This window comes from Ictalurus punctatus, chromosome 7, assembly GCF_001660625.3.
Source record: "Ictalurus punctatus breed USDA103 chromosome 7, Coco_2.0, whole genome shotgun sequence".
Taxonomy (NCBI): Eukaryota; Metazoa; Chordata; class Actinopteri; order Siluriformes; family Ictaluridae; genus Ictalurus; species Ictalurus punctatus.
Window position 1 is genome coordinate 31,447,660 of NC_030422.2, and position 72,089 is coordinate 31,519,748.

The following is a 72,089-nucleotide window of genomic DNA, read 5'->3' on the forward strand; positions in this document are numbered from 1 at the left end:
ATGTTAGTGCAGGAAGTAAGATCCCTCTTGGACAAAGAGGCCATAGAACATGTACCCCGTTCCCTGAGGGAAGGAGGTTTTTACAGCTGTTATTTCCTGGTCTGCCAAAAATAGGAGTGTGCGGCCAATTTTAGATCTGTGTCATCTGAACTGTACTCTTCGGACATACAGGTTCAAGATGCTGACGCGCAAACTTATTGTTCCACAGATTCAGTTTGAGGACTGGTTTGTGACGATAGATCTAAAAGTTGCATATTTCCACATAGAAATATTGCTAGCTTTATCCCCTTGCACCTTCACAAAGTGCATGGATGTCATTCTGGCTCCGTTGTGACTCCAGGGCATCCATTTACTAAACTACCTGGATGACTGGTTAATTCTAGCACGATCCAGGGAACTGGTGGTTCAACATCGAGATGTTGTTCTCGCCCACATGAAGAGCGTGGTGCTCAGGTTGAACCTCAGAAAAGTATGCTTTCCCAGTGGACAACTTTTCTAGGGGTTATACGGATTCTACTACAATGAGGGCCTTTCTATCTCCAACATGTGTATTGTCGATCCTATCAACACTGAGCAAGATAATGCTGGATCTTGGGAGACGGCGCTTATGGGCTTATTGCACAGGAGACCATTCAGTGGTGGCTGAGAAGTTGGGGGTTTCATCCAAGGATGAAACCTTGGAGAATAAATCAGTGTCATGTGGCGATGCCTAAGTGCTCTTAGAATTTGAGTGTTCCCGGTTTCTAGCCTTGGATCACACTCTAGGTGTGTCTGCTTAGAGCAAGACAGTAATGACAGATGCATCCCTCATGGGCTGGAGCGCGGTCTTAGACAGCTGTCCAGCTCATGGTCTCTGGTGCGGCCCTCATCTGGAGTGGCATATAAATTGCCTAGAAATGTGGGCCATATTTGTAGCACTAAAATTCCTTCTTCCTCAATTGAGAGGTCAACATGTGTTTACAGACAACACACTGGTAGTCTCATATATTAACCACCAGGGAGGATTATGTCCACGCCCCCTGTTCAGGCAGGCACAAAAGAATTCATCTCTGGGCAGGAAAGTTTGTCAGTGACAACGTACATTCTGGGAATATGGGGGCAGACATCCTTTTGAGGCAGGAGCTGAGGCCCAGGAATTGGTGGCTTCATCCACAAGTGGTGGAGTCCATATGGTGAGGTTTGGCCAAGCGGGACTGCATGTGTTCGCATCTGAGGAGACAGCACATGGCCCGCTGTGATTCGCTCTTGCCAGTCATGTGCCTGTTGATGGAGCCTCTGTAGGGCAACATCCTCTAACTTCGAGATTCATGCATGGTGTCAGGCAGCTGAGGCCCATCTGCAGGCAGTGCATACCTTCCTTGGACCTTTCTGTGGTCCTGGAAGGTCTGTCAGGGACCCCATTTGAGCCCTTAGAGTCAGCCTCTGAGAAGCTTCTGACTCCAAAGGTAGCTCTTCTGCTGGCCCTGAAATCTCTCAAGCGAGTAGCAGATCTACAGGCTCTCTCTGTTACCCTTCCTGCCTTGACTTTGCCCCTGGATTATCCAAGGCCTTCCTGAATCCTATGCCGGATTATATTCCTAAAGTGCCTACATCGGCTGCCCACCCTGTCGTGTTACAGGCTTTCTGCCCTCCTCCAGTCCCCACACCAGAACAAGAAAGAATGCACCCGCTGTGTCCAGTAAGGGCTCTCTGTACTTATGTCCACTGCTCCGGCCAGTGGCATAAGTCAGAGCAGCTGCTGGTCTGCTTTAGTAGAGGTGATGCTGTGTCAAAGCAGCGCATCTCTAATTGGATAGTGGAAGCAATCTTGATTGCTTATGAGGTGCGCAGTCTCGCTACGCCTCAGGGCATATGGGCTCATTCCACTAGGGTGGCCGCCTCCGCGAAGGCTTTGTCCAAAGGGGTATCCTTACAGGATGTGTGTGCTGCTGCAGGGTGGTCTACACCACACACATTCATTCATTATTACAGCCTGTATATTCATTCCAACCCGGGCTCAAGTGTCTTGCAGTGACCCTCGGACTTGGGCCTTTTTGAACAGGCAGTACCCTCAGTATGACGGAGTGGGTATTCTCGTTCCCATAGTGTTATGCTAAACGCAACGTTGAAGTTCCCATTGAAGGGGAACGTCTTGGTTACACATGCAACCCTGTTCCCTGAGAAGGGAACAAGATGTTGCATAGCTTTGTCATACCAGGACGGGCCTGTGAATTGCGTCTTCACTTGATGGCGCGGTTCACAGGTGCCATATTTATAATCACACGACGCGCTTAATTGTCACGTCACCTTATCATGGCAGGCCTATAAATAGGCTTGATTTTACACAAGCTTCGGATGCCAGTCACGCATGAGAGGTGCTCCCATATTGTTATGCTAAACACAATGTCTCGTTCCCTTCCCAGGCAACAGGGATACATGAGTAACCCAGATGTTTTACGTACTTTTGTAAAATTCTTGAGGGCCTGTACCCCAGTAGTGATCAAACTCTAGAAATGCCCCTGAGACTATTTAAGCATAAAATTATTTATTCACATCTGAAGTTTTGTTGGTTATCTTTTTATTATATTATATTATAACAGTATTTTAATTGAGTAAAAGTAATTCTTGTAAAAAGAGACAAACAAACAGGCGATCAGAGCCACACAGTGTGGGCGAATTTACCAAGTGTACATAGTGAATCACACATGAAATGGTCGGAAAACAAAGAATGAAAATAACTGAGTTACTGTTACTTCCTTTGTTTCGAGCTATAAAAACTGCATTACTAAACTAGGAACTATTTGATAAATTGTGCGCAAACTCTCAGCCTCAAAACAAATAAATTATACACACAATATAAAGGATAAACTATATATAAATCACCTTGAGCATGGGCCACTGGTATAAGTGAAATCAGCACTAAAAAGGGAACAGAAACAGAACATGATGTAAATATGGAAAATATTTAGTCTATTAGTGAAAAGAGCACATTTTAGACACACCAAACCCACAAGATTAAATCTTATTCAGGAAATCTAAACTGCCATCTGTAAGAAATACATTCTAAGCTCTCTTAATCATAAATAAACAAAAACTGAAATAATTTAAGGGTCACTATTCTGCTCATTAAAGTGTTTTCCCCCTTTTTTAACTTTATTGAAGTGTGTAAAACTTAGCTCTGGGACATAAAACCAACAGGCCGCACACTGTAACATTCTGCACATGCACTAATCACACAATAAGCTCATCACTCAGGACATTCAAACTGCAGATGAACAACTTTATACCTCACCACTCATTCTAATGAAGACACAAAGAAAACATTTACTCACAGAGTATCACAGCGAGTGGACTGAACTCCATCCTGTCTCTCTAATGAATGACTGACAAGCTGGATCAACTTTAGAGGGGAGTCAGTGTGACGAGCATGCCTGATTTGCCATTCCACACTTTTTATGAGTGGATCGACAAGGCTGCCTCCACAGTTCAGCTCGAGACCGAGAAGCGCACCAGTAGGGGTGATAAAGGCAAGGAAGACCGAGGGTTGCCATAAAGAAGCCACCCTACAGTGTCCTACATACAGTAATTTTGGAATACCTGGATAATATTTATCTTGGGAGACTCCCGACTGAGACCCACAAGGTGGTCTCACCTGTTGAGCTCTAGCTTGAGGTCAACGTGGAGACCTCTTCCCCAGAGCTCCAACCTGAGACCCACAAGGTGGTCTCACCTGGTAAGCTCCAGCTGGAGGTCAACGTGGCGACCTCAGCTCCAGAGCTCCAACCTGAGACCCACAAGGTGGACTCACCTGCCAAGCTCCAGCCAGAGGTCAACGTGGAGACCTCTTCCCCAGAGCTCCAACCTGAGACCCACAAGGTGGTCTCACCTGGTAAGCTCCAGCTGGAGGTCAACGTGGCGACCTCAGCTCCAGAGCTCCAACCTGAGACCCACAAGGTGGACTCACCTGCCAAGCTCCAGCCAGAGGTCAACGTGGAGACCTCTTCCCCAGAGCTCCAACCTGAGACCCACAAGGTGGTCTCACCTGGTAAGCTCCAGCTGGAGGTCAACGTGGCGACCTCAGCTCCAGAGCTCCAACCTGAGACCCACAAGGTGGACTCACCTGCCAAGCTCCAGCCAGAGGTCAACGTGGAGACCTCTTCCCCAGAGCTCCAACCTGAGACCCACAAGGTGGTCTCACCTGGTAAGCTCCAGCTGGAGGTAAACGTGGCGACCTCAGCTCCAGAGCCCCAGTTGGGGGTCAACGTGTCACCCTTCTCTGCAGAGCTCCAGCACAAGACTCATAAGGGTGTCTCTTCTCCAGAGCTTTTTCAGTTATTTTTCCAGAGACATTTCAGTTATTCACAACCATGACTTCCACTGGTGAAAGCACAAACACCATCCAGTCATTTTCTTTTAGCAGATCAAATGATCATGAGAGGTTGTCACTGAGCATCAGATGACAGCAGGACACAGAAGATCAGCTACAGATTTCAAAAATACAGACTTGTTTACACTCATTAGATTATTTAAACCCTGTGTTTTAAACATGCTATACTTGTTATCTTACCTGTTGAACTACCATCATTTCTGAGAGTAGTTAAACACCAAACTAAACCCTTCTCACTCACTGTCCTAATCACACAATAAGCTCATCACTCAGGACATTCAGGTCTCCATGTTGACCTCTGGCTGAAGCTCAGCAGGTGAGACCACCTCATGGGTGTCAAGTTCGAGCTCTGGTTGTGAGGTCGCCACGTTGGCCTCTAGCAGAGGTTCTGCCAATGAAACCTCCTTGTGGGTCTCAGCCATGCAGAAAGGTGTCGCCTCCACCATGTTGGCCAGAACCTGAAGCGAAGTTTCAAGGCAGCGCATTCTGTCCATCCAGCTGTAGTAGAGGTGGAATGGCAGTTCAGCCTGGGTCATCCCAGTCACGATCCACCCCAGTAAATACAGGCCGTGTAGCTGCCCTGGCTGCGTGAACTCCTCCAGAAAAACTTCCGCAAACTGAGTGACATCATTGAGGGCGGTGGAACCTGTATGTACCAGCTGCTCCACCCAGTCATGGGCCGAGCCGCAAAACCGGGACACTAAGAACCCAAGCCACTGTTTCTTGTCAGGTTTGGGATACGCCAGGCTACAGAAGTATACTTGGCAATGGCACTGGAACATCATCGGGTAGCTCTCTAACCCATACATCTCAGGTGGGAGGTGGACGGCAGTCCTCTGGGGAAACTGCACTTATAAGAATCGTGGCCAGTAATCCGTATATTGACTGCCGTGATACTCTCCTTGTTCTCCAGTTGCTTCCATGTTTGGGCAGAGTATTCTGTCACGTCTCGAGACATAAGGGAGTAGAGTACGGAAGCAGGTGCAGGTAAAGACTATATATATATATATATATATATATATATAAAGAGTATATATTTAAGGGCAGGCAAACAAATCCAAATCATAATCCAAAAAATGTAGTCAAGACAGGCAAAGGGTTGGGCGATCGGCAAACAGGCATAAATGGGGCAAAGCAGGAATCGAAGCTGGGTTGCAGAAAACAGGTTCAAAACACAAAACAAGAAACATGAACTATTACTATAAACTGGGAGCGGAAAAAACCAGCGTAGACAAAATGAATCTATTCTATTCTATCAAGGTAACTTAAAGAACGTATCTAACTATATATATCTACAATAATACTCAGTGAGGTGTTCAGGGACGCGAGCGGTATATATCCAGAATATAATCAGCGCTAAGTGCTGGCAGCTGAAAAGAATAAAGCCACACTCCCAAACAAAAACCAATGACAAAACAGGGAGGAGACAGAACAGAAACAAAACTGTGTGTCCATAGTAAACAATGTTATGATTGTCAACATCCAAAGAGTATGCGCTCGCTGAGCACTCGTGCACGTAGCTCGTGCATGCGCACACCCCCTCATCTCTCCAAGCACACTGCAGGAAGGGGAGATCATGACAGTGTCACTTCTACATTTTACTTGATACAGATGTTGTAGCTCCTGTTCCCATATGTTTTATATTAATACTGTTTTAAGTTTTGCACTATAAAACCTATTATGTTTCACTGTACTAGTATTAAAATCATTTGCATTAAAGAATAATCAGTGTGTAAATAGGCAAAATATCTAAATTTGCAATATTTTCTCACGGTCCACTTCATTAGGAACACCAGTACACGTGCTCATTCATGCACTTTTCCAATCAGTCAATCATGTGACAGCAGCATAATTCATTAATTCATGCAGCAGCTTTTCTGAAATCTCTTGGGATTTTCATACACACACACACACACACAGATACACTATATATTAAACAAACAAAGACAAAGAAATGCCTTGATGATGAGAGAGGTCAGAGGTGAATGGCGTGGTTTGAGCTGGAGTTAAATTTGTCCACCATATCAACAGCTAAAAGTTAATTATTTGTTTCACACATTCACTTTCCCACCTCCTCCACTTCTTCATGGCTGAATTGCAACCACTACATACAAATAGAAAACAAACCACATCCCTGATCTGGTCTCTGCTCTCAGGCCTCTAACACGGTCACTGCTCTGTGTGAGTACAGGATTAATGAGAAGTGTTTGTTTCTGCACATTTTTCACATTGTATTATTTTTTAACACAGATATGTGAATGATGATTAGTGATTATTTAAAAATAAAAATAAATAAAGTATTAGTGTGTAAACACTGTGTTTTAAACTTGCTCTACTTGTTACTCTTACCTACCATCATGTCTCTCTAATGACTGAGTGACTGACAGAGCAGTAGTGTGTTATAGCCTGAGCACATCCTGTGTTCTTACAGAGAGAAAGAGAATGGACATATGTAATGTCATGAATTTCTTTATGACCTTTCACTCAGCAGAGTATAGTAACAGTATAGTAATAATATAATATACCCAGTGATTGTAATAGCATAGTTCCAGTAACTGCATGGTGTTCCTAATAAAGTGGCCAGTGAGGGTATGTTCAGAAGTCTTATCATTCTGGATAGTCATTTTGTCTCCAACTGGCCCTGCAGTTGAGACTCTGGCTTCAAATGGTGATTTTCAGGTTGGCCAACTTTTGTCTTTAAAAGAGCTCAGTGAGTGTCAGTGGAGTTAAATTTGCCACCGTATCAACAGTTAAAAAGTGAAGTGTTAGTTTTTGTTTTCATACGTCTACCTTCACACCTCCTCCCCTTCTTCATGGCTGAAACTGCACTGCTGCACTAAAATAGAAAATAAACCACATCCGTGAACTGGTCTCTGCTCTCAGGCCTCTAATACTGCCACTGCTCTGTGTGAGTACAGGGCTAATGAGAAGTGTTTGTTTCTGCAGTTATTGCTCTTATTTTTAACACAGATAGGAAAATAATGATTAATGATTATACATATTTTTGTGCTGTGCATCAGTTTGTTAATATTGTGCATTAGATTTAACTTGCTGTACTGAGATGTTTCCCTGCACAGACCATAAGAGTAACAAAAATGGAAATATAGGTTGTAAGACATTTTCTCAGTAAGTCTAGTTAACACTAACATGTTTTTTTTTTTTTAAACCTTTCTGTTCATAGGAAACACTACCAGAGTCTCACCACAGCAGCTAAAGACATTTCAGTTATTCACAACACTGACTTCCATTGGTGAAAGTGCAAACACCATCCAGTCATTTTCTTTTAGCAGATCAAATGATCATGAGAGGTTGTCACTGAGCAGCAGATGACAGCAGGACACAGAAGATCAGCTACAGATTCCAACAATACAGACTCGTTTACACTTATTAGATTATTTAAACCCTGTGTTTTAAACTTGCTCTACTTGTACTCTTACCTGTTGAACTATCATAGTTACTGAGAGTAGTTACACATCAAACTAAACCCTTCTCATAACAGATATGGATACACTGATCCACCTGAGCAGTCATGCTGAAGTACACACAATGTCCTAATCACACAATAAGCTCATCACTCAGGACATTCAGACTGCAGATGAACAACTTTATACCCCACCACTCACTCTAATGAAGACACAAAGAGAACATTTACTCACAGAGCATCACAGCGAGTGGACTGAACTCCATCCTGTCTCTCTAATGACTGACTGACTGACAGAGCAGTGGTGTGTGGTAAAGTTTCAACTTCCTGTATTCTTACAGAGAGAGAGAGAGAGAGAGAGAGAGAGAGAGAGAGAGAGAGAGAGTGTGCGCATGTGTCACTTCTACATTTTAGTTGATACAGATGTTGCAGCTCCTCTTCCATTATTTTTCATATTAAGGCTGTTTTGAATTTTGCATTATAAAACCTATAATGTTTCACTTTACTAGTATTAAAATCATTTGCATTAAAGAATAAACAGTGCTGTAAATAGGCAAAATAAATAACTTTGCATTATGGTCTCACTGTCCACTTTATTAGGAACACCTGCACACCTGCTCATTCATGCACTTTCGAATCAGCCAATCATGTGACAGCAGCATAATTCATTAACTCATTAGTAACTTTCTGAAATTTCTGAAATCTCCTGGGACTTTCACATACACACTGCTGGCCCATGTCATGATTCCCCCTTGAAGCAGCGTGCTCTAAGCGCGAATGCGCGAGCACCTGCTTTTCCGTTGTTGAACGTAGTGACATCTGGACACGTGTGTTTTGTTTATGTTTCTGTCATGTCTCCTCCCTGTTCTGTCATTGGCTGGGATTTCACGTGGGTCTGTATTGCTCTCAGCTGATAGCAGTTTAGACGCTGATCATGTCCGCATATATGCCGCGCGCCTCCCAGCACACAACACGGAAGATTATCATAGAGTTAGTTTAGTTTGTGTCGTGTCGTGTCGTGTCGTGTCGTGTCGTAGTCGTAGTCGTAGTCGTAGTCATAGTCAGGGTCCATGTTTAGAGTTACTTCGCGCTGGATTATCCGCTTCCAGTTCCTCGTCATAGTTCGTTTCTCGTTTTGTTTATCGACCCTGTTTTCCATGACCACGACCTAGATTCCAGCCTTGCCCCGTGTATGCCTGTTTTCCAATCGCCTGACCTCTTGCATGGTTGTGGATTATGTTTTGGATCACGTTTTGGATTTGTCTGCCTGTCTCTCTTTCAAATAAACAACTGTTCATCCTCCACTTGCATCCGTCCTATCTCTGCTCCGTCACGATTCGTGACAGAATCTTCTGCCGAAACATGGATGCAGCAGGAGAACGGAGGAAACGCAGAACCCGGAAGTCGACGCCAATCGTCCCCGCTATGGACTCAGTCCACTTCCCACAATGTACATCTATGGAGCTTCCTGATCCATTTGACGGATTTTTTGGTGTTTGGTGCCCCAGAATATTTCCTGGTAGACTGTCAATTCTATTTCTCCAGTCTGTCAGACCCTAAGCCAGAGGAGAAGCAGTGACTCCGATTATTCATGTGGTCCCGGTTCTTTGGACCGTCCTGTCAATGGGTGCAGCTCAAACTGGATAAGCACTGTAGGAACCTGGACAGTGTAGAACAGTTTGTGGGGGAATTCATGATGCGATTCGGGAGTCCAGAGGCGAAGGACGAGCTAGAACAACTTCTCAGGGGGGTAAGTCTGGCAGGCAAACCTGCCCTGCCGTTTACCCACTACTACAGGCAAACTCATGCAGAGCTCAACTCTGAAATCCAAGTCAAGTCTCCAGTCCCTGAGGTCCAAGTCAAGTCTCCAGTCCCTGAGGTCCAAGTCAAGTCTCCAGTCCCTGAGGTCCAAGTCAAGTCTCCATTCCCTGAGGTCCAAGTCAACTCTCTAGTCCCTGAGGTCCAAGTCAAGTCTCCAGTCCCTGAGCTCACGTCCAAGCCTGCTGATCCAGTTGACCAAGCTCTGCTAATATCTAAGCCTAATGACCAAATTCTGCTCACACCCAAGTCTACCGACCCGGTTGCCCAAGTTCTGTCCATGCCCAAGTCTACCGACATGACCACCCCAGTTCTGCCAAAGCCAGAGTTTGCTGAAACAAACAACCAAGCTCTGCTCACGCCGAGTCTGCTGACACGCACAGCCAAGCTCTGCTCACGCCCGAGTCTGCTGACACGCACAGCCAAGCTCTGCTCACGCCCGAGTCTGCTTGCTGACACGCACAGCCAAGCTCTGCTCACCCCCGAGTCTGCTGACACGCACAGCCAAGCTCTGCTCACGCCCGAGTCTGCTGACATGCACAGCCAAGCTCTGCTCACGCCCGAGTCTGCTGACACGCACAGCCAATCTCTGCTCACGCCCGAGTCTGCTGACACGCACCAAGTTCTGCTCACGCCCGAGTCTGCTGACACGCACAGCCAAGTTCTGATCACGCCACAGTCTGCTGACACGCACAGCCAAGTTCGGCTCACGCCACAGTCTGCTGACACGCACAGCCAAGCTCCGCCCATGCCCAAGGTTCACCTGGTGACCTCAGAGTATCAGCCCCCCTGGTCAGCTGAGGACGTCGCTCAGCCTCCCTGGTCAGCTGAGGACGTCGCTCAGCCTCCCTGGTCAGCTGAGGACGTCGCTCAGCCTCCCTGGTCAGCTGAGGTCGTCGCTCCGCTTTCACGCTCCGCCGAGGACTTCGCTCAGTCTGCCTGCCCTGCTGTGAACGTCGCTCTGCTTCCCTGCACCGCCAAGAACACCGTGCAGTTTCCTGGCTCTCCTTGGGACATTCAGCCCAGGGGGCCGGGGCCGCCAATGAAATGGGATGACTCATGGCACTCCGAGTGAGGTGCCTTTGGTGGGCGGTTCTGTCATGATTCCCCCTTGAAGCAGCGTGCTCTAAGCGCGAATGCGCGAGCACCTGCTTTTCCGTTGTTGACCGTAGTGACATCTGGACACGTGTGTTTTGTTTATGTTTCTGTCATGTCTCCTCCCTGTTCTGTCATTGGCTGGGATTTCACGTGTGTCTGTATTGCTCTCAGCTGCTCGCGGTTTAGACGCTGATCATGTCCGCATATATACCGCGCGCCTCCAAGCACACAACGTGGAAGATTATCGTAGAGTTAGTTTAGTTCGTATCGTAGTCATAGTCACAGTCCATTTTTAGAGTTAGTTCACGCTGGATTATCCGCTTCCAGTTCCTCGTCATAGTTCGTTTCTCGTTTTTTTTTTTATCGACCCTGTTTTCCGTGACCACGGCCTAGATTCCTGCCTTGCCCCGTGTATGCCTGTTCGCCAATCGCCTGACCTCTTGCATGTTTGCGGATTACGTTTTGGATCACGTTTTGGATTTGTCTGCCTGTCTCTCTTTCAAATAAACAACTGTTCATACTGCACTTGCATCCGTCCTATCTCTGCTCCGTCATGATTCGTGACAGCCCAAATTTAGCCTATTACCCAAAAACACTTAAAATTCAACATAGAAGCAAATACTCACATCTATTTATTTCCGAACCCAGTTGGAGAGGGAGAAGAAAGACACCAGCCGTGAGTGAGAAGAAGCAAGGGTCCAGATTTATTGGTTCCGTTCCACGACACGAGATCCACACCGATGAGAATTCTCAGAAGTGATCTGACACCCGGAGCTCAAGCTTCTGTATTTACACAGTAGATAACCAATATATTTCAGAAAGACTATGATATCAATACCAATAGGGTTAAAAAAAAAAAAAAAAGAGCTCATCTGCATTACCATTATTTTTTGAAAGAGGACTTTCCGAATACCATTAGGTTTGAAAGTGGGAGAGAGACAAAACAATTTAGAGAGACCTTGGTCTCACTATTCTCTCGCGGGGGTGGGGTGGGGGGGGGGCAGCTTGATTCAGCTACCCTTATAAATGGCTCCTCATGGATTTCTCTTAAAATTAAGGCCTTCCTTGCGAGACGAGAATCTTCACCATCTGAATTATGAGTAAGTTACATTTTTCTGTATTTCTGGTTTATAATTTATTTTCATATTTGCTCTATATCTCTATTTTATATAGTTATACTGCTTGCAAATGGTTTACTGTACTTCCTACTTCATAATATTATATTACCCTTCTAATATCCTACACTCTTTATATTACCCTTATGTTAATACTCCTTTTTATTATTCTTATAAAGTTATAATGGTGTGTGTGTGTGTGTGTGTGAGAGAGAGAGAGAGAGAGATAGACAGAGAGTGTGTGTGTGTGTGTGTGTGTGTGTGTGTTATGTCTACATGCCTGTCCTTGAATGTACGAGAGTGTGTGTGTGTGTGTTTGCACTCCTCAGGTCTTATACTTCTTTGTGACTAATAAACCATAGTGTGTTACTCTTAAAGTGTGAATCCAATTCGTCAATATCCGCCTAATACCGCTTCTGTGTGTCTAGGTGCCCGTCATTATTTCTTCTTCTCCCCTTTACTGGATTTGGATCTGGACACTCACTATCAGCTCGCGCATCTCACTGCTGACATCATGGTGCTACTTAACGTTCTTCGCAGCACCCCCTCTGGAAATGGAAATGTGGAGTCCCCCCCCCGATACAGAATCCACCCCGTGAATGTGTGTATTGACGCCTCTACGCAGACAGACCCTCCTTCCAGCTTTCAGTCTGAGGATGATGTCACCTTCTCTGATCTGGGCTCTGACCACTCTTCCCTCTTCTCACCTGTCAGTCCGCCCGACTCTCAGTGGTCTTCTTATTTCACCTTTGCTGACTATCCCATGTCCCCAGGACACGCCCCATTTTCTTCCCCCTACCGCTCTCCTCAAGATTATGCACCTACCAGTCCTGTGAATTTTCAATAAAATTACATATTACTCATACTAGGTCTCCCTCTTGTTTATTTTATGTCATTTTTATCATTTTTATCCACAACAACACACAAACAAACACACACACGCACTATAGATTAAACAAACAAAGACAAAGAAATGCCTGCTACCCCAAAAATGTTTCTTTTTTTAAAAAAAATAAAGCACTTAAATGCACATTTCTAATGACTTTTAAACACTTGTTAAATATTTGTAAAACACAGACAGTCGTAAAGACTGACCAATCGCATTGATTAATGAAAAAATAAAAATGACGTTACGACTCGATCGTCTATATCTTGTTTGGTGAGTTTCACTTTCACTGCTATGCAAACTCTCAGGTTCTTGCTATTGGTTGTCCACCACATCAATCATCAGTCCTCGTTACGTCATCACGCGAAGACCCAATCCGAGCACGAGTACACCCTAAATAAACCCGGAAGCGATGAAGAAAATAAAAGGTGAATACAGTGATAATTATTGCGCGTTTGTTTATCCAGTTAATGTTCGTTCTGTTAATAGACTTGCTCAGACTAGCAATTCGAGAATCATTCCTTAAGTGTGTTCAGAGTTAGAGCAACCTTTATTTAGTCTGTACAGTTCGGCCATTTTAAACCCAGCAGACCAACGATAGGGAAGTACGTCACGTGACATACGTGGTTCATCACAGAGTTTGAATTTGAATATACAAACTAGGTAAGGAGTGTGTGTATCCTTTGTATTTCAGATTATATAGCTAGAGGAGGTTAGATACATTAGTTAGTTAGAATAGATAGATTAGTTAGGTAGATTGTTGAAGTGTTGTGTTTATTTTCAGGGCGTTAGTCAGGTAAGAATTGTGGGTATTGGGAGAGAGTGATGGTTTTGGTTTTGCTGATTTCTTTGATTTAGCACTGCTCATTGTCCCTCTCTCCTGATTTCTGATTCTGTAACATGTAAATACTCTCTGTATTATTGTTTCTCCCCGGTTTCTTATAAATTTTCATATTTTAATATTTCTTATAAATACTTGTTGATGTTTTTGTATTATCACCTGCAAATACTTGTACCATTCACATTTAATACAGAACCAAAAATGTATTCTGAAACCTCTCTCGTGCTTCATTTTCACACATCATGCCTAACTAGTGGTTTCTTTTCTCTTTTTTTGATTAAAATTTACTTTTTGTTTTCTTTTTTGCAAATATATATTTTGTCCCTTATATCCCTGGACATAATAGGAGGGATGTAACAGATGAAATATGGAGATACGAGTTCTGATGTATGTCACTGAAGGAATCTAAATTTTTTCATTAATGTTACTCCAAACAGAGAACTGCTTATTTAAAACATTAGCTACTATAATCTTTAAGAACAGCTGCTGGTTAATGTAGCTAGCCACAGTACATGTTGAGACGTGGGTCCATCCTGTGAGGATTGCTGTTTCTGTTGGTGAGTTGAAGCTATGAGTATGAGTTGGAGGATATTTTGCTACAGAAAAAAACACTCCATTGTCCAGTTTTCTTGCTGGATGACCGTGTGAGCTACTGTGGCAGTTCTTAATGCAGCAGCACTGTCCTACCATGGTGACGTTTTCCAAAATCACGACAGAAAATGAAAACACACGTTCAGTCTTCAACTCAAAGCACCAACTCACCAACAGTAGGGGTGATCCTCACACGATGGTGCCGCCATCCCAAACATCCAACACGGTTTGACGTGAACTAGCTGGATAACTGGTAGTTGTTTTTTTTTTCAGTCTTTTCTATTCCTATGACCTGCTGTTCATTCTCCTCTGTCCTCTTCCTCTTAAAATATTGTAGGATGCTCATCACTCTATGAACATTTTGACTAAAATTACCATTAAATCATTTATGGACAAGTAATAATGGCACATACACACAATTTTGGTGTGCTAGCTAGCTTGCAAACTTGTGCATATTTGACAGTTTCATAGGCTAAATAATTATTTCCACAACTAAATTGTTGATTAAAGCCAGCAAACCATCAGCAATGTCATGGGCTGAAATAGCTACGATATCCTACCTCAAATACAAAGTGGTGAATCTTTCATCTGTATGTTAATGTGCTCAAGAGAGTCTGAATGCTGTGTCGTAACCGCCTTCACCTCAGGACGCAAGTTTTTTTTAAACTGATTATCACAAGATATTCGAGTCATCTCCTAATGAATCCATTCCAGTTTCATTGTGTAAGAGAAGACACCTCTCTGAAAATATATACAAGGTTTTGCTTGTTACCTCGCAGTGACAGATGCGTTGCTCTCGTCAAGCTTGACAACAGGCAAACAGTTCAGAGAGCCCTAGATACTGGAGTCTGACCCCTGCACTTATTATAATAAAATTTCTTTAAAAAAAATGAAATATGTTTCTAAAAGTTGCAGAATGGATTAATTTGGAGACTGTCCAACTCAGAAATCCTCGGAGACAGGCAGACAATGAGAAATAAAATTTGAGATTAGGAAAAAGTGGGGGGACAAAACCTAGATTTTGAAGTGTGTTAGAGACATGTCCTCCCCATGTATAATGTCTCCTACACCCATGTATTTAACACAGTTTTATTAAACAACAAGTGATTTAATGAAATTAAAATTTTTCCCTTTTGTGATGAGATGAAAATGAATATATTCTTTATATTAAATGTTAATTCTAATTTTATTTACATTATTATTTCCAGGTAGGTACAATGACTTTCTGCACATGTTGTCATATCCGGTAATGAACAGTAGTGTTCCTGTTGTCACTTTGAACATTGTTTAGGTACTGAAGTGCATGAGTGACAGTGAATCTGAACTGCATATTAATGGTATATTCCAGATTAAAATAAGCATTCTATGTACATTATTATTTCTTTAGTTAGCTAGATAGTGTGTTTAAGTTGCATTTGCTAATGAACACAATATTGATAAACTAGTTAGCTAGTCTTGGTAACAATCAGGGCATGTTCAGGGCTCGATGGTCACTTTATAATATGTTAATGTTTATATAAGTTTTCTCACTTATCTTTAGGAGAAACAGCTATGTAATTGGGATCTGTAGCAGGAGCAGGTCTCGGGTAACACAACCCCTGGTTCTAGTTGCACATGGGCATATTCAGTTGTTAGTGATGATTAGCTCCTCTTATACTACTGTCCTGTGTACAACTTTATACCCCACCACCCACTCTGATGAAGACACAGAGAGAAAGTTTACTCACAGAGCATCACAGAGATAACAGTAACTTACTCAGTGTCCAAATATTTATGGACATGGCTTTTTCTTTTTTTGCCAAACTAATACAAACACTGTAACTGTCAGTATGATGCTGTTACTGAATTATTTTTTGTGACTGCTGACATGATAAATGTTCGTACAGTGGAGCAGGAGTGGAGTTGGGGGTGGAGCATGTCGAGGTTTAGTTAAGCCCAGAGTAAGTTTTCTCACTGAATATCACTTCTGTTGCCTTTATAACACAAACTAATGACATCAAACAGCCTGAGTTTTAGAATCTCATACACAAATGATATGGTAACTGTTACGATACGGTTCAGTGTGAACCCAACAGCAGAGTGAAAAATCCTGCTTGATTATAAATTAATGGCCATGCAGGGTTTATATATATTGGTGAAATAAAGGTTAAGGGCAGAGTTTAGGGTGTGATTGGTGCACTTTCTTTCCTCTGCTTTTCTTTTCAGCTCCTTTTCTAATACTTTCAATTCTTAGCTTTCTTTTCTTTTCTTTTCTTTTCTTTTCTTTTCACCCTTTAAACTTTACCTCAGCTAACCGCCTGTCACCCCTCTACAAAGCTTTATCAAAGGCTGTCCTTAAGTATCCTGCCTGGCAGGTGCAGGAAATCCAGGTTAATTAGCCTGGAGAATTCTGGGTAACTGAGTTTTTCTGAATGTCCGTGCTCATTGTACACTGCTGCCCTCTGCTGGCTGCTGGAGGTGTAATGTGGCATCTTACAGTAACAAAACGGAATAAATGTTTATTTATACAGTAAAATATACATGAAACTCTTTTCCTGCTACAGTTTTCCCTTGGAAGAAGTGTATGATGTTCCTCAGTGCAGAAACCTACCATTAATCATCCCCAATTGTGTAGACTGTGTTAGTTTAAACCCTCTGCAGGACTGGGAAGAAATGCACTCATGAGGAAGTCATCTAGCAGGGTTTAACAGTGAAACCTTGTGTTTCACTTTATAAGTAGCTTTTGATTGTCTGAATCACTGCCACTGCTGTAATGTTAATGTCCTGTGTTGTGTTTTGGACATTTTCAGTGTTATGTTCAGTCCTGTACATCAGCGTAAAAGTGTGTAGACACGCAGAAAGAGTAATATCATTTCTGTTTGATTCCTCATTTACTCCTGAACTTTACTGCACTGACATCCTCTACTTACACTAAATAATACTGCAGGATCCAGTTTCTGCTTTTAAGATAACACTTTATTAATCCCATGTGGGAAATTCCAATCTTACAGCAGGAGACAAGAGACAATATAAGACAATGAAAAGTACATCATTGTATAAAAATACAAAATGGTAAAAATGCTGATATTGACAAAGGCACAAGAGTTTTCTCAGAGTATTACTTGTACTTCATACGATACATTATTGCTACCAGGTTAAATAATTCAGTGAACTGATAATGATGCATTTATTGAATTGATCAAATCGTTTCATCCACAAATCTCCTCACACAACTACAATTAAAGTTCACACAGCTGAAAAGTCGAACAAATCTAACAACAGTGTGTAACAGATTGTAAATCTACTCCTCGTAATCCAGCTAGAGCTAATCTCACAAAGAAATAGAAGAAAACACAGCAGTACAAATACAGTAGTGGTAGAACTAACACTGAGAAGACACAAAACACAATATTAGTTCCCACCATGTTTCAGATAACAGTCGATGAGCTTCTTTTTTTTAATCGCATCCATACAAAGCTTAACTTACTTTAACTCCAGTAACACTGGGCTTTTCACCAACCGCTCTGACTGTAGTCACCTTACAGAAAATACAACCTACACCGGAAAACATTACACTGCACATTTTCATTCTGAAATAACGCAATTTAAACCATATATACTCTCTGCATCAACATTTCCCCTTGATTAATATTTTTATAAGACTCTTTGTTCATTTTTTACTCCGCATTGCATTAGCAGCATGTAAGCGTTATTGGAGATACACACATGGTAACTTTCACCTCATGAGGAGGTTTGCAGGCTTCAGCTAAACAAATCCAGTCAGAACAATGAAGGTGTCTAAAAGATGCTGAGCAAATAACAGCATGGCATTAAAATGACAAATCAGTATTATTTTAAAATCCCACAAAGCATTAAAGAACAAGAAATGATGAAATTATTTGACAGTAAATGCATCCTCTTTTTACAGATGAACTTTGCTCACTCCTCTATGACTGCATTCTCAATCCTCTCTTCATCAGTGTGAACTGTTAAAGACATTTAAAAAGTCATTTGTTTCATTTCAAAGTTTATTCCAGGTGTTTATGGCAGAAAATCAACCGAGCTGCATTTGATATTGTCCTAAACACAGTTTAAAGGGTGTTTGTTTTAATGCTTATGAAGGACAGTGAAGTGACACGTGACAGAGCTTCAGGAAAAGATGTGTTAGAAAATAAACATCATTCATTCAGTCATCTTCAGTAACTGCAAAATGCAGGTCAGAGATTCTTTATCAGTTATTACAAACAATTTATTAGGTGTCCTATTGCTCTATTAAATGCTACCTCTTCCTTTTAAACCTTGTGTATTATTATTGTCATTATCTAATGCCTGCATGAATAATTATATCCATCATATATTATATTAGCTACAATATATTTATGTAATTTACAATGTGTTTTAAATATAATGTGACAAGATGTGTATTTTCTAAAAGTCTGGAGTTATTTGTAATTTTTTAGATGCTTTGTCACACTGATTGAAGCGTCTGTCACGTGTAAATTCACCCTCAGACCTCAGCAGAAACAGAAATGCTGTGTTTTATATCATATCATACTCACATTTAAATCTTACTGTAAGTGCATTTTATAAAACATTTTAAACCCCTTTTTTTTTTTTTTTTTTTTTTTTAAAAATGCTTCTCAAATGATTTCTACTTTTCTTTAAGTGAAAATATTTTTCAGGCAATAATTAAAGTTAGTTTGTTTATTATGTGAAACGTACTGAAAGAGTTCTTACCTCGAGCTCTGTAACATTTGACCAGCAGAATGATGGTCACCAGCAGATACGGAGAGGCCGTCACTACACTACTGATCAGCATGAGCACTGAGAATGGAGCTTCTACACCTGATGGACCTGACGCTGAATAAAATAATCATTATAATAACACTTTATTCATGATGAACTGTTTGTATGTTTTACTCAAACTGCAGTACAAATAAATCCATTTACACTAGTACACACAGACACACAACAGCATGTGAACACACTGCATATTTTACACAGACTTACATAAACTAAGCACTATAGATTACATTATGTAAAGATACTGAGTTCAAACACATTCAGTCACAGTTGTATTTAAATGAATATTGAAATGATTTCTCACCTCTGACTGAGACCCAGCTTTTCAGTGACTCTCCTCTCTCTGGGTGTTTACAGTGGTAGAAACCTTCATCTGACTTTGAGACAGTTCGGATGATCATCTCTCCTGTAGTCTGTGTCTGGAGAACTGATCCATCTTTATAGAAATCAGCTCGCAGGTTTGAGGACTTTGGGTATCGATATAAACAGCGTAGAGTCAGAGGATGTCCCTCAGTCACAGGATGGACAGGACTCTCCAGGATCACATCACCATCTAGAACACAGAAAATCACATTTACAATACAAATAAATGCTCTCTAATTAAAATGTATATAATTTAAACCCAGTGAAATGTCTCCACAGTCTGAATTATGGACAAATTGGAACTGTATCAGGTATCATCATGCTAGTTGCCTGATGTAGTGCCTAGGTAGTTGTAAAAAAAACACTGACGGCAAACTGGGCTCTGTGAAAATATCAAGAGGAGACACTACAGCATCTTCCTACAACATGAGTAACCTGAGAAAACACATTATGCTGTTTAAACATTATGTTTAATAGAGAGTGTGAGGGTGGCCCACCTGAGTGAACAAAGCGATAATCGTGAACATGAAAGTTAAAATGAACTCAAGGTGCCATTAATTGTGCTCAAAGGTATTTGTGAGAGTGGCGCAGTGAAGAGAGTGTGCAGAGAAACTATCACACATGACAGCACTGAGCACTGAGCCATGTGCACTTCCTTTCCCCTCGCTCCCCACCGTCTACACTTTGCTTGTGAGTGAAGCTGAAAGTCGCAGCACTTTGTACTCATTTTTATTGACCAAGTTCACTGATACAACTCAGGTTCCACCTTCACTCTCTACTAAAGACACTGTTTAATTACCATAGCATATTAAACATCATCTAAGCACAATGAGTTATCTGTACACAGCAGCAATCGACATAAACAGAGAGAAATTAAATGTTCTATGACATCCCTGATGGATTAATACTCAGTAAGTTACTCATGTCATTATCATGATCAGTGTGGGTATCGGTAAGCATGTACTTCTACTCAGTCTGGAAAATAATGTCTGTGTTTTGTTGAACAGTTCTCCCAGTTGGAAACTCAGTTCTGAATATTCTGTAATGAAACTTTCCCTTTTCCTTTAACAATAAACACACTACATGAAGACTCACCATGCACTGTGATGTTGACAGGATTACTGTTTTCTCCAGATTCAGACTCACACCAGTAAACTCCAGTGTAGGATGTGGAGAGGGAGCTGATTTTACATGTAGATCCTGTAATTGATCCCCTTGAACAATCTAACACTCTCTCACTGTGTGTGTATCGTCTCACTCTCCATCCAGTAGATTTACTCTGGTCCTCACAGCTCAGTGAGAGAGAGTCATTAGTAAAGTGTTGAGTTCTGCTGGGATTGATGAGCAGAGAGACTGGAGGAGATTCACCTTAAACACAGAAGAGAGTCATGTAAATAAGAATAGGTGTAATATGGAATATAATGAGAATACAAGTGCATGTGCATTCAGAATTATGTTTATTAATCTGGAATCAAAGCCACAGTCCATAGCATGGGTCATAACAGAGATTTAACACACGATCATCCATACTCATAAATGCTGCAAAAAGGCAAAAGGTCAAAACCGAGAAATAAAATGAAAACTGGGACTAGGAACACAGGAAAGTCCTTCAGCTGCTGCAAAGGAACAAAAATCAGCAAAGACACAGAACAACACAGAGGGAATAAATACAAAAAGAGTTTGAGGTAAAACTAGGAATAGGTGCACATGATCAGGGCATCACATCAACATCACATGACCACCAGACATCACCATCATCTCAGTATTAGCCTAGCTCTAGCACACCACCTCCAGGTCTCTTCCTCACTGTAGATTACATTAGGCCAGCACATGCATTTACACAATGTAAAGTTCAGAGCCATGTTTAATTTGAGATTGCCATTGCTGTGTTTAGACCCTTTGCTCTTGATTACTCTTTTGGATTTTCCCTCTGCTCTCTTATATTGTACTTTACTGTGTTTGACCCTTGCCTGTTTTACAGCTCTGCTATTTGTATTGTGTTCACTAACAGTGTAACATAATGACATCATCTGTATCTGCAACTGTGTGGTTCTCCTTATAACCATATCTGTGTTTGTATTCATGTTTAAACCTGAAGCAGGCATGGTCTTGTCTTTCTGGCAAGCTTTCTTAAAATGAACAACCAACCAAACAACCCAAGAATATTGCGCTTCTTATTAACATGTTCTTTGTATATTCAGTCACATCTCTTTGACCTTTTCTGGCTTTTATAATAAAATCCTCCTGCCCATAGATCCTCAATCCTTAATCATCTCCTTAGTCCTCTTTGTTTCCAGGAAAATAAACCAATGACTAGATGAGGGACGGAGACAGCACACAAACACAGCACATGGCTTTTTTCACCAATGTCACAAAGGGGAAAACTCTACCAGCACTCAGCATGCTTTAACTTCCTTATACATATTAAACAAATGTTGCATGAATCTCTTCTTACATTCACACATCCACATCTTTACTATTTAACCTAAACCCACTGTTATTTTTCCTCACCAGTGATCCATAGTGGCTGTGGATTGCTGTAGTGTGTGAAAGGCTGGTTCTCTTCTCTCTCCTCTACACATATAAACTCCTGTATGATTAAGAGCAGCAGGACTGAAAGTGTATTTGCCTCCAGATCCTCTGCTGCTGTCTGAGAGGAGCTCCACATACATGATATAGCTATGATTATCTTTTATTTGAGTTAAGCCGTCTCTGTAGGGAACAGCTGTGTACCAGCTGAATGTCCAGTCTGTAGAGGAGTCTGTAATCTCACAGCTTAGAGTCACTGAGTCTCCTTCAGTCAGCCAGCTCTCTGGAGATACACTCAGTACTGCCCCTGGTCTCTCTTTTACACAGGAAATACAACACATTTTATCTACATTCATTTAATACACAGTAAGAAGATTTTTATGAATGTCTAATTGCAATGTCTAATGATTTTTTGTCATGAGTGTATAATGATGTAGGAATAGTGGAATAGTGAATGCAGCAGTTTGCTTTTATCAACTCTATTAGCTAATTTACAAATAAATTGTTTATTTTTTTTATATGCTTTGAGATCTATTAATATTAACTCTTAAATGTTTGTATATTAAACACCACATATAGATCCAGTTAAACTGTACTGGACAGTGTAGGCTGTAGTCTTTATGGGACTAATCACATTTGCGATTCTGTCACTGGTAGAAGAAAGAAACAGGGCTGTGCAAAACAAAACAAAACAAAACAAAAAAAAACCCCACACACCACTCTGATGTTTTGTGTGATTTCCAAAATAATTTGTCAGCCATCATGGTTTCTTACAGAAACACTTTATTTTACAGCCCTGTGTAACCACAACAGACCAACTAAGGAGTGAGTAATAGTTAAACACTTTTATTAAAAAAAAAAAAAAAAAAAAAAAAAAAAAAAAAAAAAAAAACCATTTTATCTACATTTATTTAATACACAGTAAGAAGCTTTTCATGAATGTCTCAGTGCACATGATTTTTTTTCCAACAGTTGGTGTAGTTCAGGTGTTTAGTTGCACACGTCACCATGTTATAATTATTTACAAGATAATACCATAGAGTATTTGTAATTACTTATTATTCTATTAAATTATAGTATGTTGCATTTAGACTGTAAGGAAGTGAAGATTATTTCTTACATTTCTCACACATTGGAGATTTCTGGTTTCAGACCCACTGTGTAGTAAAGCACTAAGTCCCATGAGGCCGTGGTTTACAGTGATTTTAGGACAGCTAAAGGCTAGTTCACACTACACGACTTTCACCGTCAGCAGATCACTGTGCTGTTCAGACTACACGACTTGTCATTGTGGTGCTCACACTACGTGATTGGTCGGGAACAGAGGGTCACACACTACAGGATCTGACAACGAATGTCACCTGGCGACTCTATCTGGTGTCCAAACTACGTTTTGTCATGAAAACACACGCGAGAAGGGACACGGATATAGGACATGAAAACCACTCGTGCAACAGGAGTTGTTTATTTGAAGATGGACGTAGGACAGAAGCAAGAGGTGCCAGCTGTTTACGCGATGATTTGTTCTGAAGAAACCCCAAAAAGGATAAGAGAAAGAAAGTGGGTGAAGAATGGATTAGCACTCGCAGGTTTCCCTTCCTCACGGTGACATCACCCCATGACTTGCTCTCTCATTGGCTGTAGGTCATCACCGTAATCACTGCCAGTGCCGACAGTTTTCACCCCACAGGATGTGGAGTCATCCGACAGCTCCAGATATTCACCATGCCAAATATCTGTCCTGAGTCGGTGATGCATCGGCGATGTGTCGGCAAGACTCTGATAAGTCACAGGTCACACATAACGATCGACTGCTGATTGTTTGCCCATTTGTCTCCAATCAAAGGGATTTCTCTCTGCACCAGGTGTAGCGTGGTACCTTACTTATGGGGTTTGGGCACCAGACAGTTCAAATTAACGTCACTTATAATTTGGACATCACTCAGAACAAAAAACATTAGTAGACTACTCAATTCTTACAAAATAAGATTATTATTATTTACGCAATAAATGTAAGAAAATACAGATCGTTTCAGTCATAGAAACTGAAATAATGAAACCCAAAACTTCCCTACGTGGGATTAATAGACGAACACATAAGGAAACAAGCCTCTATTCATAGAAGAACATTTTCACACACAAAAAGCAGAAAAAAAGAAAAAAAGGAAACATTTAACCCCCAAATAATTCTTAACCAAAACAAAACAAAAAAAAGTTGTGCACTTTAAAAGCTGCACTTCAGTGGCGGTGATTTGAAAGCGTAGGGAGTTCGTGAACTTGAAAGCATGAGAAACCGGTAGTCAGATTCCGCTTAACACTCAGAGATATTTACAGACAGGAACATCCAACGATTTAAGCATACTGGTTCTCCACAAGTGTATTAAAGAAAGGATTTCAAACCCGTGATGTGCCTCCGAACCCTCAAAGCTCCGCTCGCTCGTTGATTCACCTTGGCAGGATATTCCCGAAGTGTTCGCCAGCCTCCGGAATCAATATCCACAAGGTTATAATCCACAGTCAAGCATTAGCATGGTCCCGGGCAAACGCACACCATCAGTTCCGCCATTCCCACCTGGCTCTCAATTCCGCCTCCTGCTCATCTCCTCCTCCTTTCGTCACCTGTTCTTTTTATTGCTTCCGAAGACCACACCCTTCTCTCTCTCTCTCTCTCTCTCTCTCTCTCTCTCTCTCTCTCTCTTTTTTCTTCCGTTAATTAAAACACGGAATGGAACGGACTCCGCCTCTGCGTCACTGTGCAGCTATCCGTAACACATGCAAAACAGGCTTTAGCTGTTCTAAAATCACTGTAAGCCATGGCCTCGTGGGACTTACTGCTTTTGGAAAATGGTTACTACATATACCTGACAACATTTCGTAACATAATCAAACAGCAACAAAAAATACAATAATTAATTGATAACAATCTTTCTTCTGCCTAGAAATGTAGTTCTTCAGCACCATTTAGCAGAATGGTTGCCAAGCAACACACAGCAGCAACACACTGTAATTAAACCCTTTATACTCAGTTATACTCCAGTCCAGTAGGTGGTGATAATGCACCTTTCAGCTTGATATCTACCACTTTTACTGAAAGAGGAAGACCTTCATCATACGTCTTAATATGACTGGATAAAGTGAGCTAGCGAAAACAAAACAATTAGCATTGTAGTCTGGTTTATTATTGTATGTTACTGGCTGACAAACTGTAAAGTGTATTTAAAAGAAAACACGTCACTTGTTTGTTTGTTTTTTTCCCTCCAGAAACTGGTATTATTAGCATAACAAATGCTAACAAAATCGAACATTTTGAAACAATTTATTTGGTGCAGTAATACTGATGTAATGAGGTCACACGTGGGTTTACAGAGTAATTTACAATGGCTTGGAACGTGTGAGGGAAATTATTCATTTTTACTTTGTACTCGTTCTTTTCATTGTCATCAGAGGATAACACCTAAGGCCATGTGATGAGATCTGTACTGAGGTCAGTACAGAATGTTTATCTGCATGCAGAGACACAAACATGTTCTTCTGTTCAAGGTTCATCTGCACATCTAAGACCCTGAAACAAAGCCTGTTTGAATTGCCTGAAACTGCTTCTTATCCAAACACAGAAGTGTGTCATGCTCCGCCTTTCATATAGTAGTGGTTCAGCACAAGCACTTCAAAGTGCTCTCATTATTCTATCCTGCTTTATTCTATCCTGTATTAACCATCTTTCTGTAATAAACCTTTTTTACCTCAGAGGACGAGTCTGCGAGTGTTGTTTAATTTCCACAACAAACGCAGCTCAGCCAGTCAGAATCAAGCACCAGAGCTATCTGTTTTATAATGTTTATTTTTCCTTCTTTTAACAAAGTTTAAGTAAGTAATAAAACACTCAGTCTCACACTGTTATAGAAAAATACTGAGTGATGTGGAGGTGTTATGAAGCCGAGTTACTGTTTCCACCCTGAACTACTGATTATTTTCCTATAACAGCATGTCCTCATGTGTTTTATTCTTTTTAAACCACAGCAAGCTGCCAATGATTACATTTTTAAATGTACTACTGAATGAAACATTGTACTTTTCATCTGTTTATTGTAACATTTATTGTTCTGAAATGTCTGTAAACAAGTTAGTTCCTGTTCTCACTTACATTATAGCAGCTATAAACAGTCGTTCCCTCACCAGCCCTCTGTTTTTTCTCACTCTTTTAATGAATAAAGTACAAAAACACAGCTTGTCATGTTACAGGGAAACTGCAAATCATAAACTCCTCTGTCCTGAAGACTTTCCCATGTTGGAAAATGTAAAATTAAAGCTTGACCTGTTTTTTTTTTTTTTTTCTTTGTTAAATAACATGTTTTTAATGTTTTGCATTTGCACCAGCCACAAATGACAAATACTTTTAAAACAGATTATTATTAAAACAGATATTTCAAGATTATTTTGAACATTCTGGAATAACAAGGAATTACACTTATTAAGCAATATTTTTTCTAATTCCTTCTAACAAACCTGTGGAAAGAAAGGAAAAAAATCATGACATACCTCTCTCTGTAATCCTGACAGGATCACTGCGCTGTGTGCAGTAGTAGAACCCTGTGTAGTAGTTTATCCTGCATGCACGACACTTGTACTCTGTTTCTCCTTCATTATTGTCTGTCACTTTGAGTGTGTATGCTTGTTCAGTGCTCAAAGGCTGTAACTGCTGATTATTTTTATACCATTGAAACTTCCATCCAGTCGACTGCTGCAGCTCACAGGTCAGAGTGATGTTGTCTCCAGTGTAGACGGAGCTCTGAGGATTCACTCTCACAGTCGGTTTGGGTTTTTCTGTTGGTATGAAATGATGAAGGAGTCAGAACTACTTTTCTCTATACAACATAAGCAGTAGATTCACTGTGCTTTAACATATGCTTTGTGTCTAAAACAAACATTTATATTTAACATTTGATACAAGACGTTTTCGTACGTTTTCTTACACGGCTGGTATTCAGTATATTTTCCATTTAACAAAATTCATGATTAGATTGAAGTGTTAAACACTGTATTTTCTGATTTTAGATTGATATTTTATGGATCCTGCACAAATCCTGCAGCACCATCAATAGATGGGTAATAATTGAACGTAATCATTTACATCGTTTGAATGATTTAAAACATGAAGGCTGATTGTAACACCAGCTGAACTGAAAATCCTATTCCTATCCTGTCCTATTCAATTATATGCCCTGCCCCCGCACTATGCTCCTCCTCCCTTCACTTTTCCCGTGGAAACCCAGACCTGCATTCAGACATTAATTAATAATACTACATTATAGCTGAGGAGAGGAAACTACCAGGCCAACACTTATCACTGTGTTAATGAGTAGTACTGTGTGTGAAAAAATAAGTACACCCCATGGAAATTGTTGACTTTTTTGATATTTTTGGACAAGCAAACATTTGATCAGTTTATAAATGTCTAAGGTGTAATGTCTAGGTTTGTAATGCTGCTGGAATGTCAATATTATTTTATAATATTGTAGTGGAATTACATTTGGTTAACCAATAAGTTAAATGTGAAAAAAAAATGAATAAATAAAGTTAATGTCTAACAGTGTACTTTCTAATCTTGCCTTGGTGTCTGTCTGTAAGGATCATGTTGGGTAATGAGTCACTTTAAAGGGAATCCTGACTATAAAGACTTGTATAGCTTATTAGATTAACCCTGACATCCACTATATATTACACAAAAACACTCTAGATGTCAGGTTTTTTTTTAATTATAAAAATTCTTGCACTCATAGGCCACCATTGCTGTTTACGTCACAATGCATTCTGGGTAGTGACGTCAAATATTTACAATGGTCTTGATTCTCCAGTGACCCTACAGTATGATATAAACATGTCTTCAGCCTTTTCAATTTGAACTCAAGCGTAATATAAGTGAAGAGGTTAATATAGAGGACATTACTCAACATGTACATCAGAATGAAGACGATCAGAGAGGTGTGGAGGCGAGAGTGGGGCAAATTCCATGGTGTCTGTGCAGTAACTGCACATCTATGCCAACCGACAGTGTCTGTAGTTCAAGGTAAGCATATGGATTAAACTATTATTTTATAATGAAACATATTCTGATATCAATAATTTTAGAGATTATCAGCCATCTCGCCGTAGTATACTTTATCCTGTTAAAATTCCGATAGCCCGCCAGTGCACTGTCACCATGTTATGATCAAATCTATGCTATCTACACAGTTTCTGTGATTCAGTTGTTCAGCAGCTACAATCAATGTCTCTGTCAGACCACCGACATACAAACAAACATTCAGATGAAGCCTCATTGTATTCAACTGATCAATAAAATCCTGACAAAAACAGTCTTGTTACACTGGCAAAGGTCCAAACAATCCAATTATATAAAAATATTTAGCCCAGATCTCAAAAGAGACCAAAACCATGCATGTACTCCAAATGGTTTAAGAACAGCTTTAATTTTACTTTGGGTATGCCTTGGCTAGGCGGTTTAGGCTAATTTTACACGAGCTTTAGGTTATGAGAATATACAGAAAAAACACACTAACAAGATGCTTATGGGTTTGATTATATTTACAGATATCCCCTGCATCACAGAACACAAGAACTAGAAAATTACGGTCAAAAGCAGCACAGTGTGGCGTTCTTTTCCTGCTGAGGGGGCTAGTAGCTGATTCTTTTAAGTGCTCAAGTGCAACCATTTTTGCAAGTGCAACCAGAGTGCAGCGAGCATGTCTCGTAATGGCGGCCTCTGTAGGTTAAAATATGTATTAAATATTAAGGATTTTTAAAGTAATGAATATATTTCATGTGCTTCTAACAAAGTATTTTAATAAGAGAGGGAAATTACTGCGTGTTAAGGCCTACAAGTCTTCATAGTCAGGATTCCTTTTAACAAACACAGCAGTAAATTGAGTCTCTATGTCAAAAGACATCTAAAACCTCTCTAGCTAAGTGTGCTTTTTAAAGATTCAAAAAAGCACACCTCAGATCAAAGTCCAAACTCTAAAAAATAATGTTAATGTATTAAATAAGAAATAAAAAACACCCACAGACTCACCTGATACAGTCAGTGTAACAGCATCACTGATCTCTGAGCTCTGAGAGTCACTCCTCTGTCCTCTGCAGGTGTAGTCACCATGGTGACCGTATGCAACAGACCAGATTCTGATCTCCTGCACTGTGCTGTCTGTGAGTCTGTTATTTTTATACCAGCTGTATGTCCACTGAGTGTCTCCTCCTCCCTGTATGTCACATCTGAGAGTAACACGCTCTCCAGTGAACACATGTGTATCAGGCGTTATGGACACCACAGCTTTAGGACTCCCTATAAAACATTCTGTTGTTAATAAACCTTACATAAACTAATCCCACGTGTACATATCATTTATTTAGACAGAGCATGAGTACATGTTTCCTATTACTTGTTGATACTGATATGTGTAACCTACTTACTATTAAGAAATCAGGGGCATCATGGGACATTTTATTTAGCACTATTTATGTCAGTTGTTACCATGTGCTGCTGTCCTTAAACTTGTTCTGTTTTATATTCAGTATGTTAAGGCATTTAATCAGCGTAAAACTATTCAGGGGCGTCTCAAGACCCTTTTTACTGGGGCATGAGTAACATCTTCCTGATAAATCACTGTCTGATGAGGTAGATTACAGTAGATATGTGTGAAAATACACTTTCCTATTCATTGAACCTAATCATGTACATCATTTAAATGATTTAAAACACTGCTTCTCCACAGGGGAGAGATCAGAAGAGGGGGCAAATGGTTTTCAAAAAATTAAACACAGACAGAGCATTATTTAGGTTCTCTGTGTATTTTATTGCTTTTCAAATAGAATGTGCATAAATCAACACATTTGATTGTGACAATCAATTGTGCACAGATTTCTCAGCCCCAAAACAAATAAATTATAAACACAGTATAAAGGATAAACTATATATAAATCACCTTGAGCATGGGCCACTGGTATAAGTGAAATCAGCACTAAAAAGGGAACAGAAACAGAACATGATGTAACTATGGAAAATATTCAGTGTATTAATGAAAACAGCACATTTTAGACACCGAACCCACAAGATTAAATCTTATTCAGGAAATCTAAACTACCATCTGTAAGAAATACATTCTAAGCTCTCTTAATAATAAATAAACAAAAACTGCAATAACTTAAAGGTCACTATTCTGCTCATTAAATTGTTTTCCCTTTATTTAACTTTATTGAAGTGTGAAAAACTTAGCTCTGGGACACAAAACCAACAGACTGCACACTGTAACATTCTGCACATGTACTAATCACACAATAAACTCATCACTCAGGACATTCAGACTGCAGATGAACAACTTTATACCCCACCACTCACTCTAATGAAGACACAAAGAGAACATTTACTCACAGAGCATCACAGCGAGTGGACTGAACTCCATCCTGTCTCTCTAACGACTGACTGACTGACAGAGCAGTGGTGTGTGTTAAAGTCTCAGCACTTCCTGTGTTTTCTCGCTGTCAGATCACACTACTCAGCAAGAAATAAAGAACGAGAATGGGTGTATCTGTGATCTTTACCTTCTATTTTAGTACATGCAGACTCTGTATCTGCTCTTCCTTCCTCTTTCCAGAATAATACAAGATATAATTTATTTTTTTGCCCTCTAGTGGTATGTGACTGAAGGACATCCAAGTGAATATGAGGTGATGATGAGAAAATCATGAGTAGATTAATGGAAATGTAAACCCTGGTTAATGATATAACCCCATACGGAGATTAACAAAGGTGTGTGAAAAGCTGTTCTAAATGAGCTGCTAGACTGTAGGCTGGATGACTTTATGTTTCTGACTTCTAATTATCTATTATGCATTTACTCTAGAAAAAATCAGTAGATAATAGTGTAAAGTCATGCATGAAAGCCTCAAACAAAAAAAAGTTAAAAAGAAGTTAAATCATTATTAATGTCACACTGCCCCATTAAAATCTATGCTCATGAAGCGCTGATTACTGAGTTCCTAGAACAGCTATAGCCTAAATGCATGCTATGGTCATGTGACCTACTAATGATTAATGTGTGTGCAGCCACAAGCCCTACAATAAGCGTGTATAATAAAGGTCAAAACAATCAGTTTGAAGTAAAATATAGGGAGTGTATTACTCATGGAATCTTTAATGGTATAACCATGTGTACATTGTGTAGACAGAGATCACTAATCCTGTGTGAATCGTTTATAATCACTATAGACGTCAACATTACTTAAGACATAAACTCACAGGACATTTTATTAGGAACACTTGTACAAATGCTTATGCATGGAATTATCAATTATACAATCATGTGACAGTAGCACAGTGTATAAAATCATGCAGATATAGACTGGGCCATAGCTAGGAGCGCCCCCTGGAATAATAGTGCAGTAAGCCTAATGAACAAACATACAGGCAAGTTCAATGGGGAAGAAGTGTATTATTAGAAATGTAAAATCCTTACAAGTTTGACAGTTAGAAGTTTCAAATCCTCTGTGTGATTCCTGGCAGCAAAGCCATTTCCCCATTTATCCACTCTGGCCATAAAGGAGAACAGAGAAAAGTAAAGACATTTATATACTAGCTAACACTCTGAACTGATTATATCTACTTACCCATTTGGTACTATTTATCTAGTATCCACTTATCCACTACTTATCCACTACTTATGCAGTTGGGACTCAGCCTCCAGAGACCTCACTCGCTTTTCCCCCAAGCTGTAAAACACAGTCAGCCACCCTGACAGGAAAGCTCTGCTCAGCCACCACCTTCCCTACAAACCTCCTGATTCCATTCAAAGTGTGTTCTTGTATCAGCCAAATTGAAAACAGTGCCCCATAGTTTGTTAAAAGCCGTAAACACGAACAATAAAAATGTTTATACAAATGTAAACAAACTATAAAGAGTGTGTTAGCGCGTGCAGAACAACAGGCCGGACGACGGCAGCAATGATCCAGGACAGCATGTTGTAAAACCAAATAAATAAATATTAATCCCAGCTAACTCTACACTACTTTCATGTCAGTTCTTTGTTATGTGCAGTACCAGATACCAAGTGTTCATATAACCAAAAACCAACCAAAGGTGTAAGTAAATGAGTAAAAGAAAAAATAAGGTTAAAGAGCCACATGCTTATTAAACTAAGGATAGGAATTTTCTTTTTATTTTACTTGTATATGTATGCAGTTGCAAGTGCATTAATACATTTTTTATTGCACCAAAATATGCAAATGAGCCACATGAATATTAAATAAATTGTATTTGGGCACCTTAGAATAAGTGCACTGTCACTGCTCTCTGTGTGTACAGGACTAATGAGTAGTGTTTGTTTCTGCAGTCATTGCTCTTATTTTTAACACAGATAGGAAGATAATGATTAGTGATTATATTTTTGTGCTGTGCATCAGTTTAGTATTAGTGTGTATTAGAGTGAACTTGCTGTACTGAGATGTTTCCCTGCACAGACCATAATAATAACAAAAATGGAAATGTAGGTTATAAGGCATTTTTTTAGTAAGTCTATTTAATGCAAATTTTATATTTTTTAAGATTCAAGATTTATTTGGTGTCACGTGATGGAGGTTGAGATGGATGTAGTAGCAGTTTAAGTGTATTTTCTTTATTGAGATGCAGGCAGACAAATCCAATAACATAAGGCCGGGTCAAGGTCAAAAACAGGCAATCAAGCGATGAGCAAACAGGCTAAACTAGACAAAGACAAGAGATATAAATTTAGAAACACACTTACATCATTATGATGCACCTTTTTAAAAAAAGAAAACAGTAAGATAAGCACTTTCTCACAGCACGATGGAGTCTATCACTGTAATTCTTACTTTGTGGCTTGTTTGGAGTCGTTTGGGGCACGGTGACACACCGACATCTTGCATGCCTAATAGGTTTATCGCTTATACAGCACAGTGATTTTAACTTAATCGTGCTAGTCGTATTAGAAGATTTTTACGGAGGCAGCTGATGTTGAGAAAGGCATTTGTAGCTTTAAGATCCTTTCACACTGAGCGCGATGCGATAAAGCGAAGTGAACCGCAGACGAATGGTGCTTTCACACCAAACACGAAACGAGTGATCGCCTCCAGCTAATTCACACCTGCTCAATAGGTGGCGAGGACCAAGAATACATTTTACACCTGCACACTAGGTGGCGCAACCCACTATTCAGCTGATCGGCCTATCGTCTTTGACCACTTAGAAGAAGAATCACATAAATATTGGCGCATAGCACCACAACACAAACTGTTAAGAAGCACAGAAACTAACTTTTCTTATTGTATGTGGATTCTACCCAGAAAGGGAGGCAGAAAGTTTGTTTTGTGTTTTTTGAACAGCGTCATCAAGCTTTTTTAGTCTGAATGAAATAATGTGAAATATAATGCAATAACAAAACCAGAGTTTAATGCCCAAGACCAGCCACTTTATTTCGTGGTGGAAGAACTTTGATAAATGAAGTGACAGTTCAGTTTTTACTATCCCGTTATGTTTACTGCTGACATCTTTCAACAAGAATATAAAGATAAATAACAAATTACATACTGAGTATTGTTTTCTGCTACAAAATGTCCAACTGTAACATTATAAAAATAAATATTTGTTTTCATTCAAACGAATATGAAGTATTTCAGTAAGAAATATACCTTATACTATGACATGTGACGTTGGTTTGTTTCTCTCCAGGTGTTGTGAGTGTGTGTGTGTGTGTGCATGTGAAAGAAAGAGAGAGAACCCGCACTGAGCAAACGACACTTTTTAATGCAGAAGTAACTGATGCATGCACCATTTTTATCGGTAAAAGGCCAGTTGGATGGAAACAGACAGGAAACAATAAATATCTCAAACTTTTTTACGCACTTTCATTTTGTCGATTACAGAAATGTTCAAAAAATGGATGGAAACTTAGCAAATGATAGCAAGAACTCAATATCCATTCTATTCTCTCTTCCGGAATACTCTCCTTCAGTGTTTACACTGGTTTTCAAAACACTTTCTGTGATATTGCATCACCAATCTCGCCCATTTGTGCAACAGCAGTGTCTCTGGGCACGTGATCTAAAGCTCAAATCTAATTGGACGGTCCATTTCTTTGCAGGGAAACAAAATCGACACACTGGACAAAAAAAAGTGTTGCACCGCGAATGATCACACCAGGTGTGAACAGCTCCATCAAGATCTACTGTTTCTATTTAAGAGCATCATTGGGTCAAACATTCATGTCGCTTAATCGTGCTCAGTGTGAAAGGACCCTTACTCGCCAACTACAACTCCCCTTCATCAGTAAGGTAAGAACCAGACCCGTTATAAACCCAGATATTCTCGAATGAACTGAAATGTGTACTATCCACATAGTAATAGAAGATGTTTGTTGTTGTAATGATGACACTAACTCTGTGGAATAATGGGTCTTTGCAGATCCACTGTCAGGTGAATTTGGGTCCGCATCGAGAAAACCAAGATCCCAAAAGAATGATGATGGCAATACTCGCTGTGGTGTTCAGGTGTAAAGTGATGTTTATTTACAGTGCTCAAGATCCGATAGCAGTACCAGTAGAAAAACAACCCAAAGCAATGCACAAAAGTAACAAAGGAATCAGAAAAGCAAACAAAAAACCCTATACAAAAATAACAAAAAAAAACCTAAAGATATAAATACACAAACTTCAGTCTTGGTAGGAAAATTACTCGCGGCACCACAACTGCACGCTCGCCTTCCAGGTCAGGTGACCCTGAACAGTGGCTTGGGGCTCGCTTTTAAAGTCCGAGTCCCTCCCCCTTCGGCTGAAGTATTGTCAGGTAAGTATCATACCTTTTTACAGGAACACCTACATATACACATATAACCATAACCTCAACTCCAGAATAATTATATATTTACAGTATCTCACAAAAGTGAGTACACCCCTCACATTTTTGTAAATATTTGATTATATCTTTTCATGTGACAACACTGAAGAAATGACACTTTGCTACAATGTAAAGTAGTGAGTGTACAGCTTCCTTGAAAAATCAAGGTCATAATTCAAGGTTTCTGAGACCGGTGGAGTTTCCGCAATGTGGAGGGATTATTGATGAGACTCATATTGGGATTCTAGCTTCACCAGACAGCCATGCTGACTATTACAACCATAAAGATTTCCATTCTGTCATCCTGCAAGGTGTGGTTGTATGAGAGGTGTAAGACTGGTACACTGTTCCCTAAAATCACAGAGAGATTTACAGGATGGTGATGTTGGGGGATGCAGCTTATCCACTACTGCCATGGATGATGAAACCCTACCCTGAATACCAACAAACAACCCCTGCACAGATCACCTTTAACAACCGGTTCAGCAAAGAACGGATGGCGGTGCAGAGGGCATTTGGCCATCTTAAGGGAAAATAGCGATGCCTAATGAAGAGGTATGATTGCCACATTGATAACATCAACACTATCAGCACAGCCTGTTGTATGCTGCAGAATTTTAATTTTATAAACATTTTATGTTAATACTGAGAAATATGATGATATTGATGTTCATGTGACCCGTGAATGGAATCCTCTTCATGTAAACACCATGTCAAATGCCTCAAAACATTCCTTGTGTTCATATTTCTCAAATCTGTAGAGCATTTTTTTTTTACAGATGCTGACAATAAATTCAATATTATTCATAGTATTGCATTTTTATTTTTATAACATGAGCATTATATTTTTGGCTGATGCTAGCAATACATTTATATTGTTCATGCCAACAACAGTGTGGATCTTATTGGTTTACTACAGATAAAACATTGGTTAATGGCCAAAATGTATTTTATTTAAAGCAAAATCTTGAAGTACTTCCAATGGTCAAAGGTCAGTGCTTCACAGAACACAACCAGTGAAGTGGTAATGTGCAAAAATAAAAATAGATGTGTTCACATACATAGTGAAATATATAGGCCACGTAAGTGTACCTGTGTCAAGGCACTATTGGGAAAACAATGCTGTGTAAAGTAAAAACAGCAGTTCTTATACAATGGTAGCATTACTTATGATAATAGCATGCAGTATGTTTGTAAGTATGTAGTATGCATGTGTTATGTATATTGTGGTAGAATTACTTCTGAACATAGAATAAAGTGCATTATAATGAACATTCTTCAAAATGTTCATACAGAAAGTGTTCATACAGATCTACTGGAAATATGTTAGGCCCCACAACTATTTAAAGCACTGAAATATAACAGCGGGTATAACAGGCTTACAGTACAGTACAGATGCAGCGTAATACTGCTGCAGGATCCAGTTTCTGCTTTAAAGATAACACTTTATTATTTGGGAAGACCACCCCGAGTTCTCAAGTAGGAATTTCGAGTTGAGGGGATGTTTTCTATGGTTTTTCCTGGTCAGAGGTTGGAAATGAATGCACAAAATGTTGAACCTTGAGGCGGATGGACCACAACAGCTGAAGATCACTCTTCTTAGTCAAGAAAAGGAATCCGAGGCTAGAGTAGGCACAGGCTCACCTATTTTGATTTTTGCTGTACGATGCAGGTGGTAGGCTCAGGATTTGGCATCAACATGGATCCATGCAACGTGCAAATCTTTTCAGTTTGGTCAACTGTTGACTTTAAAACACCTCAGTAAGTGACAGTGGGGTTATATTTGTCCATCAAAATTAAAGTTACTACAAGTCAGATATCACTTTAGTACATCCAGCTTCACACCTCCTCCCCTTCTTCACTGCTGAACACACAACACTGTATAAAAAAAAGAAGAAGCTAAACCACAATTGCTGACTCGTATCTGCTCTCAGGCCTCTACACTTCCCTGTGTAGGTGTGTGTGTGCACGTGTGAGAGTATGTGTGTGTGTGTGTGTTTGTGTGTATATGTGTGTGTAAACAAGGCTAATGAGAAGTGATTATTTCTGTATCATTATTTCTGTTATTTTTGACACAAATAAGTAAATAGTGCTGGTTTTATTATTAATAAAAAATGTTTGATGTTAATGTGTATTAGAATGAACTTACTGCACTGAGATGATTCCCAGCACAGACCATAATAGTAACAAAAATGCTGTAGGTTATGAGGAATTTTCTCTGTTTTCATATATCAATGTGCCCGTGCAAACCTGCGTGTGAAACCATTCCTCCATTTGCACCCCATTATGTTCTTGTTACAGTTTTACTACAGATAACGCCAGGGATGTCGCTAGGCCTATTTTGAGGGGGAAAACCCCCCAAATATTCATTAGACCCCCCTAAGCAAATCAATATATCTAAAATATCTCATATATTTTCTTTTTGATATCTTTTTTCATCAACAATTCTTTCCATCGCATCTTGAACTTGTTCCTGGTCTGGCACTAGGACCTGGGGGAGGCTGCTGAACTATACACATTTTTTACACACCTTGTTCATGCATTTTTCAGTTGACACACCCACATCCAGCGGCTTACCGTGGGTACCTCCCATCGACGGACCTCCAGACATTAAACACGTTTACATGCACGTTAAAAGTTCGATTTCAGTCGAGCTACAGCAATAATTCAGCTTTTTAAAATAATCATATAAACGCTTTAGTCCGACTGAAATCAGACTGAACTCAATCTTCCGAAATCATATTATAACTGCACATGTAAACTCAGTTCATGTAATTAACAAAGACAGTGTGCAGTAGTGTAGTGTTGATTGCCGTCTCACTCATTCTCTCTCTCTCTCTCTCTCTCTCTCTCTCTCTCTCTCTCTCTCTCTCTCTCTCTCTCTAAATACAATCCGAACAGTATTTTAGCTACATAGTACGGCCAGTTTTGTCTTTTGTTGGTGTTGGACGGATGGGGACAAAATGGAGTTAGATCATATTAGATCAGCCTCTAACACAAATTATGAGACAGGTATACCTTGACCAAAAATAACCTTATTCCTATAGATTTGACACCCATTGTTATTCTAAAAAATACATGACTAGAAAGATGTTTTGGTGGCTTTAAAACATTTGGGGAGGGGGGCGGGGGGGGGGGGGGGGGGGGGGGGGTATGCAACCTGCTGCTCCAGCATTTCCGCTTATAAAATCATTCTAATTAATGATGCCCCGTGTGGACAGTAGTGATTTCTGAAGATGATGAAACCTCAATTTTTAACTGAGAATAATAAATCATATAGTGTATTTTATCCTCAATGCTCATGTAAAGCTGTACAGTACTTGAATTGTGCACTGCAATGTTAATGATACTCTGTGTGCATGTCTAATTTTCTGTTACTGATCACCATCATTATTGCAAGTAACCAGAAATGTACATTAATGCAGATCGTTAACCTGCAGCTGCTTTTTTACCGTGCATTTGATTTATCATCATATTGAAATATCTGGATATATCATCTGGCGACAGGCAGAAAACAAAACTCCTCCCGCGACTGCCGCTGCGGTGCTGAAGCGACAGCTCCACTTCAGCACCACCAGTGTTTTGGACACCCGGAGACCGCGTGGCGGCAGGGCGGGGCCGCCGACACACACACGGCCGCTGAATGGCGGGCGGCACGGGAAAATTCCACCAACCAGCAGGCGACGGGAGAGTATAAAAGGGCTGATACTCCGCTCGCAAGAGAGAGAAGGCTCTCCCGGCCCGTGTACGAACCCCATGTTGTGTTTTTTTTCTCCAGACAAGACCGGTGCAATCGAAGATTCCACCCCCTGAGGGAAAAGGGATCCCCGCCATTCGGGAAAACCTAAGCACAACCGCCGGCAGCCCCGCGACCACTGAGCACTTAATCTCACGGCCACCCTTGTGCACACACACGCATACACACACACTCACACGGACTTTTGTAAATAAAATTCCCCACGTGTTCACCTGAAGCAGCCTCCTGCGTGTCTGTGTTCTGCCCACCGCTGACTAAATTCCCTACAATCAAAAGCATTGAAACTAATGTAAACACTATCAAATCTGCATGGACTTCATTGTAAATTAAATCATATTTAACCTACTGAGGTATTCACTTCATTTTGGAAGAGGGTGTGCTGCATTCCCCCACGTGATGCATTACTAATTATAAGTGTATCTAATTTTCAAGCACAGACAAACAACCTGCCCCACCTCCCATCTCTGTTCACTAGACACACTTTGTCTTCATCAGTCTCTACTATACAGTCTTTCACTTCAAATTTCCTGTAATGTAGATACATAAGTAATATTGTTATTTTATTTTGGCCAACTTTTGGCTTTGTAACAGCACAGGAAGTATTAGTGGAGTTTATTTACATATTTTACAGACATTAGTTTTGAGTGAGTCCTCTCTCTCACACACACATTCAGCTTCACACCTCCTCCCCTTCACTGCTGAACACATATCACTGAACTAGAAGTTACAACAGCAACTCGGCTCTGTTCTCAGGCCTCTAACACTGTCACTGCCCTGTGTGTGTACACAAAGCTAATTTTCTTTCTTTCATATTGTCTGCTGTGGTTTTAAAGACATTAAATAAATACATAATCAGTAATGGTGATTAAAACATGCATTAGTTTGGTATTATTGTGCATTAGATTTAACTTGCTGTACTGAGATGTTTCCCTGAACAGACCATAATAGTAACAAAAATGGAAACGTAGATTATAAGGCATTTTCTCAGTAAGTCTCGTTAACACTAACATGGTTTTGTTAAACCTTTCTGTGCACAGGAAACACCACCAGAGTCTCACCACAGCAGCTAAAGACATTTCAGTTATTCACAACCCTGACTTCCATTGGTGAAAGTACAAACACCATCCAGTCATTTTCTTTTAGCAGATCAAATGATCATGAGAGGTTGTCACTGAGCAGCAGATGACAGCAGGACACAGAAGATCAGCTACAGATTCCAACAATACAGACTCGTTTACACTCATTAGATTATTTAAACCCTGTGTTTTAAACTTGCTCTACTTGTACTCTTACCTGTTGAACTATCATAGTTACTGAGAGTAGTGACACATCAAACTAAACCCTTCTCATAACAGATATGGATACACTGATCCACCTGAGCAGTCATGCTGAAGTACACACAATGTCCTAATCACACAATAAACTCATCACTCAGGACATTCAGACTGCAGATGAACAACTTTATACCCCACCACTCACTCTAATGAAGACACAAAGAGAACATTTACTCACAGTGCATCACAGCGAGTGGACTGAACTCCATCCTGTCTCTCTAACGACTGACTGACAGACAGAGCAGTGGTGTGTGTTAAAGTCTCAGCACTTCCTGTGATCTTACAGTCAGCTTACGTTCTCTTTCTCTCTAACACACACAAAAGTGGACATAGGGGTCATACTGATCTCATCTTGGAGATTAAAAAGATAGTCTCTTAGACATCCAAAAATGAGGATTAGTAGTGATTCCACAAATATTTTACAAATTGAACAGCAGCAAAACAAACAAACAAACAAGTAAGTAAATGAAATAAACAGTTCTGAATTCTCTGAATTAACAGGTTGGTATAGATTGCATTATATCCTGTGGGAAAAGAGGTTTTACAAATTGTCTCTAGTATAAAGAGGCTCCATGAAGCACTCAATCTTTTATATGGGCTTCCACTAAAAGCAAATGAAACCAAGTACTGACCCATTTTAATTATATAACAATAAAAATTTCAGAGTATTTGTCAGAAAATAAATGCTTCTTTAGGAAAGTTACAGATGGTCCCTAATAAATTTCAGCAAAATTTTACAGACTGGGATAGGAAAGGAGGTTTAAGGAATGGATAATGTCTGTACATCAGAAATATGTGTGAAATAATTTATTCCTTATGCAAAGGCTGAGAAAAATGAAATATGCCTCGCTTTTTTCTTTTGTATGGTTCTTCAGAGGTAATCGGGCTGGAAATTTATCTGAATCCTGTAAATCCTGGTTAATGATATTACCTCAAACACAGTGGAATAAAGTTATGTCTAAAACCACTCAGAATGAGCAGCTAGACTGTACACTGGATGTCTATGTTTTTGACTCTCCACTGTCTATTACAGGGTTTCTCTAATAATTCATTAGATAGTAGTCCTTTACACGTCAATCACATGTGTATTAAATAAACATGCTTTTGTAGGTCTGTGGGTAGATGAAGGGGGAAGCTTCTCTGCTCAATTCACTGCTCTGCTCTCACAAAAAAAAAAACAACACTGTGCACTCAGTTCACTGCACCTTGTGCTCGAACAGGACTGACTTCAACATACTCGACAATTAGTGTACCTTCTATTAGTGTAAGCATACTCAGTTAAATACCAAGCCAACTATGTTAGCTACCTCATTTTAGCTACTAAGAACAGCCTGAAAAACAAATGTGTTACAAATTATTTAACTTAAAACACTTCTTCGTTAAGAAAGTGTTTAACCTCTGGTCTCCTTCCCACTAATTCTCACCTCTCTAACCTTTTTCTGCTGTTTTAAATCCTGATTTCTTATTTATTTCCAAACATTTTCTTGTAAAGTGGTAACTCTGTAAGGCTCAGCAATGGTTGGGAAATTGCATCAATGTTTTGTAGTTTTGCTTAAATTCTGTTTCAATTAGTATGATCTACCTTGTTATTTGCCTTGTTACCTAGTTATAACAAGAGGCCTGTGAACTACTGAAATGCTGTGGCCCCTTATAATTTTCACCACCTTTCAATCCACTAGCAACAAATAGAGTGGGCGAATTCACACTTCCTCCCATTCTTCATGTCTGACTTTGCAACAGTGTCAGTGGAGTTAAATTTGCCACCATATCAACAGTTAAAAAGTTGTGTTAGTTTTTGTTTTCACACTTCTAGCTTCACACATCCCTCCCTTCTTCATGGCTGAAACTGCACTGCTGCATTAAAATAGAAAATAAACCACATTTATGAACTGGTCTATGCTCTCTCAAACAATGTCACAGTCCTCTAACACTGTCACTGCTCTGTGTGTGTACAGGACTAATGAGAAGTGTTTGTTTCTGCAGTTATTTCTCTTATTTTTAACACAGATAGGAAAATAATGATTAGTGATTATATTTTTTGGGCTGTGCATTAGTTTGGTATTATTGTGCATTAGATTTAACTTGCTGTACTGACACGTTTCCCTGCGCAGACCATAATAGTAACAAAAATGGAAATGTAGGTTTTAAGGCATTTTTTAGTAAGTCTATTTAATGCAAATTATTATTTTTTTATTTAATCATTTCTGTGCACAGATGTCATATCACAGCAACCAGTGACTTCATTTCCCAGGATGCACCAACTACAAACATGGCCAAAGAGGACTACACTTCCCTCACACGCACACGTTCACCTTCTCCGGAGTTCTAATCACACACACTTGTTACCAATCTTACACACACTCACTACACAATTTCAACACAATGACTTTGCAAAGTAGTACACCCAATTGCCATGGTCTCTGTCATGCATCAACCCTTTATTCCTAGCTTTATGTTTCATTGTTTTTGATCTTGTTCTAGTTCTCATTATTTGAGTCTTTTCTTAATCGAGCCTGTTTCATGCTATTGTTTCATGATTTGGATTTGTCTTCTTTCATATCCTATAATAAAACTCTTATCTGCAATTGCATCCATCCTCAACCTCCCTACATGACAGAATACTTCACCCACTACGGATGCAGCAGGAGAGCGAGGAGAGCTTCATGCCAGTGTACGTAGGAATGTCTGGCCAGTACAGATAAAGTGCCCTGAACAATGCAACTCAGTTTGCGGAACTATTTATGGGCATCCAGGGCAGAGCTACAACCTGGATCAACTTTTGAGAGGAGTCAGTGTGACGAGCAAGCCTGATTTGCCATTCCACACCTTTTATGAGTGGATCAACAGGGCTGCCTATACAGTTCAACTCCAGCACCAAGACCAAGGGTTGCCAGAAAGAAGCCACACTACAGTGTACTACACGCAGTAATCTTGGGATACCTGGATCATATTTCAGCTCTCAGGAATGTTTCAAGGGCAGCTGGCATGCCCACAAACAGCTCAACAAGACAGCAAGAGCAGAGCTCCAGCTGGAGGTCAATGAGGCGACTTCATCTCCAGAGCTCCAACCTGAGACCCACGAGGTGGTCTCACGTGCCAAGCTCCAGCTGGAGATCAACGTGGCGACCTCAGCTCCAGAGCTCCAACCTGAGACCAACGAGGTGGTCTCACGTGCCAAGCTCCAGCTGGAGATCAATGTGGCGACCTCAGCTCCAGAGCCCCAGTTGGTGGTCAACGTGTCAACCTCCTTTCCAGAGCTCCAGCATGAGACCCATGAGGGTGTCTCATTTCCAGAGCTCCAGCATAAAGTCAGGTTCCAGTCTGAGGCGACCTCCCACTCCAAGTTCAGTCAAAATTCGCTGACACATACAACCAAGTTTTGCTCATGCCTGAGTCTGCTGAGATGGCCAAGCAAGTTATGCTCTTGCTTGAGATTGACGACACAGCCAACCAAGTTCTCCTCACATCTGAAGTTATGCTCATGCCTGAAACTAGCTGCGTTTACTTGGACAACGATAATCCACTCTTAATCCGATTAAGACCATACTCTAATTAAGAAACTACCATGTAAACAGCAATTTTTCAATTTTTACTTACCATAATCTAATTAAGGTCATAATCGAAGTAAGCAATAATCTAATTAACACAGGTGGAGTAATCCTGTTTTAGTCGCATTATGGACGTGTAGTAGTGACATGTAAACACCTTAATCACATTATGAGCGTCATGTGGGAGTTTTCACTGCATTTTGCGACAGGACACGATCACACACGACAGCGCAACTGTTTTACGGAGAACAAGAAAGTTCAGCTGCGTCCCAAATCACATACTTTCCTACTATAGGCCTGTAGTGGGGAAAAATGCATGTTTCTCGGCTACTATATAGACGTTAACTACGCGATTTGGGACACACCCATTGGCTTCAAGCAGTTGTCTGTTTGCATGTACAGCATGACAAATAATTAACTGCACTTAAAGCGTTTGTAAAAAATTAAATAAAAACACCCAAAACTGTATACGGTTCCATAACAAAGACGAACTTTATGTTGATACGTGAAATTCTTTAGGGGCGTCGGACGGCGTGGCACGGTGACGTAATGACGTGTGCTGTTAATCTAATTATGATCTATAACATGTAAAACGAGAACATGACTGGAGTATTCTAAAAGCGACTCATGTAAACACCTTAATCACATTATTATCTTACTCAGATCAAGGTCAATAATTAGATTAATGCTGTCCATGTAAACGTAGTCACTGACGACACGGCCATCCAAGGTCTGCATATACCTTAGTCTTAGGGAGGGCTTCAGCACTTCCTGTGATCTTACAGTCAGATTACGTTCTCTTTCTCTCTAACACACACAAAAGTGGACATAGGGGTCATACTGATCTCATCTCGGAGATTAAAAAGATATTCCCTTAGACATCCAAAAGTGGGGATTAGTAGTGATTCCACAAATATGTTACAAATTGAACAGCAGCAGAACAAACAAACAAACAAGTAAGTAAATGAAATAAACAGTTCTGAATTCTCTGAATTGAAAGGTTTTTATAGATTGAATTATATCCTGTGGGATATAAACTAAGTTATGCTCATGCCTGAAACTGACGACATGACCATCCAAGGTCTGCATATGCCTTACTCCCTTAGGTGGGGGTGGGGGGGGGGTTCAGCACTTCCTGTGTTCTTACAGTCAGACTACGTCCTCTTTCTCTCTAACACACACAAAAGCATTCCCTTTAACATCCCCTTCCTGGGGCGGCTGTGGCTCAGGTGGTAGAGTGGGTTGTCCACTAACCGTAGGGTTGGTGGATCAATTCCTAGCCCACATGACTACCCATGCCGAAGTGTCCTTGGGCAAGACACCGAACCGCAAGTTGCTCCCGAGGGCAACTTAGTGCCTTGCATGGCAGCTCTGCTACTGTGTGTGTGTGAATGGGTGAATAATAAACAGTGCTTTAAAAAGGCAAAATATTTAAATGTGCATTATGGTCTGACTGTCCAGTTTATATGGAACACCTGTACACCTGCTCATTCATGCACTTTTCCAATCAGCCAATCATGTGACAGCAGCATAATTCTTTAACTCATGCAGAAACTCTGAAATTTCTGAACTCTCCTGGGATTTTCACACACTCAAACACACACACACACACACACACACACACACACACACACTATAGATTAAACAAACAAAGACAAATAAAAGCTTTGATGATGAGAGAGGTCAGAGGTGAGAGAGGTCAGAGGCCTGGTTTGAGCTGGAGTTAAATTTGCCACCATATCAACAGCTAAAAGTTTCTTATTTGTTTCACACATCCACTTTCACACCTCCTCCACTTCTTCACAGCTGAATTTGAAACACTACTTTAAAATAGAAAATAAACCACATGCGTGAACTGGTCTCTGCTCTCAGGCCTCTAACACTGTCACTGCTCTGTGTGAGTACAGGACTAATGAGAAGTGTCGGGTTCTGCACAATTATTGCACTTATTATTAACACAGATAGGAAAATAATAATTGGTGATTATCGGGGGGGGGGGGGGGGGGGGGGCTGTTGTTCAATGGCCAGACCTCATACAAAACCCTACAAGCTGTTTTTTTTTTGTTGTTGCTCGTTTTTTAAATGTGCATTTGATTTATCATCATATTAAAATACAGTATATCAGAAAAGTGAGTACACCCCTCACATTTTTGCAAATATTTGATTATATCTTTTCATGTGACAACACTGAAGAAATGACACTTTGCTACAATGTAAAGTAGTGAGTGTACAGCTTGTGTAACCGTGTAAATTTGCCAGAGTCTCACCACAGCAGCTAAAGACCTTTCAGTTATTCACAACCCTGACTTCCATTGGTGAAAGTACAAACACCATCCAGTCATTTTCTTTTAGCAGATCAAATGATCATGAGAGGTTGTCACTGAGCAGCAGATGACAGCAGGACACAGAAGATCAGCTACAGATTCCAACAATACAGACTCGTTTACACTCATTAGATTATTTAAACCCTGTGTTTTAAACTTGCTCTACTTGTACTCTTACCTGTTGAACTATCATAGTTACTGAGAGTAGTTACACATCAAACTAAACCCTTCTCATAACAGATATGGATACACTGATCCACCTGAGCAGTCATGCTGAAGTACACACAATGTCCTAATCACACAATAAACTCATCACTCAGGACATTCAGACTGCAGATGAACAACTTTATACCCCACCACTCACTCTAATGAAGACACAAAGAGAACATTTACTCACAGAGCATCACAGCGAGTGGACTGAACTCCATCCTGTCTCTCTAACGACTGACTGACTGAGCAGTGGTGTGTGTTAAACTTTCAACTTCCTGTGTTCTTACAGAGAGAGAGAGAGAGAGAGAGAGAGAGAGAGAGAGAGAGAGAGAGAGAGAGAGAGAGAGAGAATGTGTGCATGTGTCACTTCTGCACTTTAGTTGATAGATGTTGCAGCTCCTGTTCCCATATTTTTAAGTTTTGCACTATAAAACCTATAATGTTTCACTTCACCAGTATTAAAATCATTTGCATTAATGAATAAACAGTCCTGTAAAATATTTAAATGTGCATTATGGTCTCACTGTCCACTTTATTAGGAACACCTGCACACCTGCTCATTCATGCACTTTTCCAATCAACCAATCATGTGACAGCAGCATAGTTCCTTAACTCATGCAGTAACATTTCTGAAATTTCTGAAATCTCCTTGGATTTTCACACACACACACACACACACACACACACACACACACACACACAAACAAACGCACGCACTATAGATTATACAAACAAAGACAAAGAAATGCCTTGATGATGAGAGAGGTCAGAGGATAATGGACTGGTTTGAGCTGGAGTTAAATTTGCCACCATATCAACAGCTAAAAGTTTCTTATTTGTTTCACACATCCACTTTCACACATCCACTTTCTCCGCCACCTCTTCACAGCTGAATTTGCAGCAGTACATTAAAATAGAAAATAAGCCACATCCGTGAACTGGTCTCTGCTCTCAGGCCTCTAACACTGTCACTGCTCTGTGTGAGTACAGGACTAATGAGAAGTGTTTGTTTCTGCACAGTTTTTTGCACTTATTATTAACACAGAGAGGTAAATAATAATTAGTGATTATTAAGGGGGGGGGGGGGGGGGGGGTTGTGAAAGGCCATACCCCTTACATAAACCCTACAGTGTTTGCTTGTATCCTGCAGGATTTTATCATTACTGCTGGTCTGCTGCAGACTTAAACTATCTCCTATTTCATGTACATTAAAAAGAAAATCTGCAGGTTATGAAGTCTACATCCATCCTTCCATTTTCTGCAACACTTATCCTGCACAGGGTTGCAGGAAGCCTGGAGCTCCAGGAGGATGAGGCAGGGGACACCCTGGACGTAGGGGGAGGAAACCAGAGAACCTGGTGGGAATTGAACCCCCAACCCTGTAGGTGCGAGGCAAACGTGCTAAACACTAAGCCACCATGGCCACTTATGTATTCTACAAAGTTAATATAAAAAAATGTTAGATCTGTTTTGAGAGGGAAAAACATGCTGCATGTTTCTGAAGTCTTTCAGTAGATGTGTTGGCATGCTCATGTTAAGATAATAAGACATGTTTTAGTCATGAATGACTCAGTGTTTTAATGAATTGATTGTGTAAATGATTCAGTGATCATTCACCATCAATCGCTGAGTTACTGTTTTCCAATGAATGCATTTTCGAGAACTCCCTGCCAAAATATCACAAACTCAATCAGACATTTTCAGCAGTATTAACGTTAAATAGTGATGAACGCTAACGTACTTGTGGTCATTTCATTTCCTCGTCTCAGGACTCAGTGACTCTGTGGTCACAATCAAAAGGTCAAAGCAGCGAACATTCACTTTGAGGCGAGTTAGGATTTGGATGTTGACGTCAGCACCGCAGTTCACAACTTGATTGGATGATAATTTAACACGTTTTTCTCACTCTTGTGTAGGTTTTTTTTCTTCTTTTTTTTAAAAAACACATTCATTGGATAATTTAACACAAAATGAAATAGTAATGGAATAGTAATAACCCAAAAAGTCTGTAGGATATTATCACATCCTTTCTGAGAGAGCAGGACATAATTCCTGGAGGGTATAATTCCTGCATATATGTTCTTTTCCTTCATAGAATTGATGGAAATTAGCTGAAATTCCTGTAGGATATCTGCATAATATTCCTGCAGGTTTTTTTTTTCTTTTTTCTTTTTATTTTTTTTTTTGGTAAGGGACTGGTCGGAGCTGACAGGAAGGCTACAGTAACTCAGTATTTAGAGGCCAGTGATTGAAAAGTGAAACTAAAATGCCTTTGACTCCCTCTAGTGGTAACTGCAGTATAATATCAATCCTGACCTTATCTACACTGTAATAGATTTAAACAGAAGTGATTAAAATATATCTTATCACCGTTCAGTCTGCTCATGTACACTGAGAAGTCTGTACACACCTGTGTTTTGGTAGAGTCAAAGCAGCAGTCGATCATTTTGTGTAAAAAGAAACACAATTTTATTAAAGGTGTGTACACTCTGACTGTGAGTATCATTTATTTAGAAGTGGTTCCGCTCCCCTTTTCTCTCCTCTGATGGTACAGTCCTGTCCACCTGAAGCCAGGACCATGACGGAGACAGGAGAAAATTTCATGAGAAATGTATATAATAAAATAAAATAAAATAAAATAAAAACCCTTTAATGTTTTATAAAAGCTGAAATAAATCAGGTGATTTGTTGTATAATAGCTGAAATGCTAGAGGGGGTGTTGGGGCATGCTCCGCACAAAAGATTTAAAAAAAATAAAAAATGAAAACACTTAAATGCTCATTTCTAATGACTTTTCATTGGTTAAATATTTGTAAAACACAGACAGTCCTAAAGGCTGACCAATCGCACTGATTTATGAAAAAAGCGCTGTGCTGAGCACAGACACACAGGAGGCCGTTTCTGAGGCAAAACCTGCAGAGTTTATTTAGGTGCAGTGAGGGTGTGAGGTGTAAAGGAGGTGTAGTAGGGTAAGTGCTCGGGCGCCCGTGTCGTCTACGGGGATGCCGGGGCCGCGCTGGGGGCTTTCCAACATTGGGGGTTCTGAAGCGGAGCTGTCTCTTCAGCACCACAGCGGCAGTCGCAGGAGGAGCGCTCTTTACTTCTTGTGTGCCAGCCGCCGGTCTGTCGACACACTATGCTATTTTACCTCAAATACAAATAAATCTTTCATCAATACACGTGATCACGAGCATCTGAATGCTGTGTCGTAGCTGCCTTCACCTCAGGACACGCGTTTTTTTTCCACTGATGTTCTCTTACACTGTAAGAGAAGACACCTCTCTGAAAATCTATACAAGGTTTTGCTTGTTATCTTGCAGTGACAGACGCGTTGCTCTCGTCAAGCTTGACAACAGGTAAACAGTTCAGAGAGCCCTAGATACTGGAGTCTGACCCCTGCACTTATCATAGCAAAAGTTTGGGGTTTTTTTCATTGCATTTTGTTTCTGAAAGTTGTGGAATGGGAACTGTCCAACTCAGAAATACTCGGAGACAGGCAGGCAATGAGAAATACAATTTGAGATTAGGAAAAAGTGGGGGGACAAAGCCTAGATTTTGAAATGTGGTAGAGACATGTCCTCCCCATGTATAATGACTCCTGTAACTCAGATAACACAATACCTGCTTCTAGCTACACATGGGCATCTTCAGATATTAGTGATAATTAGCTCCTCTTATACTACTTGTCATATCACCGTAACCGTAACTCAGTTTCCCAGGAGGCACCGTGGACTACAAACATGGCCACTGAGGACTACACTTCCCACACACGCATGCGCTTGCCTTCTCCAGAGTTCCAACCACACACACCTGCACTCACAGCATATAGGAGACTTTGGGAACATTCAGACGGCACGAAGCAAATGTACAGTTTTCTTGTTCTCTGTTGGTCTCCAAACCTTTTCATTGTTTTTTGCCAAAGTAACTTTTGACCATTGTTTCTGCTCTCAACCCCGATTATCTACTTTGCCTAGTTTTGTTTGTTTGCCTGATCACCTAACCCCTGCCTGTTTAATGACCACAAACTTTGGCTTTCCCCTTTGCATTATTGACAATGATCTGCATACCTGCACTTGCTTCTGTCTCCACCTACATAGCCTGACACTACTGTCCTGTGTACAACTTTATACCCCACCACCCACTCTGATGAAGACACAGAGAGAAAGTTTACTCACAGAGCATCACAGAGATAATAACAGTAACTTACTCAGTGTCCAAATATTTATGGACATGGCTTTTTCTTTTTTTGCCAAACGATCATCTAAATAAATAATTTCTGGTGAATGTTTTCTTTTTTTCCTGCTGCTGATTTACAGTGTGCATGCCTAATGATGAAGGAATAAAAAGGGCCGAGATTGCACAATAATGTGTGAATATAATGGTTTTGTGTTTCTAGTTATAATCCAGGTGTGTAATGTGCACAGCAAAGCAAAAGCACATAAAAAGCACATTGTGTCCGCTATACCACACACTGTCTAAAGGGCTATTCAGACAGGACTAGTTTTATATGGGGATGAGGCGTAATGTAATAATATCCAGAGCTTCTCTGTGATTTTAATCCCGTGTGAACTGGTCATGTCAGTTATTTTTCTGGACTTTTTCCAGACTGTGTGTTCCAGAGCCAGTGAAGATTACAGCATCTTTTACCTTCTATAAAATGACCTATAACCCTTTGCGTGGTTCTCGACATTTAAATCCAGTCACCAAACACCACTTTGACAGAGAGACATTTATCGCAAACTTCCAGAAAATTTTTCTCCCAAACATAATGATTATGTACCATTTGTTCACACAGTGTTTGATAACGTCGTTCTCTCCAAACTGAACCTAAACATAAAGTTTCAGCTCTGGTCCAGCTGCGGCTTTTCTTTTGCTTCATCTGTGCCATGATGATGTAATAGCAAACACTGTAACTGTCAGTATGATGCTGTTACTGAATTTTTTTTTGTGACTGCTGACATGATAAATGTTCGTGCAGTGGAGCAGGAGTGGAGTTGGGGGTGGAGCATGTCGAGCTTTAGTTAAGCCCAGAGTAAGTTTTCTCACTGAATATCACTTCTGTTTCTTTCATAACACAAGCTAATGACATCTAACAGCCTGAGTTTTAGAATCTCATACACAAATGATATGGTAACTGTTACGATACGGTTCAGTGTGAACCCAACTGCAGAGTGAAAACTCCTGCTTGATTATAAATAAATGGCCGAGCAGGGTTTATATATTGGTGAAATAAAGGTTAAGTGCAGAGTTTAGGGTGTGATTGGGGCACTTTCTTTAGTCCCTTGTTTCCTCTGCTTTTCTTTTCAGCTCCTTTTCTAATACTTTTAATTCTTAGCTTCCTTTTTCTTTTCTTTTTACACTTTAAACCATACCACAGATAAAGACCTAACCTCCCATACCAATTCCCCTCTACAAAATTGCATCAAAGGCTGTCCTTAAGTATCCTGCCTGGCAGGTGCAGGAAATCCAGGTTAATCAGCCTGGAGAATTCTGGGTAACTTGAGTTTTCCTGAATGGCAGCGCTCACTGTACACCCCTGCTGCCCTCTGCTGGCTGCTGGATATGTACACATCAGTGTACCAGTGTGTAGACACGCAGAAAGAGTAATATCACTTCTGTTTGATTCCTCATTTACTCCTGAACTTTACTGCACTGACATCCTCTACTTTCACTGAATAATACTGCAGGATCCAGTTTCTGCTTTTAAGATAACACTTTATTAATCCCATGTGGGAAATTACAATCTTACAGCAGGAGACAAGAGACAATATAAGACAATGAAAAGTACATCATTGTATAAAAATACAAAATGGTAAAAATGCTGATATTGACAAAGGCACAAGAGTTTTCTCAGAGTATTACTTGTACTTCATACGATACATTATTGCTACCAGGTTAAATAATTCAGTGAACTGATAATGATGCATTTATTGAATTGATCAAATCATTTCATCCACAAATCTCCTCACACAACTACAATTAAAGTTCACACAGCTGAAAAGTCGAACAAATCTAACAACAGTGTGTAACTGAGATTGTAAATCTACTCCTTGTAATCCAGCTAGAGCTAATCTCACAAAGAAATAGAAGAAAACACAGCAGTACAAATACAGTAGTGGTAGAACTAATACTGAGAAGACACAAAACACAATATTAGTTCCCACCATGTTTCAGATAACAGTCGATGACCTTGTTTTTATATCGCATCCATACAAAGCTTAACTTACTTTAACTCCAGTAACACTGGGCTTTTCACCAACCGCTCTGACTGTAGTCAGCTTACAGAAAATACAACCTACACTGGAAAACATTACACTGCACATTTTCATTCTGAAATAACGCAATTTAAACCATATACACTCTCTGCATCAACATTTCCCCTTCATTAATATTTTTATAAGAGTCTTTGTTCATTTTTTACTCTGCATTGCATTAGCAGCATGTAAGCGTTATTGGAGATACACACATGGTAACTTTCACCTCATGAGGAGGTTTGCAGGCTTCAGCTAAACAAATCCAGTCAGACCAATGAAGGTGTCTATAAGATGCTGAGCAAATAACAGCATGGCATTAAAATGACAAATCAGTATTATTTTAAAATCCCACAAAGCATTAAAGAACAAGAAATGATGAAATTATTTGACAGTAAATGCATCCTCTTTTTACAGATGAACTTTGCTCACTCCTCTATGACTGCATTCTCAATCCTCTCTTCATCAGTGTGAGCTGTTAAAGACATTTAAAAAGTCATTTGTTTCATTTCAAAGTTTATTCCAGGTGTTTATGGCAGAAAATCAACCGAGCTGCATTTGATATCGTCCTAAACACAGTTTAAAGGGTGTTTGTTTTAATGCTTATGAAGGACAGTGAAGTGACACGTGACAGAGCTTCAGGAAAAGATGTGTTAGAAAATAAACATCATTCATTCAGTCATCTTCAGTAACTGCAAAATGCAGGTCAGAGATTCTTTATCAATTATTACAAACACTTTATTAGTGTCCTATTGCTCTATTAAATGCTACCTCTTCCTTTTAAAACCTTGTGTATTATTATTGTCATTATCTAATGCCTGCATGAATAATTATATCCATCATATATTATATTAGATACAATATATTTGTTATGTAAGTTACGATATGTTTTAAATATAAATAGTGTGACAAGATGTGTATTTTCTAAAAGTTTGGAGTTATTTGTAATTTTTTAGATGCTTTGTCACACTGATTGAAGCGTCTGTCACGTGTAAATTCACCCTCAGACCTCAGCAGAAACAGAAATGCTGTGTTTTATCTCATCATACTCACATTTAAATCTTACTGTAAGTGCATTTTAGAAAACATTTTAAAACACTTATTTTTAAACTGCTTCTATTGAGTCAAATGATTTCTACTTTTCTTTAAGTGAAAATATTTTTCAGGCAGTAATTAAAGTTAGTTTGTTCATTATGTGAAACGTACTGAAAGAGTTCTTACCTCGAGCTCTGTAACATTTGACCAGCAGAATGATGGTCACCAGCAGATACGGAGAGGCCGTCACTACACTACTGATCAGCATGAGCTCTGAGAATGGAGCTTCTACACCTGATGGACCTGACGCAGAATAAAATAATCATTATAATAACACTTTATTCATGATGAACTGTTTGTATGTTTTACTCAAACTGCAGTACAAATAAATCCATTTACACTAGTACACACAGACACAACAGCATGTGAACACACTGCATATTTTACACAGACTTACATAAACTCAGCACTATAGATTACATTATGTAAAGATACTGAGTTCAACACATTCAGTCACAGTTGTATTTAAATGAATATTGAAATGATTTCTCACCTCTGACTGAGACCCAGCTTTTCGGTGACTCTCCTCTCTCTGGGTGTTTACAGTGGTAGAAACCTTCATCTGACTTTGAGACAGTTCGGATGATCATCTCTCCTGTAGTCTGTGTCTGGAGAACTGATCCATCTTTATAGAAATCAGCTCGGAGGTTTGAGGAATTTGGGTATCGATATAAACAGCGTAGAGTCAGAGGATGTCCCTCAGTCACAGGATGGACAGGACTCTCCAGGATCACATCACCATCTAGAACACAGAAAATCACATGTACAATACAAATAAATGCTCTCTAATTAAAATGTATATTAATTTAAACCCAGTGGAATGTCTCCACAGTCTGAATTATGGACAAATTGGAACTGTATCAGGTATCATCATGCTAGTTGCTTGATGTAGTGCTTAGGTAGTTGTTAAAAAAAAAAAAATTAAAAAAGAAAAAAAAAAGCACTCTGATACCAACATCTTATGTGTTACTACGTGCTATTCTTATGTGACATAAGCCTCGTGTATGTTATCATACTAAAGAACAGATGACAGAAAACGAAAGTGATATGGAAGTATTTCATGATTTATGATCAAAGTAAAGCAGAGGGCAAACTGGGCTCTGTGAAAATATCAAGAGGAGACACTACAGCATCTTCCTACAACATGAGTAACCTGAGAAAACACATTATGCTGTTTAAACATTATGTTTAATAAAGAGTGTGAGGGTGGCCCACCTGAGTGTACAGAGCGGTATTAGTGAACATGAAAATTAAAAATGAACTCAAGGTGCCATTAATTGTGCACAAAGGTATTTGTGAGAGTGGAGCAGTGAAGAGAGTGTGCAGAGAAACTATCACACATGACAGCACTGAGCACTGAGCCATGTGCACTTCCTTTCCCCTCGCTCCCCACCGTCTACACTTTGCTTGTGAGTGAAGCTGAAAGTCACAGCACTTTGCACTCATTTTTATTGACCAAGTTCACTGATACAACTCAGGTTCCACCTTCACTCTCTATTAAAGACACTGTTTAAATACCATAGCATATTAAACATAATCTAAGCACAATGAGTTATCTGTACACAGCAGCAATCAACATAAACAGATAGAAATAAAATGTTCTATGACATCCCTGATTGATTAATACTCAGTAAGTTACTCATGTCATTATCATGATCAGTGTGGGTATAGGTAAGCATGTACTTCTGCTCATTCAGGAAAATAATGTTTGTGTCTTGTTGAACAGTTCTCCCAGTTGGAAACTCAGAGTTCTGAATATTCTGTAATGAAACATTTCCCTTTTCCTTTAACAATAAACACACTACATGAAGACTCACCATGCACTGTGATGTTGACAGGATTACTGTTTTCTCCAGATTCAGACGCACACCAGTAAACTCCAGTGTAGGATGTGGAGAGGAAGCTGATTTTACATGTAGATCCTGTAACTGATCCCCTTGAACAATCTAACACTCCCTCACTGTGTGTGTATCGTCTCACTCTCCATCCAGTAGAGTTAATCTGGTCCTCACAGCTCAGTGAGAGAGAGTCATTAGTAAAGTGTTGAGTTCTGCTGGGATTGATGATCAGAGAGACTGGAGGAGATTCACCTTAAACACAGAAGAGAGTCATGTAAATAAGAATAGGTGTATATGGAATATACACGTGGAATATAATGAGAATACAAGTGCATGTGCATTCAGAATTATGTTTATTAATCTGGAATCAAAGCCACAGTCCATAGCATGGGTCATAACACAGACAGGTTTAACACGCGATCATCCATACTCATAAATGCTGCAAAAAGGCAAAGGTCAAAACAGAGAAATAAAATGAAAACTGGGACTAGGAACACAGGAAAGTCCTTCAGCTGCTGCAAAGGAACAAAAATCAGCAAAGACACAGAACAACACAGAGGGAATAAATACAAAAAGAGTTTGAGGTGAAACTAGGAATAGGTGCACATGATTAGGGCATCACATCAACATCACATGACCACCAGACATCACCATCATCTCAGTATTAGCCTAGCTCTAGCACACCACCTCCAGGTCTCTTCCTCACTGTAGATTACATTAGGCCAGCACATGCATTTACACAATGTAAAGTTCAGAGCCATGTTTAATTTGAGATTGTCATTGCTGTGTTTAGACCCTTTGCTTTTGATTACTCTTTTGGATTTTCCCTCTGCTCTCTTATATTGTACTTTACTGTGTTTGACCCTTGCCTGTTTTACAGCTCTGCTATTTGTATTGTGTTCACTAACAGTGTAACATAATGACATCATCTGTATCTGCAACTGTGTAGTTCTCCTAATAGCCATATCTGTGTTTGTATTCATGTTTAAACCTGAAGCAGGCATGATCTTGTCTTTCTGGCAAGCTTTCTGAAAACAAACAAACAAACAAACAAACAACCCCAGAATGCTGTGCTTCTTATTAGCATGTTCTTTGTATATTCAGTCATATCTCTTTGACCTGTTCTGGATTTCTGGCTTTTATAATAAAATACTCCTGCACATAGATCCTCAATCCTTAATCATCTCCTTAGTCCTCTTTGTTTCCAGGAAAATAAACCAATGACTAGATGAGGGACGGAGACAGCACACAAACACAGCACATGGCTTTTTTCACCAATGTCACAAAGGGGAAAATTCTACCAGCACTCAGCATGCTTTAACTTCCTTATACATATTAATAAATGAATGTTGCATGAATCTCTTCTTACATTCACACATCCACACCTTTACTATTTAACCTAAACCCACTGTTATTTTTCCTCACCAGTGATCCATAGTGGCTGTGGATTGCTGTACTCTGTGTGTAAGGCTGGTTCTCCTCTCTCTCCTCTGCACATATAAACTCCTGTGTGCTTAAGAGCAGCAGGACTGAGAGTGTATTTGCCTCCAGATCCTCTGCTGCTGTCTGAGAGGAGCTCCACATACATGATATAGCCATGATTATGTTTTATTTGAGTTAAGCCGTCTCTGTAGGGAACAGCTGTGTACCAGCTGAATGTCCAGTCTGTAGAGGAGTCTGTAACCTCACAGCTTAGAGTCACTGAGTCTCCTTCAGTCAGCCAGCTCTGTGGAGATACACTCAGTACTGCCCCTGGTCTCTCTGTACACAGGAAATACAACACATTTTATCTACATTCATTTAATACACAGTAAGAAGATTTTCATGAATGTCTAATTGTACATTTTAATTTGTCCCCAAAACCCCTCACACACTCACCTGATACAGTCAGTGTAACAGCATCACTGAAGTGTGAGGAGCGTGAGCCTTGTCTCTCTGCTCCTTTACAGGTGTATTTACCTGTATGGGTCACTTCAACACCACTGATTGTGTACACCTGTTCACTACTGACAGGCCTGCGTGAATCATCTTTATACCAGCTGTACTGCCAGCTTTCATCCTGTAGGTCACATCTCAGAGTGACGGCGTCTCCACTGAACACCGGTTTATCAGGATCTATGGATGCTACTGGTTTAGGTCTTGCTGTAGAAACATAACGGAGCATCTAAACTGTCATGATGAACTTGTCGTCATGGGTGTATAATGATGATATCGGGATAGTGGAATAGTGAATGCAACAGTTTGCTTTTAACAACTCTACTAGCTAATTTAAAGTTAAGTATATATTTTCTAATAAACTGTGACATCTGTTAATATTAACTGTTAAATCTTTGTTTTTAAAGTAAACACCACATTTAGATCCAGTTAAACTGTATTGTACAGTGTAGGCTCTAGTTTTTATAGGACTGATTATTATCAATGCACTTAAATAATAATAATAACAACAAATCAATCAATCAATCAATCAAATAATTAAACACCCACAGCACAATACGTGATGACCTTGATGTAATGTTTTGTGTGACAGAAGCACGTTTACAGTTTTACACAGCCCTGTTTAACTACAAAAGTCGAACTGTGTAGTAAGTAAAATGTTAACTATTGATTAAACACTAATAATGTGTAGTTAGATGAGTGCAAATATACATCTAAATTACATAGTCATAGTTTCTAGTCATGTTTATTAAAAAAAAGAAAATTCACACAGAAACCCAGTCTTCATTAGTGAAACAGTTTCAGTATGACTCACACCCTCAATAATTTGTACAGATTTTCAAAGATTAACTGAAATGAAAAATTATTTTCATAATTAAGATTACAGCATGGGGCAGGATTTGTGTACCATTTTATATTTTAAATTACAGTAAATTTGTGCTTAAATCTCAAGAATTTACAACAGTTTGTGTAGATCAGGTGTTTAGTTACACACATGTAACCATGTTATAATTATTTACAAGATATTTCCATATATAGTATTTGTCACTACTTATTATTCTATTTAATATAGTATGTTGTGTTTAGACTGTAAGGAAGTGAAGATAATTTCTTACATTTCTCACACATTGGAGTTTCTTGTTTCAGACGTACTGTATTCTGTGTGTTTTTCCTTCTTTTAACAAAGTTTAAGTAAGTAATAAAACACTCAGTCTCACACTGTTATAGAAAAATACTGAGTGATGTGGAGGTGTTATGAAGCCGAGTTACTGTTTCCACCCTGAAGTACAGATTATTTTATTGTCCTCATGTTTTATTCCTTTTAAATCACAGCAATTTGCCAATGATTATAAATTTTAATTTATTAATGAATGACACATTTTACTTTTCATCCATTTCTAGTTACATTCATTGTTGTGGAATGTCTGTAAACAAATTAGTTCCTGTTCTCACTTACATTATAGCATTATATATATTATACAGTCGTTCCCTCACCAGCCCTCTCTTTTTTCTCTTACTATTTTAGATAAAATAGAAAAAAAATGCAGCTTGTCATGTCACAGGAAAACTGCAAATCATAAACTCCTCTGTCCTGAAGACTTTCCCATGATGGAAATCTTAAATTTATAGCTTTACCTCTTTATTTTTCTTTGTTTTTTGCATTGGATCTCACCAGCCACAAATGACAAATACTTTTAAAACATTTATATTTAAAGATCATTTGAACATTCTAGAATAACAAGGAATTACAATAATTAAGAAATGTATTTTCTTACACCTTCTAACAAACCTGTGCTGAAAAGGGAAAAAAAAAAACATGACATACCTCTCACTGTAATCCTGACAGGATCACTGATCTCTGTGCAGTAGTAGTGGTAGTAGTAGTAGTAGCCGTAGTAGTACCCAGTGTAGTAGTATCTCCTGCATGCGCGACACTTGTACTCTGTTTCTCCTGCATTATCGACTGTCATTTTAAGTGTGTTTGCTTCTTCACTGTTCAGAGGCTGTAACTGCTGATTATTGTTATACCATTGAATCTCCCATCCAGTCGACTGCCGCTCACAGGTCAGAGTGATGGTGTCTCCAGTGTAGACGGAGCTCTGAGGATTAACTCTCACAGTCGGTTTGGGTTGTTCTGTTGGTATGAAATGATGAAGAAGTCAGAACTGCTTTTCTCTTTACAACATAAGCAGTAGATTCACTGTGCTTTAACATATGCTTTGTGTCTAAAACAAACATTTATATTTAACATTTGATGCAAGATGTTCCAAGTGTAATAGCCAGCTCTGTGGAGATACACTCAGTACTGCCCTTGCTCTCTCTGTTACACAGGAAATACAAAACCTTTTTCTCTCCATAGATTTATTTAATTCACTGTAAGAACTTTCAAATCCCGCACACACTCACTCAGTATAACTATAATTAAGTATAATTTCTTACAGAAACACTTTATTTTACAGCCCTGTTTAAATACAAAAGACCAACTAAGGAGTGAGTAATAGTTACAAACACTAACTATGGATAAAATATGAATACTGTGTAGTTAGATGAGTGTTACTATATCTCTAAATTACATAGTCTAGTTTACTATTTATAAATACACATTTTCCCACAGAAACCCAGTCTTCATTAGTGAAACAGTTTCAGTATGACTCACACACAATTTGTTCACATTTTCAAAGATTAACTGAAATGAAAAATTATTTTCATAATTAAGATTACAGCATGGGGCAGGATTTGTGTATTATTTTATGTTTTTAATTACTGTAAATTTGTGCTTATCCCTTAAGACTTTACAACAGTTTGTGTAGTTCAGGTGTTTAATTACACACGTCACCATGTTATAATTATTTACAAGATATTTCCATATATAGTATTCGTAACTAATTATTCTATTTAATATAGTATGTTGCGTTTAGACTGTAAGGAAGTGAAGATTATTTCTTACATTTCTCACACACTGGAGATTTCTGGTTTCAGACCTACTGTGTAGTAAAGCACTAAGTCCCATGAGGCCGTGGTTTGCAGTGATTTTAGGACAGCTAAAGGCTAGTTCACACTGCACGACTTTCACCGTCAGCAGATCGCTGTGCTGTTCAGACTACATGACTTGTCATTGTGGCGTTCACAGTACGTGATTGGTCGGGAACAGAGGGTCACACACTACAGGATCTGACAACGACTGTCACCTGACGACTCTATCTGGTGTCCAAACTACGTTTTGTCATGAAAACACACGCGAGAAGGGACACGGATATATGACATGAAAGCCACTCATAAAACAGGAGTTGTTTATTTGAAGATGGACGTAGGACAGAAACAAGAGGTGCGAGCTGTTTACGTGATGATTTGTGCAGAAGAAACCCCAAAAAGGATAAGAGAAAGAAAGTGGGTGAAGAATGGATTAGCACTCGCAGGTTTCTCTTCCACACTGTGACCTCACCCCATGCCTTGCTCTCTCATTGTCTGTAGGTCCTCACCACAATCACTGCCTGTGCCGACAGTTTTCACCCCACAGGATGTGGAGTCACCCGACAGCTCCAGATATTTACCATGCCGAATATCTGTCTGGCGTCGGTGATGCATCGGCGATGTGTCGGCGAGCCCCTTTGATGTGTCGTAGGTCACACATTACAATCGACTGCCGATCGCTTGCCGATTTGTATCCGATCAAAAGGTTTTTCTCTGCACCATGCAAATCAGGCTTTAGCTGTTCTAAAATCACTGTAAGCCATGGCCTCGTGGGACTTACTGCTTTTAGAAAATGGTTACTACATATACCTGACAAGGTTTCATAACATAATCAAACAGCAACAAAAAATACAATAATTAACTGATATCAAATAATCTTTCTTCTGCCTAGAAATGTAGTTCTTCAGCACCATTTAGCAGAATGGTTGCCAAGCAACACACAACAGCAACACACTGTAATTAAACCCTTTATACTCAGTTATACTCCAGTCCAGTGGAAGTGAAGATAATTTCTTACATTTCTCACACATTGGAGTTTCTGGTTTCAGACGTACTGTATTCTGTGTATTTTTCCTTCTTTTAACAAAGTTTAAGTAAGTAATAAAACGCTCAGTCTCACACTGTTATAGAAAAATACTGAGTGATGTGGAGGTGTTATGAAGCCGAGTTACTGTTTCCACCCTGAAGTACAGATTATTTTCCTATAACAGCATGTCCTCGTGTGTTTTATTCCTTTTAAACCACAGCAATTTGACAATGATTTTTTAAATTATTATTAATGATTGACACATTGTACTTTTCATACATTTCTAGTTACATTTATTGTTGTGGAATGTCTGTAAACAAGTTAGTTCCTGTTCTCACTTACATTATAGCAGCTATAAACAGTCGTTCCCTCACCAGCCCTCTCTTTTTTCTCTCACACTTTTAATTAATAAAGAACAAACACACAGCCTGTCATGTTACAGGGAAACTGCAAATCATAAACTCCTCTGTCCTGAAGACTTTCCCATGTTGGAAAATGTAAAGTTACAGCTTGACCTGTTTTTTTTTTTCTTAGTTAAATAACATGTTTTTAATGTTTTGCATTTGCACCAGCCACAAATGACAAATACTTTTAAAACGTATGTATTTCAAGATTATTTTGAACATTCTGGAATAACAAGGAATTACAATAATTAAGCAATATTTCTTTCTCATCCCTTCTAAAAGACCTGTGATAAGAAAGGTAAAAATCATGACATACCTCTCACTGTAATCCTGACAGGAACACTGAACTGTGTGTAGTAGTAGTGGTTCCCTTCTGTGTCATAGTAGGACTCTGTGTAGTAGTAGAAGTAGTTTCTACTGCATGCACGACACTTGTACTCTGTTTTTCCATCATTATTGTCTGTCACTTTGAGTGTGTATGTTTGTTCAGTGCTCAACGGCTGTAACTGCTGATTATTTTTATACCATTGAATCTCCCATCCAGTCGACTGCAGCTCACAGGTCAGAGTGATGGTGTCTCCAGTGTAGACGGAGCTCTGAGGATTCACTCTCACAGTCAGTTTGGGTTTTCCTGTTGGTTTGAAATGATGAAAGAGTCAGAACTGCTTTTCTCTTTACAACATAAGCAGTAGATTCACTGTGCTTTAACATATGCTTTGTGTCTAAAACAAACATTTAGATTTAACATTTGATACAAGACGTTTTTGTACGTGTTCTTACCCGGCTGGTATTCAGTATAGTTTCCATTTAACTAAAATCATGATTAGATTGAAGTGTTAAACACTGTATTTTCTGATTTTGGATTGAAATTTGATGGATCCTGCACAAATCCTGCAGCACCATCTTAAAAATTGGTAACTTCCTACAGTAAGGTCATGACAGAGGACTTTTTCCCCCAAAAATATGTAAATGAATATGAAAATCAGCGAACAGAACACAGGCACAGGTCAGGCGATCATGTACTCCAAATGGTTCAAGAACTGCTTTAATTTTACTTTGGGTATGTCTTGGCTAGGTGGTTTAGGCTAATTTTACACGAGCTTTACGTTATGAGAATTTACAGAAAAAACTCACTAACAAGATGCTTAAGGGTTTGATTATATTTACAGATATCCCCTGTATCACAGAACACAAGAACTAGAAAATTACAGTCAAAAGCAGCACAGTGTGGAGTTCTTTTCCTGCTATGGGGGCTAGTAGCTAATTCTTTTAAGTGCTCAAGTGCAACCATTTCACATCATCGACTCAGAGTGCAGTGCGCATGTCTCGTAATGGCGGCCTCCGTAGATTAAAATATGTATTAAATATTAAGGATTTTTAAAGTAATGAACATATTTCATGTGCTTCTAACAAAGTATTATAGTAAGAGAGGGAAATTACTGCGTGTTAAGGCCTACAAGTCTTCATAGTCAGGATTCCTTTTAACAAACACAGCAGTAAATACAGTCACTATGTCAAAAGACATTTAAAACCTCTCTAGATAAGTGTGCTTTTTGGATAGTGTGACGAGGAGGAGGGAGGGGCCAGGCTGCAAGGACGCACGCTTTGCACTGAACTGTCTAATCAGTGGGAGAGAGCGATAAAGGAGCTGCTGGAAGCACCAGAGAGGGAGAGAGACGCACGTGCACTTTGTGTTTGAGTTCAGTTTTTTGTGTTTTATGCTATGTTTGAGTTTTGTTTATTATTAAACTTCATGTTTACGTTCAGCCGGTTCCCGCCTCCTCCTCGCCCGTCTGTGAAGTTTGTTACAGACAGTTACACAGAAACAGACAGAAGTCTAATCAGTTCAGTTTGTAATCAGATAGTGTCTGTCAGAATGTCTGTGATGCTCCTGCTCCATCACATCATCATTAAAACAGAGAGGAGTGCTCACACATTTTGTACAGACAAAGTTATAAAATATTTAAATACCTCAATACAAAGACATTAATAACTAGAACCATAGTGAAGAGAACAGAAGTGAATCAGGGATTATTTCCCCAGGTATTATTGTTAGTGTCAAGTGATGTTAAAGCATTTAATCAGCGTAAAACTATTCAGGGGCGTCTCTAGACCCTTTTTACTGGGGCACGAGTAACATCTTCCTGATAAATCACTGTCTGATGAGGTAGATTACAGTAGATATGTGTGAAAATAGACTTTCCTGTTTACTGAACATAATCATTTACATCATTTACATGATTTAAAACACTGCTTCTCCACAGGGGAGAGATCGGAAGGGGGTGCAAATTGTTTTCAAGAACAAAAATACAGACAGGGCATCATTTGGGTTCTCTGTGTATTTTACTGCTTTTCAAATAGAATGTACATAAATCAACACATTTGATTGTGACAATCAATTGTGCACAGATTTCACAGCCCCAAAACAAATAAAATATACACACAGTATAAAGGATAAACTATATATAAATCACCTTGAGCATGGGCCACTGGTATAAGTGAAATCAGCACTAAAAAGGGAACAGAAACAGAACATGATGTAAATATGGAAAATATTCAGTGTATTAATGAAAACAGCACATTTTAGACACTGAACCCACAAGATTAAATCTTATTCAGGAAATCTAAACTGCCATCTGTAAGAAATACATTCTAAGCTCTCTTAATAATAAATAAACAAAAACTAGAATAACTTAACGGTCACTATTCTGCTCATTAAAGTGTTTTCCCTTTATTTAACTTTATTAAATGTTTATTTATTAAGTGTGAAAAACTTAGCTCTGGGACATAAAACCAACAGACTGCACATGTACTAATCACACAATAAGCTCATCACTCAGGACATTCAGACTGCAGATGAACAACTTTATACCCCACCACTCACTCTAATGAAGACACAAAGAGAACATTTACTCACAGAGCATCACAGCGAGTGGACTGAACTCCATCCTGTCTCTCTAATGACTGACTGACTGACAGAGCAGTGGTGTGTGTTAAAGTCTCTTTAATTCCTGTGTTCTTACTGTCAGATCACACTACAAGGATAAAAAGATAGAAGTGTATATAATATCATTATCTTCTCTTTTAGTACATACAGACTTTGCATCTGATCTTCTTTCCTCTTTCTCTCCAACACACTCAAAAGTGGACAGTCACAGTTTAAGGGTCATACTGATCTCATCTTGGAGATTATAAAAATATTCTCTTAGACATCCAAAAATTAACCCTAACCCTAGTTTAATATTTTACAAATTGAACAGCAACAAAACAAACAAACAAACAAACAAACAAACAAACAGTTCTGAATTCTCTGAATTGACAGGTTGGTAAAGATTGCATTAAATCCTGTGGGAAAAGAGATTTTACAAATTCTCTCCAGTATAAAGACGCTCCATGAAGCACTCAATCTTTTCTATGGGTGTTGGAAACTCTCTATTCTCTATTCCCTCTGATATGTATAAGTATGTTTATGTTATAGTTTAGTTTTTGTCTCATGAACTTTTCTAGACCTGTCTGTTGTGTACGTGCCAGTTAAAATGTCATCATGGGATCTTCCTATTTTCTGTTAAGCGAGCAGATACCATATGTGTTCAGAAACCTGTACATTCTTGTATTGCCTAAGATGTTTTCACGTATGTGGGCAGACAGTTCAACTGCCATTTTATTTCCACACCTATGCCTATGCACGGCTATTTGTATATAAACCTCTGTGAAATCTGCAATAAACTATGGAAGTCTCTTTAACCTACTCTTTGTGTCAGTGTGGTTCAATCAGACTCTCTCCAGTGCCGTATACACTCTGAGGCAAACCACATCCGCGCGGTAGCATAGAGAAGAGAAACACTCTAAGAAATAAACCTTGTTAAGATAAATAAATCTATTTAAAACTTTACCTCTACAAGTACTGAAAATACAATAGGTTAACTTTTTTGTGTCCCTTCTGTGTCATATGCAATCATTACTACAGTAATTCGCTTGTTAATTTTTAATAGATGGAACTAATGTGATTTTATCAGGAGAAACCCAGCGAGAACACACTTTAATCTTGTATTACAACTGAGTTGTGACCTTTCAAACATGGCGGATGCACAGAGCGGATGTGGGCTGTCTTCAGTATCATCTTAGATGCTATATTGTTAAAATCACATTTTCAGATAAGTACATAAAGTAAATAAATAAAGAGGGAGAGATACATAAATGCATAAAGAGAGGATTCATAGAGAGTCATTCAGAAAGGAGTCATTTACAAAAGAGTGGGAGAGAGAGACACTCGCCAAGGAGTCATTTAGAGAGGATTCGGAGAGAGAGAGCCATTCAGAAAGAGTTATTCAGAGAGGAGTCATTTAGAAAGGAGCCAGAGAGAGAGAGAGAGAGAGAGAGAGTCATTCAGAAAGAGTTATTCAGATGGGAGTCATTTAGAAAGGAGTCGGAGAGAGAGAGTCATTCAGAAAGTGTTATTTAGAGAGGAGTCAGTTAGAAAGGCATTGTAGAGAGAGAGAGAGAGTGATTCAGAAAGAGTTATTCAGAGAGGAGTCATTCAGAAAATGTTATTCAGATGGGAGTCATTTAGAAAGTAGTCAGAGAGAGAGAGAGTCATTCAGAAAGTGTTATTTAGAGAGGAGTCATTTAGAAAGGCATTGTAGAGAGAGAGAGAGTCATTCAGAAAGAGTTATTCAGAGAAGAGTCATTTAGAAAGGAGTCGAAAAGAGAGAGTCATTCAGAGAGAGTCATTCAGAAAGAGTTATTCAGAGAGGAGTCATTTAGAAAGGTGTTGTAGAGAGAGAGAGAGAATATCACAATTTAGTGCAAAATATTTGACAGTATTATTCTGCCTATAGCTCTTCATCGATGTGAAGTGTGGGGCTCACTCTGTCAGGACGTGAGCCCCACTCCATAGAGTCCCTACATGCAGAATTCTGTCCAAACGTTCTGAGAGTGAAGAAAAGGACACCGACTAATGCATGCAGAGCTGAATTAGACAGATATCCCTGATTTCTAAATATTCAAAATCAAGCTCCTCTAATACACTTCAAAACAATGCCCTTAAAACCCAAGAACTAAAACCGGTCCCCTCTGTCAACTGGCTCTGAACCTCACAAACCCACCCACATCTAACAATCAGTTACAGACCAGCTCGACTAAACTAAACCAAATTAGAATAAACCAAATCATAAAATCTAATAAAAATGCATATCTGGACCACTGGGAAAGTAAAAAACAAAGTTATCGGACCCAGAGACAGATCCTTACAAACTCCAGGTGATCAGTGATCACGGCCTCACCATAGAGAAAGGCAGACACAAACAAACATGGCTTCCAAAGGAAGAAAGACTGTGCTGCCACTATAAGGATGAGATAGAGGCCACTTTCTCCTTCACTGCAAAACTTTCTGTAACTCAAGAAAAATTCTCTAAGCTCTTACCGCAGTTTTACAACCTATCAGAAACAAACCAAATGCAGGTGCTACTGGGGGCGGAGTCACGCGCCTGCTGCCGGCAAATTCACCTCTGAGCTGCACATGCTCAGAAACCAGCCACTGCTCTGATCACTGGACAATCGTACACACTCATAATGCTTATTTACGTATTTCTAATTGACTGTACAGATCCTGTACACACTGTGGTGTGAATTGTCTAACAGTTTATGTGATGGTGTGTTCTCAGATTATACGCCAAAGATCCAGTAAATATATTCTTGCGATTAAACAACACGACTGCATTCTGCTCACAGCTTGTGCAGAAAACAGGCTTACATGAATACACACACACACACACACACACACACACACACACACACACACACACGTTCTTCATATTTAGCTTGAGGAGATTTTTCCTGTCCTGTAGCATGTTTTGTTTATGTTTCTCCATCGCCGCTGCTGTACTCTATCAGCATTTGTGCTGTGAGTTTGCTGTCCTCGTGTTGGAGTGGACGAGTCACAGCCCAGAACTCAACCCCATTCAGATACTGCGGTGGGATCTTAAGAGAGCTGTGCATAAACAAATGCCCTCAAACATCAGTGAACTGATGTAATGTTGTGAAGAAGAGTTGGCCGAAATTTATCCAAAACGATGTGAGAGAAAATGCTTACTTCAAGTTATCGTTGCTGAAGATGGTTCTACATGTTCTACATGAATTATAGGGTGTACTTATTTTTCCCCACATGTTTTCTGAATGTTGTTTTACTTTCTAGGGAAAAATAAAACAACATTTTGAAATCCGTTGGGTTTTTGTTATTTTTGTTGTTGTCGTCACCTGAGCTTATTTGTTTGTTCATAGAAGTTGGTGTGGACCTCACACTTGTTATTTAGGCCCCGATAAAACAAAACAAAAACAAAAAAGAAGGAGTTTTTATATAAAAAAAGAAGGAGGGTGTTCCTTCTTTTTCCCATGACTGTATAGTAGGAAATGTGATCTTACAGTAACCTTGAAGCAAACACACTGAAATAAGGCTTGGTATGGAATACACAATTCTACACAGTGGGTGTTACTCAAATGGAAGACTGCATCCTATCCTAGTAAGGCTGCATATCTCGGCTGCTACGTCATCAAGTGCCTTCGAAGGCCATCTCAAGTTGAAGGATCCTTGGAAGGCAGCCTACGTTTCATGGCCTTCATTCGGTTGATTTTGAAGGATGCATCAGTGTATCCTTCACATTCTCCAATCACCCACAATCCTTTGCACACATTCTGAAATTCATGAAAACATTACGGAACACGAGTCGACAGTGAGCTCCGCCGAGTTTGTTATTAAATGTAAGACCAAAAATATTTTCGGAGATGAAGGCGTTCATGTTTCCTTTTCTGTTCTGTTTGAGATATTTTAAGATTTTTAAAAATTTTTTTGCTTTAATTTTGTTTTGGGTCTCTTTTTATATTTGTGTTTATTTGAAATATATGTATATTTGTTTTTGTTGTAGACATTATAAGTAGAGATGCACCGATACTAAATTTCTCAGCCAATACCGATAACCGATTATTCAGAGTGATATCGGCCGTTACCGATAACCGATACCGATAGTTCTGCCTTTCATGCCTTCTTTTTAATGAATAATAATAAATTCCACATTTCTGAAGGAAACGATACCGCTTATCAGCCGATACATCAGTGCATCTCTACATTCACCAACTAGTAGAGATCCAACCTGAGACCCACGAGGTGGTCTCGCTGGCCAAGATCCAGCTGGAGGTTAACGTGACTACCTCCTTCCCAGAGCTCCAACCTGAGACCTAGGAGGCGGTCTCATTTCCAGAGCACCAGCATGAGTTCAGTGAGATGGCCTCCCAAGCCATGTTCCTGTCTGAGGTTGACGAGGTCACCTTCTACACCAAGTTCCACTCTGAGGTCGAAAAGATGGCCCCCCAAGCCGCGTTCCTGAGAGTGGTCGAGGAGATGTCCCCCCCAAGCTGCGTTCGAGACAGAGATTGAAGTGACAGCCACCCCCAAGCCGTGTCCCTGTCCGAGGTCGAAGAGACCTAAGCAGCGTCCTGTTCAGCTGAGGACATATCGCCGCCTCCCGATGCAGCCAAGAGCTCCTCTTTGCTTCCCTACTCTCCCTCGGACATCACGACGCCAGGCGTCTCTACAAACATTCCTCCACTTTCCCACGCCGCTGAAGACGTCACTCTACTTTCCTGCTCAGCTGAGGACGTCATTCTGCCTCCATGATCCACAGAGGACATTGATCCACATTCAAGAAAGGCACACGAGACATCCCACCAAGTCAAGTGCCAGTCTAAAGTTCACAACTTCACAAGCCTGGGCCTTGCCTAATGACCCTGGTCAACCAGCCCCAGCCTCATGTCTACTCCTCGAGGAACATGCATTGGAACCAGAGGGCTTTTTGAACATTTTGCCCAGAGAGCCAGGAAATTACGTGGGCACTTATAATTGTCAGCACATTTCAATCCACTAGCAACAGGTAGAGTGTGCAAATTCACACCTCCTCCCCTTCTTCATGACTGAATTTGCACCACTACATAAAAATAGAAAATAAACCACATCCGTGAACTGGTCTCTGCTCTCAGGCCTCTAACGCTGTCACTGCTCTGTGTGAGTGCAGGATTAATGAGAAGTATTTGTTTCTGCACATTTTTTGCATTGTATTATTTTTTAACACAGATATGTAAATCATGATTGGTGATTATTAAAAAAAAAGGTATTAGTGTGTAAACCCTGTGTTTTAAACTTGCTCTACTTGTTACTCTTACCTACCATCATGTCTCTCTAATGACTGAGTGACTGACAGAGCTGTGGTGTGTGTTAAAGCCTGACCACATCCTGTGTTCTTACAGAGAGAAAGAGAATGGACATATGTAACGTCATGAATTCTTTTATGACCTTTCACTCAGCAGAGTATAGTAACAGTATAGCAATAATATAATATACCCAGTGATAGTAATAGCATAGTGTTCCAGTAACTGCATAGTGTTCCAAATAAAGTGGCCAGTGAGGGTATGTTCAGAAATCTTATCATTCTGGATAGTCATTTTGTCTCCAACTGGCCCTGCTGTGGAGACTCTGGCTTCAAATGGTGATTTTCAGTTTGGCCAACTTTTGTCTTTAAAAGAGCTCAGTGATTGTCAGTGGAGTTAAATTTGCCACCATAACAACAGTGTTAAAAAGGGTTATAAAACCATATAAAAAGTCAAGTGTTAGTTTTTGTTTTCACACGTCTACCTTCACACCTCCTCCCCTTCTTCATGGCTGAAACTGCAGCACTGCATTAAAATAGAAAATAAACCACATCCGTGAACTGGTCTCTGCTCTCAGGCCTCTAACACTGTCACTGCTCTGTGTGAGTACAGGACTAATGAGAAGTGTTTGTTTCTGCAGTTATTGCTCTTATTTTTAACACAGATAGGAAAATAATGATTAGTGATCATATTTTTTTGTGCTGTGCATCAGTTTGGTATTATTGTGCATTAGATTTAACTTGCTGTACTGAGATGTTTCCCTTCACAGACCATAATAGTCACAAAAATGGAAATGTAGGTTATTAGGCATTTTCTCAGTAAGTCTCGTTAACACTAACATGGTTTTGTCAAACCTTTCTGTGCACAGGAAACACCACCAGAGTCTCACCACAGCAGCTAAAGACATTTCAGTTATTCACAACCCTGACTTCCATTGGTGAAAGTACAAACACCATCCAGTCATTTTCTTTTAGCAGATCAAATGATCATGAGAGGTTGTCACTGAGCAGCAGATGACAGCAGGACACAGAAGATCAGCTACAGATTCCAACAATACAGACTCGTTTACACTCATTAGATTATTTAAACCCTGTGTTTTAAACTTGCTCTACTTGTACTCTTACCTGTTGAACTATCATAGTTACTGAGAGTAGTGACACATCAAACTAAACCCTTCCCATAACAGATATGGATACACTGATCCACCTGAGCAGTCATGCTGAAGTACACACAATGTCCTAATCACACAATAAACTCATCACTCAGGACATTCAGACTGCAGATGAACAACTTTATACCCCACCACTCACTCTAATGAAGACACAAAGAGAACATTTACTCACAGAGCATCACAGCGAGTGGACTGAACTCCATCCTGTCTCTCTAACGACTGACTGACAGTGGTGTGTGTTAAAGTCTCAGCACTTCCTGTGATCTTACAGTCAGCTTACATTCTCTTTCTCTCTAACACACACAAAAGTGGACATAGGGGTCATACTGATCTCATCTTGGAGATTAAAAAGATAGTCTCTTAGACATCCAAAAGTGGGGATTAGTAGTGATTCCACAAATATTTTACAAATTGAACAGCAGCAAAACAAACAAACAAACGAGTAAGTAAATGAAATAAACAGTTCTGAATTCTCTGAATTGAAAGGTTGGTATAGATTGCATTATATCCTGTGGGAAAAGAGGTTTTACAAATTGTCTCTAGTATAAAGAGGCTCCATGAAGCACTCAATCTTTTCTATGGGCTTCCACTAAAAGCAAATGAAACCAAGTACTGACCCATTTTAATTATATAACAATAAAAATTTCAGAGTATTTGTCAGAAAATAAATGCTTCTTTAGGAAAGTTACAGATGGTCCCTAATAAATTTCAGCAAAATTTTACAGACTGGGATAGGAAAGGAGGTTTAAGGAATGGATAATGTCTGTACATCAGAAATATGTGTGAAATAATTTATTCCTTATGCAAAGGCTGAGAAAAATGAAATATGCCTCGCTTTTTTATTTTGTATGGTTCTTGAGAGGTAATCGGGCTGGAAATTTATCTGAATCCTGTAAATCCTGGTTAATGATATTACCTCGAACACAGTGGAATAAAGTTATGTCTAAAACCACTCAGAATGAGCTGCTAGACTGTACACTGGATGTCTATGTTTTTGACTCTCCACTGTCTATTACAGGGTTTCTCTAATAATTCATTAGATAGTAGTCCTTTACACGTCAATCACATGTGTTTTAAATAAACATGCTTTTGTAGGTCTGTGGGTAGATGAAGGGGGAAGCTTCTCTGCTCAATTCACTGCTCTGCTCTCACAAAAAAAAAACTCTGTGCACTCAGTTCACTGCACCTTGTGCTCGATCAGGAGTGACTTCAACATACTCGACAATTAGTGTACCTTCTATTAGTGTAAGCATACTCAGTTAAATACCAAGCCAACTATGTTAGCTACCTCATTTTAGCTACTAAGAACAGCCTGAAAAAC

At 39.6% G+C, this 72,089-nt stretch overlaps 1 protein-coding gene and 1 long non-coding RNA gene across 2 annotated transcripts; both read right to left on the reverse strand.

Annotated features, from left to right (window-relative positions):
- Positions 1–17,075: 17,075 nt before the first annotated feature.
- LOC108261462 (B-cell receptor CD22) lies at positions 17,076–59,130 on the reverse strand. Its single transcript, XM_053681728.1, has 7 exons — positions 58,826–59,130; positions 56,944–57,207; positions 56,491–56,826; positions 55,033–55,317; positions 53,721–53,969; positions 18,853–18,975; positions 17,076–18,101 (listed from the first exon to the last, which is right to left on the reverse strand). The coding sequence occupies exons 1-7, from the start codon at positions 58,968–58,970 to the stop codon at positions 18,055–18,057; spliced, it is 1,449 nt and encodes a 482-aa protein (XP_053537703.1). The 5' UTR covers positions 58,971–59,130; the 3' UTR covers positions 17,076–18,054.
- LOC128633077 (uncharacterized) lies at positions 51,581–53,477 on the reverse strand. Its single transcript, XR_008396739.1, has 2 exons — positions 53,354–53,477; positions 51,581–52,607 (listed from the first exon to the last, which is right to left on the reverse strand). It is a non-coding gene; the product is annotated as an uncharacterized LOC128633077 (long non-coding RNA).
- Positions 59,131–72,089: the final 12,959 nt, after the last annotated feature.

Coding starts and splice junctions, on each gene's coding strand:
- LOC108261462 (XM_053681728.1), bottom strand. CDS start 58,970: ATGACAGTCGATAATGCAGGAGAAACAGAGTACAAGTGTCGCGCATGC. Junction 55,318..56,490: donor ACAGCCACTATGGATCACTG/GTGAGGAAAAAT, acceptor TCTGTGTTTAAG/GTGAATCTCCTCCAGTCTCT. Junction 18,102..18,852: donor CAAATGTTACAGAGCTCGAG/GTAAGAACTCTT, acceptor TGTCTTTAACAG/TTCACACTGATGAAGAGAGG.